The sequence below is a fragment of the Triticum urartu genome, chromosome 5A (assembly GCF_056163025.1).
Source record: "Triticum urartu cultivar PI428250 chromosome 5A, HENAU_Tu73, whole genome shotgun sequence".
Taxonomy (NCBI): domain Eukaryota; kingdom Viridiplantae; phylum Streptophyta; class Magnoliopsida; order Poales; family Poaceae; genus Triticum; species Triticum urartu.
In genome coordinates this window covers 83,631,592-83,703,680 of record NC_141877.1, presented here as the reverse complement: position 1 = coordinate 83,703,680, position 72,089 = coordinate 83,631,592, and the positions used below count along the sequence as shown (strand labels likewise).

General features: G+C 45.7%; 3 protein-coding genes and 1 pseudogene across 3 annotated transcripts; 1 reads left to right on the top strand and 3 right to left on the bottom strand.

The window, feature by feature from the left end:
* Window positions 1-31,521: 31,521 nt before the first annotated feature.
* On the top strand, window positions 31,522-32,460 carry LOC147970405 (uncharacterized). Its single transcript, XM_087523418.1, has one exon. It carries the CDS (start codon window positions 31,522-31,524, stop codon window positions 32,458-32,460), a length of 939 nt encoding a protein of 312 aa, XP_087379544.1.
* Window positions 32,461-35,017: 2,557 nt separating this feature from the next.
* LOC147970404 (putative FBD-associated F-box protein At1g32375) lies at window positions 35,018-36,796 on the bottom strand. Its single transcript, XM_087522649.1, has 3 exons — window positions 35,712-36,796; window positions 35,524-35,624; window positions 35,018-35,420 (listed from the first exon to the last, which is right to left on the bottom strand). Exons 1-3 carry the CDS (start codon window positions 36,700-36,702, stop codon window positions 35,100-35,102), a joined length of 1,413 nt encoding a protein of 470 aa, XP_087378775.1. The 5' UTR covers window positions 36,703-36,796; the 3' UTR covers window positions 35,018-35,099.
* Window positions 36,797-38,265: 1,469 nt separating this feature from the next.
* On the bottom strand, window positions 38,266-65,883 carry LOC147970403 (uncharacterized). The gene is made up of 4 exons (XM_087523417.1): window positions 65,764-65,883; window positions 64,767-64,859; window positions 42,370-42,775; window positions 38,266-38,408 (listed from the first exon to the last, which is right to left on the bottom strand). The coding sequence occupies exons 1-4, from the start codon at window positions 65,881-65,883 to the stop codon at window positions 38,266-38,268; spliced, it is 762 nt and encodes a 253-aa protein (XP_087379543.1).
* Window positions 65,704-67,204, bottom strand: LOC147970402 (uncharacterized; annotated as a pseudogene).
* Between the last annotated feature and the right edge of the window lie 4,885 nt (window positions 67,205-72,089).

Genomic DNA, 72,089 nt, shown 5'->3' with positions numbered 1-72,089 from the left:
GTTTAGCCACGAGAGTCCACCATATCTACCTATGGATTGAGTAAGATCCTTCATGTAAGTTGTCATCATTGCAAGCAATAAAAATTGCTCTCTAAATATGTATGCTTTATTAGTGCGGAGAAAATAAGCTTTATACGATCTTGTGATGTGGAAGAAATAAAAGCGACGGACTGCATAATAAAGGTCCATATCACAAGTGGCAATATAAAGTGACGTTCTTTTGCATTAAGATTTCGTGCATCCAACCATAAAAGCACATGCCAACCTCTGCTTCCCTCTACGAAGGGCCTATCTTTTATTCTTGTCTTATACTTCATGCAAGAGTCAAGGTGATCTTCACCTTTTCTTTTTACATTTTATCCTTTCGCAAGCACAATGTGTTGGAAAGATCCTGATATATATGGCTAATTGGATGTGAGTTTTCATGAACTATTATTGTTGACATTACCCTTGAGGTAAAAGGTTGGGAGGCAAAACTATAAGCCCCTATCTTTCTTTGTGTCCGACTGAAACTTCATACCCATAAATATTGCGTGAGTGTTAGAAATTGTGAAAGACTAAATGATAGTTGAGTATGTGGACTTGCTGAAAAGCTCTTATATTGACTCTCTCTGATGTTGTGATAAATTGCAGTTGCTTCAATGTTTGAGATTATAGTTTGTTAGTTTTCAATGAAGTTTATGATTCATACTTGAAACTATGAATGAATTGTTACTTTAGCATAAGAGATCATATGACAATATATGTATATGTTGTTGTTCTAAGAATGATCATGATTCCCTCACGTCCGTATTTTATTTTTATCGACACCTCTATCTCTAAACATGTGTACATATTTTTCGATATCGGCCTTTGCTTGAGGACAAGCGAGGTCTAAACTTGGGGGAGTTGATACGTCCATTTTGCATCGTGCTTTTATATTGATATTTATTGCATTATGGCCTGTTATTACGTATTATGTCACAATACTTATCAAATTCACAACTTGGGGAAAAGACCATCGCTCGTCCCCGACCTCCACTCATAAGGAAGACAATCAATAAATAAATCATGCTCCGACTTCATCACATAACGGTTCACCATACGTGCATGCTACATGAATCACAAACTTTAGAACAAGTATTTATAAAATTCACAACTACTCAACTAGCATGACTCTAATATCACCATCTTCATATCTCAAAACAATCATCAAGTATCAAACTTCTCATAGTATTCAATGCACTTTTTATGATAGTTTTTATTATACCCATCTTGGATGCCTATGTTATTAGGACTAATTTTATAACCAAAGAAAATTACCATGCTGTTATAAAAGACTCTAAAAATAATATAAGTGAAGCATGAGAGATCAATAATTTCTATAAAATAAAACCACCACCATGATCTAAAAGATATAAGTGAAGCACTAGAGAAAAATTATCTAGCTCAAAAGATATAAGTGAAGCACGAAGAGTATTCTAATAAATTCCAATCCATGTGTGTGTCTTCCAAAAGGTGTGTATAGCAAGGACGATTGTGGTAAACTAAAAAGCAAAGACTCAAATCATACAAGACGCTCCAAGCAAAACACATATCATGTGGTGAATAAGAATATAGCCTCAAGTAAAGTTACCGATGAAAGAAGACGAAAGAGGGGATGCCTTCCGGGGCATCCCCAAGCTTAGGCTTTTGGTTGTCCTTGAAATTTACCTTGTGGTGCCTTGGGCATCCCCAAGCTTAGGCTCTTGACACTCCTTATTCCATAACCCATCAAATCTTTACCCAAAACTTGAAAACTTCACAACACAAAACTTAAACGAAAAATCTCATGAGCTCCGTTAGTATAAGAAAACAAACCACCACTTAAGGTACTGTAATGAACTCATTCTTAATTTATATTGGTATTAAACCTACTGTATTCCAACTTCTCTATGGTTCATACCCTCCGATACTAGCCAGAGATGCATCAAAATAAGCAAACAACACACAAAAAACAGAATCTGTCAAAAATAGAACAGTCTGTAGTAATCTATAGGTTTCGAATACTTGTGTAACCCAAAAAATTCTAAAATAAATTTCCGCATGTGAGGAATTTATCTATTCATCATCTCCAAAAAGAATCAACCTAATCGCAGTTCCAATAAAAAATAGCAGCAAATCTTGTGAGTGCTAAAGTTTTTTTTTACAGCAAGATCGCAAAGACTTTTCCCAAGTCTTCCCAAAGGTTGTACTTGGCACAAACACTAATTAAAAGCGTAAAACCACATATAAACAAAGGCTAGATGAATTATTTATTACTAAACAGAACCAAAAAGCAAGAAACAAAAATAAAATTGGGCTTCCTCCCAACAAGCGCTATCGTTTAACGCCCCTAGCTAGGCATAAAAGCAAGAATAGATCTAGGTATTATCATATTTCGTATGCAATCCATAAGTGGCTCTCATAATAGATTCATAAGGTAATTTAATTTTCTTTCTAGGAAAGTGTTCCATGCCTTCCTTAATGGAAATTGGAATCTAATATTCCCTTCTTTCATATCAATAATTGCACCAATCGTTCTAAGGAAAGGTCTACCAAGAATAATAGGACATGTAGGATTGCAATCTATATCAAGAACAATGAAATCTACAGGCACATAATTCCTATATTCAACAATAAGAACATCATTAATCCTTCCCATAGGTTTCTTAATAGTGGAATCCGCAAGATGCAAATTTAATGAACAATCATCAAATTCACGAAAACCTAACACATCACACAAAGTTTTTGGAATTGTGGAAACACTAGCACCCAAATAACATAAAGAATAGCATTCATGATATTTAATTTTAATTTTAATAGTTGGCTCCCATTCGTCATGAATTTTTCTAGGGATAGAAACTTCCAATTCAAACTTTTCTTCATAAGATTGCATTAAAGCATTAACGATATGTTTAGTAAAAGCTTTATTTTGATTATAAGCATGCGGAGAATTTAGCACGGATTGCAACAAGGAAATACAATCTATAAAATAGAAATGATCATAATTAAATTCCTTGAAATCCAAAATAGTGGGTTCATTGCTATGTAAAGTTTTTGACCTCATCAATCCCACTTTTACCAATTTTTGCATCAAGATCTAAAAAATCCGAATCATTGGGACGCCTTTTAACTAAAGTTGACTCATCTCCAGTCCCATCAATATCAAGATTCATATTGCAAAACAAATATTTAATAGGAGACACATCAATCACTTTTAGATCCTCATCCTTATTGTCATCAAAACTAGAAGAACACGCTTTTATAAAGCAATCTTTTTTAGCACGCATCCTAGCGGTTCTTTCTTTGCACTCATCAATGGAAATTATCATGGCTTTGAGAGAGTCGTTGATATCATGCTTAGGTGGAATAGATCTAAGTTTCAAAGAATCAACATCAAGAGAAATTCTATCCACGTTCCTAGCCAACTCGTCAATCTTAGAAAAAATTTCTTCAATCAAAGCATTGAAATTCTTTTGTGAAATAATAAATTATTTAATACTAGATTCAAAATCATAGGTCATCTTATTATAATTTCCATAAGAATTGTTGTCAGAATTACCATAATTATTAGAGGAATTACTAGGAAAAGGCCTAGGATTAAAGTTTCCTCTATACGCGTTGTTACCAAAATTGTTCCTACCAACAAAATTCACATCCATAGATTCATTATTATTCTCAATTAAAGTAGACAAAGGCATATCATTAGGATCAGAAGAAACACTCTTATTATCAAACAATTTCATAAGTTCATCCATCTTTCCACTCAAAACATTAATTTCTTCTATAGCATGAACCTTTTTACTAGTAGATCTTTCGGTGTGCCATTGAGAATAATTAACCATAATATTATCTAGGAGTTTGGTAGCTTCTCCTAAAGTGATTTCCATAAAAGTGCCTCCCACGGCCGAATCTAAAAGATTTCTAGAAGCAAAATTCAATCCAGCATAAAAAAAATTGTATGATCATCCATAAATTCAAACCATGAGTAGGGCAATTACGAATCATTAATTTCATCCTCTCCCAAGATTGTCCAACATGCTCATGATCTAGTTGCTTAAAGTTCATAATATCGTTTCTAAGAGAGATTATCTTGGCGGGAGGAAAATACTTAGAGATAAAAGCATCTTTACACTTATTCCATGAATCAATACTATTTTTAGGCAAACAAGAAAACCAAGTTTTAGCACGATCTCTAAGTGAAAACGGAAATAGCTTCAATTTAACAATATAATTATCCACATCTTTCTTCTTTTGCATATCACACAAATCAACAAAGCTATTCAAATGGGTAGCGGCATCTTCACTAGGAAGGCCGTGTAACACCCACGATGCGGCTATATCTCCCACATGTCGGAGCATGACTTAGAGGCATAACCGCATAGTAGGCATGTCGCAAGAGGGGTAATATTTACGCATCCCATGTACTGAATAAGAAAGGGATAAAGAGTTGGCTTACAATTGCCACTTCACACAATACATAAATATAGCATTACATCATCCAGAATACAATCAAGGTCTGACTACGGAACCAAAATAAAGACAACCCCAAATGCATAGATCCCCGATCGCCCCGACTGGGCTCCACTACTGATCAACTAGAAACGAAACAACACTACGATCAAGATCTTCATCGAGCTCCTCCTTGAGCTCAGTTGCGTCACCTGCACGGTTATCATCGGCACCTGAAATTGTTTGAAGTAATCTATGAGTCACGGGGAGTCAGCAATCTCACACCCTCGCGATCAAGACTATTTAAGCTGATGGGTAGGAAAGGTAGTGAGGTGGAGCTGCAGCAAGCACTAGCATATATGGTGGCTAACTTACGCAAATGAGAGCGAGAAGAGAAGCAAAGCACAGTCGTGAACTAGAAGTGATCAAGAAGTGATCCTGAAACTACTTATGTTCAAGCATAACACGAAAACCGTGTTCACTTCCCGGACTCTACTGGAAAGAGACCATCACGGCTACATGCGCGGTTGATGCATTTTAATTAAGTTAAGTGTCAAGTTCTCTACAACCAGATATTAACAAATTCCCATCTGCCCATAACTGCGGGCACGGCTTTCGAAAGTTCAAAACCCTGCAGGGGTGTCCCAACTTAGCCCATCACAAGCTCTCACGGTCAATGAAGGATATTCCTTCTCCCAGGAAGACCCGATCAGACTCGGAATCCCGGTTACAAGACATTTCGACAATGGTAAATCAAGACCAGCAAAGCCACCCGAATGTGCCGACAAATCCTGATAGGAGCTGCACATATCTCGTTCTCAAGGCACACTGAATAAGCAATCCGTACAACTAAAACCAACCCTCGAGTTTCCCCGAGGTGGCGCTGCAAGGGGCTCTAGTTTGGACCAACACTCAGAGGAGCACTAGCCCGGGGGTTTAAAATAAAGATGACCCTTGAGTCTGCAGAACCCAAGGGAAAAAGGCTTAGGTGGCAAATGGTAAAACCAAGGTTGGGCCTTGCTGGAGGAGTTGTATTCAAAGCGAACTGTCAAGGGGGTCCCATTCCCCCAACTGCGTAAGGAACGCAAAATCAAGGAACATAACACCGGTATGACGGAAACTAGGGCGGCAAGAGTGGAACAAAACACCAGGCATAAGGCCGGGCCTTCCACCCTTTACCAAGTATATAGGTGCATTAAAGTAAACAAGATATAATAATTATATCCCAACAATAATCATGTTCCAACAAGGAACAATCTCCATCTTCACCTGCAGCTAACAACGCTATAAGAGGGGCTGAGCAAAGCGGCAACATAGCCAAACAACGGTTTGCTAGGAAAGGTGGGTTAGAGGCTTGACATGGCAATATGGGAGGCATGATATAGAAAGTGGTAGGTATCGCGGCATAGCAAAAGAACGAGCAACTAGCAAGCAAAGATAGAAGTGATTTCGAGGGTATGGTCATCTTGCCTTCAAAGTTCCCCGAGTTGACGTAAGCTTGATCCTCATAAGCGTACTCAATAGGTTCCTCGATCACGAACTCGTCTCCCGGATCTACCCAAGTCAAGAACACAAGCAAAGGAAACCACAATCAACCACGGTGCAATGCGCAAGCAACATGATGCAAAACATGGCATGACATGCGGGATGTGATATGCAATGCATATGCGTGCTCCGGAAGGAAAAGGTTGAATCAGGCCTCAACTTGGCAATCCAAGAGTGCCGCTGGAAAGATGAGATGATTTCGGTCGAAATCGATATAAAGATCACCGGAATCAAATGCACGGTTCGCAAATGGCAAGCAAAACAATAATGGCACAATTCTGCGATTAACAGCACGATGCCATCTAGAATGCAACAAGAAACTAAGCTACTGCACTCCAACATAGCAACAAAGCACATGGAAGTGATCTACTCAAGATGCTTGACAAAAGATGAACACTGAGCTACGGCTAAATCACACAATAGCAGGTTCAAACAAGCATGGCAAAAGGGCAAATTATATCAGCATCACAGACTTAGTGAAAATAACATGTCAGGAATTAACATCAGGAAGCAATGTTTAGAGCAAGATAACAACATGTTACAGGAACATATCATGGCAAAACAAGGCATGCCATGAATCTACTCAAAGCATATAACAAAAGTCCATTACTGACCATAAGCCAAAAAGGACACGGAAAATATGATGGCACCCATGTAAACATAGCAAGTTCGTTAACAGATTCAGACTTAGCAAAAACTGGACATGGCAAAAACAGAATTATGAAGGCATGTTTGCGAGCTTGATTCACTCATCATAAGGCATTGCATGACAAGCTAAGCATACTACCAGCAAGAAGACATGATCAAGAAGCTAACCATGGCAATAACAATCTCATAGCATGCATGGATCAACTAAAACAACCTTGGCAAAATTGATTAACATGTAAACAATCTGCCAGGAAAATTTTATAGCAAAAGTAGAGCAAGATTAAGTCATGCTAGGGCACTCCATAAATGCAAACAAGGGCATGGATGGATAGAGCACAACCATATGTCCAAATCATCCTTACTGAACATGCTCAAAAGAAGCATGGATATCTGTGTAGCAACATGAATACATGGCATAAAAATAACAGCAGAGCAAAGACTTAGTGAAATTCTAAGTCTCTGAAATCAGCAATATCACGAGAGCTACTTTGCATGCTTGTGCTAGTCACCACATTGATCACAAAAGTACATGGCATACTCCCCTGTAAAGATGGCATGGCATAGCCCAAAACACATGTAGAGCTCATGCCCATATGCAGCACACAATAATCATGGCAAAAATGACAAATGCTTATAATCTGATAAAAATCAGCACCTAACATTTTATAGCACTCTTGCATCAACAATTTGGGCATCAAGATGGACTCAAACAAGCATGGCACAATGAAACAAAATGAAGAGCACATCATGACGAACATTTTGATATATGGCACGCTCAAAACGGAGCTACGGATGCGGACTTATGGCATAATGAATGTGCATGAAAAATAGCAAAAAAAGACTTAGGGAAAAAGAGAGGTCAACCCTAGGTTTGGATCTGGATCTGGGGACTCGAGCATGAACTTCGAGGTTCGTCGGCGTTCGTCCCGCGGTGGCCGGAGTTGATGGAGGGACTTGCCGGATCTGGGACTCGCCGGAGTGGAGAGTACGAAGGGGCGGCACCGCGGTGCGGGCGAGGTTCGCCGGAGCAGTGGTCGGTGGTGCGGCAAGATGCGGGGCAGCGGACGGCGGACGGTAGCTGACGGCGGTGACCGGAGCGAGGTAGGCGCGGGCGGCGCGGCTGCCTGAGCTCGTCGGTGGCGGGGCGCGCAGCAGGGCGCGAGAGGCGGCGCGAGGAGGAGAGCAAGCGCACGGGCTCGGGGGGGCCGTCCCGGGCCTGGCGGGCCGGTAGCGTGACCTTTATCCGGTGATGGCGGACGTGTCCGGTAGCGGCGCCGTCTATTCTCAGGGTTTCATCCGCGAATTTCAGAGGGGGAGGTGTTTATATAGGTAGAGGGAGCTAGGAGAGTCCAAATGGAGTGCGGTTTTCGGCCACACGATCGTGATCGAACGGCCGAGAGGATGGAGGGGGTTTGGATGGGTTTTTGGGCCACTTTGGAGGGGTGTTGGGCTGCAACACACACGAGGACTTTACGGTTCCTCGGTTAACCGTTGGAGTATCGAATGGACTCCAAATGGCACGAAACTTGACAGGCGGTCTACCAGTGGTGTACCAAGGCCACTTTGCAAATCTCGGTCCATTCTGAGAATGTTTAACACCCACTCACAAAAAGAGACAAAAGGAGGGAGCCAGAGGACATAGGAGTGTTGGATCGCAAAACGGACAACGGGGAAAATGCTCGGATGCATGAGACGAACACGTATGCAAATGTGATGCACATGATGACATGATATGAAATGCATGACATGAACAAAATGCAAAACAAAGACAAAACCCAACCACGATGGAATCTCATAACTTAGAGCTGAAAATGGCAAGAGTTGGAGTACAAATATGGTAGGTTACATCCGGGGCGTTACAGGCCGGAAAACAGATCTTTCATGACAAGATTCAGCAAAGCAGTATTAATTCCACAAGATCCAGCATCGGTAAGGGGAGCAATCGGAGTGATAATAAAATCATTATTGTTGGTATTGGAAAAGTCACACAATTTAGTATTATCTTGAGCCATTGCAACAAACAATCCAACACACAAGCAAACAAGAGGCGATAGAAAAAGAGGGTGAATAAAACGGCAAGGGTGAAGTGCGGGAGAGGAAACGAGAGGAAAATGGCAAATAATGTAATGCGAGGGATAAGAGTTTATGATAGGTACTTGGTATGTCTTGACTTGTGCGTAGATCTCCCCGGCAATGGTGCCAGAAATCCTTCTTGCTACCTCTTGAGCATTGCGTTGGTTTTCCCTTGAAGAGGAAAGGGTGATGCAGCAAAGTAGCGTAAGTATTTCCCACAGTTTTTGAGAACCAAGGTATCAATCCAGTAGGAGACTATACGCAAGTCCCTCGTACCTACACAAACAAATAAGAACCTCGCAACCAAGGCGATAAAGAGGTTGTCAATCCCTTCACGGTCACTTACGAGAGTGAGATCTGATAGAGGTAATAATAATAAGATAAATATTTTTGGTATTTTTATGATATAGATTGGAATATAAAGATTGCAAAATAAACGGCGCCAGAAATAGATAGTTGACAGGAGATTAATATAATGGAGAATAGACCCGGGGGCCATAGGTTTCACTAGTGGCTTCTCTCAAGATAGCATAAGTATTAAGGTGGGTGAACAAATTACTGTCGAGCAATTGATAGAAAAGTGCATAATTATGAGAATATCTAGGCATGATCATGTATATAGGCATCACGTCCGCGACAAGTAGACCGAAACGATTCTGCATCTACTACTATTACTCCAGACATCGACCACTATCCAGCATGCATCTAGAGTATTAAGTTCATAAGAACAGAGTAATGCATTAGGCAAGAGGACATGATGTAGATGGATAAGCTCAAGCAATATGATATAAACCCCATCTGTTTATCCTCGATGGCAACAATACAATACGTGCCTAGTTGCCCCTGCTGTCACTGGGAAAGGACACCGCAAGATTGAACCCAAAGCTAAGCACTTCTCCCATTGCAAGAAAGTGAAGGAAATATGCCCTAGAGTCAATAATAAAGTTATTATTTATTTCCTTATATCATGATAAATGTTTATTATTCATGCTAGAATTGTATTAACAGGAAACATAATACATGTGTGAATACATAGACAAACAGAGTGTCACTAGTATGCCTCTACTTGACTAGCTCGTTGATCAAAGATGGTTATGTTTCCTAACCATAGACATGAGTTTTCATTTGATTAACGGGGTCACATCATTAGGAGAATGATGTGATTGACTTGACCCATTCCGTTAGCTTAGCACTTGATCGTATAGTTTGTTGCTATTGCTTTCTTCATAACTTATACATGTTCCTATGACTATGAGATTATGCAACTCCCATTTACCGGAGGAACACTTTGTGTGCTACCAAACGTCACAACGTAATTGGGTGATTATAAAGGTGCTCTACAGGTGTCTCCGAAGGTATTTGTTGGGTTGGCGTATTTTGAGATTAGGATTTCTCACTCTGATTGTCGGAGAGGTATCTCTGGGCCCTCTCGATAATGCACATCACTCAAGCCTTGCAAGCATTGCAACTAATAAGTTAGTTGCGGGATGATGTATTATGGAACGAGTAAAGAGACTTGCCGGTAACAAGATTGAACTAGGTATTGAGATACCGATGACAAAGGGAACAACGTATGTTGTTATGCGGTCTGACCGATAAAGATCTTCATAGAATATGTACGAGCCAATATGAGCATCCAGGTTCTGCTATTGGTTATTGACCGGAGACGTGTCTCAGTCATGTCTACATAGTTCTCGAACCCGTAGGGTCCGCACGCTTAAAGTTCGGTGACGATCGTAATTAGGGTTTTTGTGTTTTGATGTACCTAAGGTTGTTCGGAGTCCTGGATGTGATCACGGACAAGACGAGGAGTCTCGAAATGGTCGAGACATAAAGATTGATATATTGGAAGCCTATATTTGGATATCGGAAACGTTCCGGGTGAAATCGTGATTTTATCAGAGTACCGGGGGGTTACCGAAACCCCCCTGGGGGTTATTGGGCCAACATGGGCCATAAGGGAGAAGAGGAGGACCGGCCAGGGCAGGCCGCGCGCCCCCTCCGCCCCTAGTCCGAATAGGACAAGGAAGGGGGGCGGCGCCCCCCTTTCCTCTTTCTCCCTTCCTCCCTCCTTTTCCAACAAGGCAAGAGGGGGGAGTCCTACTCCCGGTTGGAGCAGGACTCCTCCAGGCGCACCCCTAGGGCCGGCCGCACCTCCCCCTGTCCCTCCTTTATATACTGAGGCAAGGGGGCACCCCATGACACACAAGTTGATCCTCGTGATCGTTCCTTAGCCGTGTGCGGTGCCCCCTTCCACCATATTCCACCTCGGTCATATCGTAGCGGTGCTTAGGCGAAGCCCGGCGTCGGTAGAACATCATCACGGTCATCACGCCGTTGTGCTGACGAAACTCTCCCTCAACGTTTTGCTGGATCAGAGCTTGAGGGACGTCACCGAGTTGAACGTGTGCAGAACTCGGAGGTGTTGTACATTCGGTACTTGGATCGGTCGGATCGGGAAGACGTACGACTACTTCCTCTACGTTGTGTCAACGCTTCCGTTGCCGGTCTACGAGGGTACGTAGACAACACTCTCCCCTCTCGTTGCTATGCATCACCATGATCTTGCGTGTGCGTAGGATTTTTTTTTGAAATTACTACGTTACCCAACAGAAAGATCAATCTAGTAGGCCAAACCAAACTGATAATTCAAAGAGACTTGCATAGATAACCAATCATACATAAAAGATTTCAGAGAAGAATCAAATATTGTTCATAGATAAACTTGATCATAAACCCACAATTCCTCAGATCTCGACAAACACACCGCAAAAAGAGTTACATCAAATAGATCTCCAAGAAGATCGAGGAGAACATTGCTTTGAGATCCAAAGATAGAGAAGAAGCCATCTAGCTAATAACTATGGACCCGAAGGTCTGTGGTAAACTACTCACACATCATCAGAGAGACTATGGTGTTGATGTAGAAGCCCTCTGTGATCGATTCCCCCTCCGGCGGAGCTCCAGAAAAGGCCCCAAGATGGGATCTCTTGGGTACAGAAGGCTGCGTTGGTGGAAATAGGGTTTCGTGGTGCTCCTGGATGTTTTCGGGGTATATGGACATATATAGGAGGAAGAAGTAGGTCAGTGGAGCCACGAGGGGCCCACGAGGGTGGGGGCACGCCCAGGGGGGCATACGCGCCTCCCTGCCTCGTGGCCTCCTCGTTGATTTCTTGACGTCCACTCCAAGTCCTCTGGATCACGTTTGTTCCAAAAATAACTCTCCCGAAGGTTTCATTCCGTTTGGATTCCGTTTGATATTCCTTTTCTGCGAAACACTGAAATAGGAAAAAAAACAACAATTTGCGTCGGGCCTTAGGTTAGTAGGTTAGTCCCAAAAATAATATAAAAGTGCATAAATAAGCCCATTAACATCCAAAACAGATAATATAATAGCATGGAACAATCAAAAATTATAGATACGTTCGAGACGTATCAAACATAAATATCATAGAGGTTACGTTGGTTTTGATTCAACTACATGCATGAACATGTGCCAAGTCAAGCCACTCGAACATTCAGAGGAGGATACCATATCATCATACTACATCACAATCATTTTAACGCAATGTTGATATCCAAGATAAATCATTATCCACTCCTAGCTACTTATGCATGGCATGAGAAACTATAATCTATAATTTTTATTGCAAACATGTTTAATCATAATGGGCTGAATCATGGATACTAGGTTAAACATATTTACACAAACAGAACAAGTCGAGTTCATACCCGTTTCTCTCTGCCACGGCCAGTTCATCGAATATCGTCATTATTGCCTTTCACTTGCACGACCGAACAATGTGAAAATAACAATAGTGCAAGAGTGTCGTGGACTAAGCTGGAATCTGCAAAAATTTTATTCAACACGAGAAGACAAGGTAAACTGGGCTCTTTATTAGATCCACATTTATTCATATGAGAGCCACTCAACATTTTCATCATGGTTTTCTCCTCAGTATGACTCAAGTAAAAAGAAAATAAATTCCGAGAAACACATTGAAATATTTTTGGAGCTTTTGGTTTTCTTGAACAAGCAAATAAAAGGGAAAAGCAAAAATGAAAAAAATATTATTTACACGGGAAAACTCCCAACAAGCAAAAGAAGAACAAGGAAATCTATTTGGGTTTTCTTTTCAATGCTACAGCTAAGCATGCATAGAAAGTAAACTAACTAACTAATTATTTTTGTTTTTTCTAAGGTTTTTCAAAAACACAACAAGAAAGCGAGAAAATAAAATTAAGCATGGATAATACAATGAAAAAGTGTGGACACCGACAAATGAAATAAGTGAACATGAATGTAATGTCGGTGGGAAACACGTACTCCCCCAAGCTTAGGCTTTGGGCCTAACTTGGTAATCAATAAGAAGCCTGGATAGTGGTTGGGGTACTGAGGAGCAGGCATCCACTGATCCCACTGTTAAGGCTCTTCCTCCTCCTCTGCAGCCTGGTCGTTCCAGTAGGTGATGATGTCCGCAGGCATAATCCTATATCCGCCCCTGGCAACAGGATCAAACAGAGTAGGAGCAGGCAATGGAATAATATCACGAGTTTGAATGCTGAAAACCAAGTTATAAGGAATAGGGATGTCAGGGTAATCTTGTGCAATAAAATGGTGGTGTTCCATGGCTGCGCAGTCTAGGTAAACCATGGTCAAAGGGTAATCATGAAGTCGTATCTCAACATTGAAGTAAGCCACCAAACGAGTAGCGAAAATCCCACCATGTATTTTACCCTTGGACTTATTAATGTGGAGGCGACGTGCCACAATAGCTCCCAAGCTATAAGTGTTGTCGCCCTCCAGTGCACGACGTAAAACAGCAAGGTCTGGTGAACTGAGTGCACCCACCTTCTCTCTAGCAAGCAAGGATTTTGCAATGAAAAGAGCAAAGTAATGAACAACAGGAAAATGCAAGCCAGCGACAGTGATAGCTGACACCCCTCTCTCATTTCCCACTGTTAAGATATGATAATAGGCCTCAAACTCTGCCGGCCTAGGCTCAACTAAGCTCCCGTCAGAAGGGATCATGCATATGTTACAAAATTTAGTAAGTAGTATCCGACGGGTTTCGGCATATAAACTAAAATGCACCTCAGGGGGATTATTCCTAGGAAGGAAAGTAAAACTTTGAACAAAGATATTTGTGAGGAGATGATATTATTCACATTCAGCTGTGATGAAGTCGGTGAGGCCGGCATTAGCAGCATATTGTGTGAACTCCTGAAGGATTCCAGCCTCTTCCATGAACTGGGTGTGCGGCCATTCGCACGGCCGTACTTCCGCCAACCTCCGAGGACGGAGATCACTATCAGAAGACTCCCCAATAACCCCCTTAGAGTTCTTCTTAGAAGCAACCTTCCTAAATATATTCATCTTTTTCCTATGATCAAAATTCTGAAATTTTTAGTCCACAAAAATTTTCTCAATAAAACTTTACAAGATTAATATCAACTACTCATAGGGATACATAGAGGCCATAGCAAGCATTCAAACTACTTAGAACTCTAAGAATTCAACATGCAAGCTCATCTACAACAGCACCGAGAGTAGCTAATTATTCAAAATATAAACCACTAAAACAAAAACTAATTGGACAAACGGAGGAGTCACATACCAAGCAACAATCCCCCGAAACAGTTTCGGAAATGGAGCTTCGAGCAAAGAGATCGAAATCCGCGGGTTTGAGAGCAAGAACATGAGAGAGAGAGGGAGAGAGAGAAAGAGAGGGAGAGAGAGATAAGTGAAGAGATAAGTGAGGGGGCTCAGGTGGGGACCACAACCCGCCAGGGCGCGCTTGGGGGTCCTGGCTCGCCCAGGTGGGTTGTGCCCACGTGGTGCACCTCCCTCTGATATTATGTGCACCAGAAAATTTTAAATATTCGGAAAAGTCGTATTAATTTTTCAGAGTATTCTGAGAACTTTTTATTTTTCGGTCATTTTTTATTGCACGGAAGATTCGGAAAACAAACAAAACATGGCATTTTATTTTGTTTAACTAATAAAAATAGAACACAAAAAGTAGGGGCAGAAGGTAGTTCTTACTAAATTCATCAACTTCATACCTATCAAAAATGATCCATTAATAAGGTTGATCAAGTCTTATTAACAACCACTTTCGATTAGCATGAAACCAAAGAACTTTCGTAAATCACTAAGTTACCTCAATGGGGATAGGAATGTACCCAACAATAAGCATTTCATATTTCTTTTTGAAAGTAGGTAGAGGTATTTCAAAACTTCCATTAGTGATTGTCGGAGATTTTGCAATAACATTAATACCATTCACTTGGAGTTGTTTCTTCGGAAAGTGCACCGTATGTTCATTACCGTTGATGTGAAAAGTGACCTTGCTTTTATTGAAATCAATAACATCCCCTGCAGTATTCAAGAAGGGTCTACCAAGGATAATTGACATGTTGTCATCCTCGGGCATCTCAAGTATAACAAAGTCAGTCAAAATAGTAACATTGGCAACAACAACGGGCACATCCTCACAAATACCGATAGGTATGGCAGTTGATTTATCAGCCATTTGTGAAGTTATTTCAATAGGTGTGAGTTTATTCAAATCAAGTCTTTTATATAAAGAGAAAGGCATAACACTAACACCAGCTCCTAAATCACATAAAGCAGTTTTCACAATTATTTTTTGATAGAGTAAGGTATAGTTGGTATTCCTGGATCTCCAAGTTTTTTTAGGTACTCCATATTTAAAAGTATAATTAGCAAGCATAGTGGAGATTTCAGCTTCTGGTATTTTTCTTTTATTGATGATGATGTCTTTCATGTACTTTGCATAAGGAGGCATTTTCAAGATATCAGTCAAGCGAGTACGCAAAAAGACTGGCCTCAGCATTTCAGCAAAGCGTTCAAATTCTTCATCATCTTTCTTTTTAGTTGACTTAGGTGGAAAGGGCATAGGTTTTTGAACCCCTGGTTCTCTTTCTTTACCGTGTTTTCTAGCCACAAAGTCACTTTTATCATACCTCTTATTCTTAGGTTGTGGGTTATCAAGATCAACTGATGGTTCTATCTCAACATCGTTGTCTAGTTCTTTATTATTTGTTTGAGTATTTTCATGAACCTCATAATTATCTTTTTCATTACCAGAAGGTGAGTGTTCATTACCAGACTGACTTTCAGCATCAGAGATAGAAGTTTCATTATCATTATCAGGAGGTTTTTCTATTTCAGGCTCACTAGAAGCATGCAAAGTCCTATCATTTTTCTTCTTCATTTTATTTCTAGAAGGACTAGGTGCATCAGTGTTAACTCTTTGTGAATCTTGTTCAATTCTTTTTGGGTGTCCCTCAGGATAAAGTGGTTCCTGAGTCATTTTACTCCTCTAGTTGTTACTCTAACAGCAAAGTCATGTGTATTATTATTCATTTCATCAAGCAATTCTCTTTGAGATTTAGCAACTTGTTCTAACTGAGTTTGAACCATAAAAGCATGCTTTCCAACACCTCTATCATCATTTGAGATTCTAAATGACAAGTCACTCAAGCAAGAAATCATATCAGAATTGTATTTCAATTGTTTCATAACATTTGCATTGAAGTGATCTTGTTTTCTAATGTAATTTTCAAACTCATACAGACATTGGCTAGGGTGCATATTGTGAGGATTGTCATTATCATTGAACTTAATTGGAGAATTTACCTCTACCAACTTAGGTAGTGGTGGTGTATTAAGCCCACATATTTCTTCAATAGGAGGTAAATTTTTGACATTCTCAACTTTAATACCTTTTTCCTTCATGGATTTCTATGCCTCTTGCATATCTTTAGGACTGAGATATAATATACCCCTCTTCTTCAGAGTGGGTTTAACTAGTTGTTCAGGAAGAGTCCAATCATCATAATTTTTCAATATATTATTCAATAATTCTTCAGCTTTCCCAACAGTTCGTTCTATCAAAACACAACCAGCACAACTATCTAGGAAATCCGTACAAGCATCAGTTAGTCCATTATAGAAGATATCAAGTATTTCATTTTTCTTAAGAGGATGATCAGGCAAAGCATTAAGTAACTGGCAAAGCTTCCCCCAAGCTTGTGGGAGACTCTCTTCTTTAATTTGAACAAAGTTAAATATTTCCTGTAAAGCAGCTTGTTTCTTATGAGCAGGGAAATATTTTTCAGAGAAGTAATAAATCATATCCTAGGGACTACGCACACAACCAGGAGCAGGAGTATTGTACAAAGCTTTAGCATCACCCTTTAATGAGAAAGAAAATAATTTGAGAATAAAGTAATAGAGAGTCTTCTCATCATGAGTAAAAAGGGTGGCTATTTCATTCAACTTAGTAAGATATGCCACAATATTTTCAGTTTCATAACCATGGAAAGGATCAGATTCAGCCAAAGTAATTAACTCTGGGCCGACCGAGAATTCATAATCCTTATCATCAATAAAGATTGGTGAGGTAGCAAACTTAGGATCATATTTCATTCAGAGATTTCTCCTTATACCTGCATAATAATTTCTCTAGATCATCTCTATCCCTACAAGCAAGAATATCTCTAGTTGTCTCCTCATTCATAACATAACCTTTCGGTACTTTAGGCAATTCATATCTAGGAAGGCTAGTTCTAGCAGGTTTTTCAGGAGTTTCAGTTTCAAGCTCATCATCAGATTCAACAACATCATTTTGTATTACTCTAGCAATTTGTTCATCAAGAAAGTCACCAAGTGGCACATCATCATCATCAAGCAAGGTACTAGCATCATCATAAGCATTATCCATAGCAGAAGTAGCATAATCAATAACTTGCGACATATCAGACTTGATAGCGTGTGGTGGTGTTGCAAGTTTACTTATAACGGAAGGTGAATCTAAAGCAGAACTGGATGACAGTTCCTTACCTCGCCTCGTCTTAGAGGGATAAATCTTAGCCTTAGCATCCTTCAGATTCTTCATAGTGATAAATTGGTAATAATCCCAAGTGAATCAACAAATATAGCTATGCTCCCCGGCAACGGTGCCAGAAAAAGGTCTTGATAACCCATAAGTATAGGGGATCGCAACAGTTTTTGAGGGTAGAGTATTCAATCCAATTTTATAGATTCGACACAAGGGAAGCCAAAGAATATTTGAAGGTATTAGCAGCTGAGTTTTCAATTCAATCACACCTGGAGATTAATTATCTGCAGCAACGTGATTAGTAGCAAAGTAATATGATAGTTTTGATAATAGTGACAACAGTAATAGTAACGGTAATAGTGATAGCATAGTTTTGTAGCAAGTGCAATAGTGACGATAGCGGTAGTAACTTAGCAAGAACAATATAAGATAAATTCGTAGGCATTGGATCGGTGACTTGTTGGATGATATTTATCATGAGACAGTTATAACCTAGGGCGATACGGCACTAGCTCCAGTTCATCAATATAATGTAGGCATGTATTCCATAAATAGTCATACGTGCTTATGGAAAAAACTTGCATGACATCTTTTGTCCTACCCTCCCATCGCAGCAGGGTCCTATTGGAAACTAAGGGATATTAAGGCCTCCTTTTAATAGAGAACCAGAACAAAGCATTAACACACGGTGAATACATGAACTCCTCAAACTATAGTCATCACCGGGAGTGGTCTCGACTATTGTCACTCCAGGGTTGCCGGATCATAACACGTAGTGGGTGACTATAACTTGCAAGATCGGATCTAGAACATGGATATAATGGTGATAACATAAACGGTTCAGATCTGAAATCATGGCACCCGGGTCCAAAGTGACAAGCATTAAGCATGGCAAAGTCATAGCAATATCAATCTCAGAACATACTGGATACTAGGGATCAAGCCCTAACAAAACTAACTAGATTACATGATAAATCTCACCCAACTCCTCATCGACCAGCGAGCCTACGAAGGAATTACCCACTCCCGGTGGGGAGCATCATGGAATTGGCGATGGAGAAGGGATGCTGATGACGAAGAACGAAGATCCCCCTCAACGGAGCCCCAAACGGACTCTAGATCTGGCCTCTCGATGAAGAACGGGAGGTGACGGTGGCTCCGTCTCGTGGATCGTGATAATTCTTTCTCCTTGATTTTTTTTTCTGGAAAAATAGGATTTTATAGCATCGGTTTTAGGGTCTGCGGGGCCACCAGGTAGGGACAACCCACCTGGGCGCGCTAGGAGGGGGCGCGCGCCCTGGTGGGTTGTGCCCACCCAGGTGCCCCCCACCGATGGATCTTGGCTCCAGAAATTCTTATTTATTGTATAAAAAGTCATCACAAAGTTTCGTTCCATTCCGAGAACTTCTATTTCTGCACAAAAACAACACCATGGTAGTTTTGCTGAAAAAAACGTCAGTCCGGGGTTAGGTTCATTCAAATCATGCAAATTAGAGTCCAAAACAAGAGGAAAAGCGTTAGGAAAAGTAGATACATTGGAGACGTATCAGTGTCGAGGTAGTAGATGAGTTCCGTCAGCACGACGGCGTGGTGACGATGATGGTGAAGTGATTCGCACATGGCTTCACCTAAGCACCGCGAGAATATGACTGGGGGTGTGAACTATGGAGGGGGGGTGCCACACACGGCTAACAATTGATGTTGTGTGTTCTAGGCGCCCCCTCCCCACGTATATATAGGTGGGAGGGGAGGAGAGGCACCATGGGGCGCCCCAAGTAGGAGGAATCCTACTTGGGGTCCTCCCCAATCCGGCCTTCTCCCTTTCCTTATTTCCGGAGGGGGGGAAGAGGAAGGAGAGGGGGGCCGAACCCCCTCGTTCCCTTCTCCAATTTGGCCTACTTCCTTGGGGGGGCACCACTTGTGGGCTGGTGTGCTCCCCTCCAATGGCCCATATCTTTCCTCCGGGGGTTCCGGTAGCCCCTCGGTACTCCGATAAATACCCGATACTATCCGGAACACTTCCGGTGTCCGAATACTATCATCCTATATATCAATCCTTACCTTTCCACCATTTTGAGACTCCTCGTCATGTCTGTGATCTCATCCGGGACTCTGAACAACATTCGGTCACCAAATCACATAACTCATATAATACTAAATCGTCATCGAACGGTAAGCGTGCGGACCATACGGGTTCAAGAACTATGTAGACGTGACCGAGACACCTCTCCGGTCAAGAACCAATAGCGGAACCTGGAAGCTCATATTGGTTACTACATATTCTACGAAGATCTTTATCGGTCGAACTGTTATGATAACATACGTTATTCCCTTTGTCATCGGTATGTTCCTTGCCCGAGATTCGATCGTCGATATCCACATACCTAGTTCAATCTCGTTTCCAGCAAGTCTCTTTACTCGTTCCGTAATACATCATCTTGTAACTAACTCATTAGTCACTTTGCTTGCAAGGCTTCTTATGATGTGCATTATCGAGAGGGCCCAGAGATACCTCTCTGATACTCAGAGTAACAAATCCTAATCTCGATATGTGCCAATCCAGTAAACACCTTCGGAGATACCTGTATATCATCTTTATAATCACCCAGTTACGTTGTGAAGTTTGATAGCACACAAGGTATTCTTCCGGTATTCGGGAGTTGCATAATCTCATAGTCGATGGAATATGTATTTCACATGAAGAAAGCAATAGCAATAAAACTGAACGATCAATATGCTAAGCTAATGGATGGGTCATGTCCATCACATCATTCTCCTAATGATGTGATGCCGTTATCAAATGACAACTCATGTCCATGGTTAGGAAACCTTAACCATCTTTGATCAACGAGCTAGTCAAGTAGAGGCTCACTAGGGACAAAGTTTTTGTCTATGTATTCACATATGTATTAAGGTTTCCGATCAATACAATTCGAGCATGAATAATAAACATTTATCATGAATAAGGAAATATAAAATAACAACTTTATTATTGCCTCTAGGGCATATTTCCTTCAAAATTGTGTGTAGACTCCGTTTCGATACTTCTGATCTATTCATGAATCCTATCGAGGGATCTGACAGTATTTTGCTCCGTCAATGACAACTTAAGAAGAGATACAGGTGGTAGTGTCGAACTCGAACATGAAGTCCTTCCTCCTTTGATTCATGAACACAAGAGTTTGGCATGTCACTGCACATCTTTCCCCCAAGATGCACTCCTACACATAAACATGATATATATTTTTCATTTGTATCGATTGAAACACATACCTTTTTTGTTTGCATGCGGGCTTTAGTTTAATTCTCGGAGGGAAAGGCATTGATGAAGCACTAGACCACACATGATGACACTAGAGCAGGCTTTAGATGCATCCTTGTGTAATTATTGAGCTTAAAATGGTTATTAGAAAATGCAACAAATAAAAAACATTGGTTGTAACTTCTATGCACCGATGCTAGTCGTGTTATTAAAGTGTCCAATGATTATCTAGTTATGATGCAAATCTCTTATTTTAAGTAGCTGAACTCTATTTGCTCCTAGCATTTGTTATTCTATGGTTGTCGCGCTATTGATAAAAGACTAGAAATCAGGAGAGTTGAACCAAAGTTGTTGACATCAATTGGTGTGGATCTGAACAAGAAACCGGTAGTTGTATTCATTGTTGAATGATTACAGAACTAGAAATGATTCTATAGTCCATGTATAATTATCCATATTGAGAAGTGAGACTTTTAATGTCACTTTGTAGTTTCAGCTGGGAACTGACAAAAATAAGTAATGCACAGACCAACTGGGAAACACAATTTGTAGTAAGGCTAGAGGTAGATTTTGGGCATAGACATGGTCAGAAACTATGTTCCACGCGGGCATTAGTAAAATAGAATAACCGTAGATTGATCCTACTAACGTCACTTCCATGGCAACACATGAGTATTTAGCTATTGCTCTAAAATGTTCTCTTCACAAGTTCCACTATGTATTACTGATCTGTTGCACATTTGATGTTTCGTATAAGAGTATCTGTAGGATACTACCAAAAACTTCAATCCCTATATGCAGCGTAAGGTGATCCCCTATAATAGGGAGAACAACTTTTGAATCTCTTCTCAAGTAGACTGATGATACCTCCACTCCATTTTATTCTAGATGGACAGTGACAAGTGGAAGCCACTCATCAATGGATCAAAGTTTTTTTCCTCCCTTCTCATTCGCGATGACCACCACTTCCACATCATATTCGACACGGTGGCTTACTTCGGTTGCATAAGTGGGAGATGGAGAGCAGCGCCACTGGAGGTGAGGCATAGTCTACGGGCAGCAACAAAGAAGACGAGGCGGGCGGCACAGTGGCAGCACACCACATCATGGCAGGCTACAATAAGAATGTGGGTGGCGTGGGGGAGGCTAAGCAGGTTTACCCTACCACATTCAGGGACCGGCAGGAGGGAATATCCGTGATGGCATGGGAGGCCGACGCAGGCGGCGCAATTGAAACCATAGATGGAGGCGGCACGTGAAGTCGGTAACCTAACCATGAGGTGCATGAAAAAATGTTAGGATCAGTCACTTTCTTGACAATCAGATGGACATCTAGCGGCTCCCATCGCTTCTTCCTCCTCAAGCCCAACCATGTTCATCTTCTTCCTCACGCGTCTGCCCACCAACCCTAGCCTAATCGTCGGCCTCCATCCCCTTGGTCGGCGGGCGCTGCCGCATGTTGCCCCACCCTCCCCTTGATCTCACCCAACTGACGTGCTTGCCGCCGCCTAACGCCATCCCTCTAAGTCCCCTTGATCTGTAGCAACTCCAACGACCCCCACACCCCCTAACCTGCACCCATCAACATGCTCCTCATTTTCGCATGGGACGCCGCAGCTCGTTGCCGCTCATAGCATCTTCCCCATCTACGGTGAGGTCTTGGCTCGGCCTCACCGTGGCCGACGCTCATCTCTATCTCTCCTCACGTCATCCCATCCTTCAACATCGTGAATTTTTAATAGGGATTGAACACCAAAACTAGAATTTTGGGCAGCTCCTTATTTAAATTGAGGGTAGGATGGAAGTAGTCTCCTCGAGATGCTCTCCCAAAATGACTTATGGATGAGTTGTTCGGAGCTCTGGCTCCATCACAACCGTTTTCCTGTTCATGTGCGGAAATCATATTTTGAGGATTTAAAAAATTCTGAAAAAATACACATGAACATAGAGATGTACACTACACCTCTAAAATTTCATGACCGGATACACTTCGGTATGAGCTGGACAAAAAAACAAAAACATGTACTTTTAGGTTTCTAGCACCATCATTTTTTTGTGTAGCTCACACCAATGCCGAAATTTTACAGAGATGTAGTATACATCTCTATGTTCATGTGTATTTTTTTTCAAAAAAAAAGTGAAACCTCAAAGTGTAATTTTCACGTGTGAATAGTAAAACGGGTGACATGGAGCCGGAGCTCCAACACAATTTCACCCTTATGGAGATGCATTGCATGCAGGGTTAGTGGCGGACTCCTCGGCCACAAATATTAGTTCATGGCTTCATGGTCGAGACTGTCAAAATCATCTCTACATGTTCCGAACAAAAGTCCAATCTTCAGCCTGTTGTACACCCGGACCTAAAATTTGAAGAGAGAATCCTCACCGTGATCTGAAGTTGTTGGAACTTCACAGTGGACTGCCTAAGATCAACATATAAGCATTGTCTTTTTAGTCTTTTAGACAATGGACCCTAGCATTTCATTCATGTAATTGTTGTCAGTAGCATTTACATTCTTTTTTTTTTTGCGAGTGGGTAGCATTTACATTCAGAAGCATGCTTTGGTTCTGTTTGGTATATAGTCTCTTCATCCTCTCATTGATCATTCCCTCGTTTTCTGTTTAAGAAAAGAATATAGTCAGTATATATTGCAGCAAAATGAAGTAATAAAAGGATATGATTTCTTCAGATGAAAATATATTAACTTGCAGTATCCCTGAACTTAAAGAGTCTGCAAATACCGAAAAAGTCTTCACGCCCCGCTTTACAGATAAAACACAAACCACAATACAATGACGCCACACATATGGTGGTCCATCACAAGAGATACAGGGGTAAACAAGAGAAGAGAAAGAGGTCTGGAGATCGCCGCCGTTAGCTCAGCCCTTGCCTTTCTGACTAGCACCAACAACATCTGCTCTCTCTCTCTCTCTCTCTCTCTCTCTCTCTAAATCTCTCTCTCTCCAGCAGCTCATTGTAATTCCATTCTTGTGCATTTTGGACACGTAATTAGTCAACTACAATCGGTATATCAAAAAATTAGCATCATGAACATGTTTCTTAACATACCCTACTGACCAGAATGAATGAGATCAATCATCACAAGATTGATCTACCGAGAGTAGTCTCTTGTCAGTACAACGAACCGAACTAAGATCATCACATCTCGAGTTCAGGTCAGCAAATGATGCTCAGGGCCTCACCGGAGTCACCCAAATATTTACAAGGCACTTGCATTGCTTACAACTGATAACAAGGCAGACCCTGCTCGCCTTCCTCCTTACATGGTCCAATCAGCTTCAAAGCCAGACTCCTCACATAAAAAATGCCGCTCTGAGGGTGGGCATTCAGTTTATATGGTTAATTCGGTTTGGTTCATTCGGGTTTCTAGAAGTTTGGTTTCTGTAAACTACTCCCTCCGTTTGAAATTACTTGTTTCGGATATGGATATATCTAGAACTAAAATACATCTAGATACATCCATTTCTGCGACAAGTAATTCCGAACGGAGGGAGTAACAACCAAAATAATCACACTAAAATTTGCCACGAACCTTATTAACCAAAATTTATCGATTTGGTTTGTTCGGTCAACTAGAAAACTGAAATACGTGTGCACCATCATCGGTCAAAGCAGCGTGTCATGGATCGATTTGTTATATAATAGCCGTCAATCATCTCAAATAAAAAAACTGCCAAATAGTATTTTTCATATAATCGAAATCCTATAATCGGTGCACTAGACCGATGCGTTTCTGCTTGCATGAATCTATGTACAATTGCCAAAGCAACAAACTAGCTAGCCAGTGACTTAGACTAATCAGGTAGCCTGTTGTGCTTGCGCCAGAGAGACACGAGGGTGGCAGACTCTCACGATTCGGTTACTTCGGTGTAGTATACAGTTTCATTCAATCGAAAACCAATTTAAAACTTAACACGGAATAGTGTCTATTTTTCAAAACGAACCTAATAAGAAAAAAAACCAACTTAGCCTATATATTTCAGTTCAACTCGGTTTCGGGTATTGGTTTGAAAGCACCCACCCCTCTAGCCTCCTTCTGAGGTGCGAATTATACCTAATTTAGGAGGATTAGGACTGGAGGTAAGTGGTGACCTCGAGTGTGCAGCAAATGCAGAACGGTCTCACGTTGTTTGCTACATGCTTGCTGTCACATAGAACGCCACAATTACAATCCCGGTTTAGAAAATCCACCTTGCCACAAAACTACCCCTGTAACCGGGGCCTGTAATTGAGGCAAATAATCCAGGTTTGGATAACCGAGGCAGGTTTATCGAAATAAGGTTAGTATCATGATAAGACAATCAGTTTGGCTAACTCACATCTAGATGAAAATTAACTATGTCACATCTAACCTCTCCACCACATGATCTGAAGGCTCTAAGATTCGAACTGCCATCTGTTGTATTTGCACAGCTGTGGTTTTGTTTGTGTGTGGGCTGTGTGTATGCTGCTCTATGCTACTGTCGGCCTGTTCCTGTTGCACGGTGCCGTTGTCAGTGGCGGAGGCAGGAATGCATATAATTGGACGTTGGGGAGGGCCGGCTGCAGGTAACAGTAAAAAGATGTCACTGTTCATATGCATATTACAAGGAAATTAGGATGTTGGGGTGGGCCCGGGCCCTGGATGCCCCCCCCCCCCCCCCCCCCCCCGCGCGCCTCCGCCACTAGCCGTTGTTGCCCTTGTTGGCCTGCTGTCTGCTGCTCTTTGGCATCTCTACGTGGGCTACCGACGTTTTTTTTGCCCTCTCTTGTTTGTTTTAGGCTTGGCTTTTCCCTTTTGTCTTAGGCTGTGATGTTCTTTTTTTTCCTCTCTCTCTCTCTATATGCAATTTTCAAGATTCATATCTTTTTAGCACGGCTCACGTGTAGTTGTTGTCCCAGCACGAGTTATATGTGCATCCTTGTCCATGTGTTTTTCGGTCATTTCCGTGTTTGTGTTTCTTTTTTTATTTTTGATTTTTTTGAGCGGGATTGCTAAAGCACATCTAGATAAAATTTAGTGATCTCACATTAGATGTCCAGCCATCTGATCTACGTGTCTTTATTTTTCGCGCTCGAGTGATCGCCCGTGTCGTGATCGATCCACGCCATGTTGTAGAGTATGTTGGGCCGGAAGGCCTACAGTGGAGCCGGGCTGTTTTTGCCTTTATTTTTCTTCTTTTGTTGGGCCGGCATTGCCTTCGTTTGTGTTGGGCTTTTTTTAGAATAGACGGGTCTAGCAGAGAATATATCACATCGATACAGCAGCCTCCCTCGAGTCGTCACTTCCCTCCCATGTTCTTCCATTTCTATTATTTTGATACAAATCCGAAGGAGATGGCCTGACCTGGCGGGTGTGTGGTACACATATGCCAGGGCATGTTATTTTTTTGTTTTCCCCTATTTCTTAATGCACTTTTTTCCATGTTAATTTTTCTTTTGTATACTACATATGCAAGTGTTTGCCTAGTTGTTTTTTCACAAAAAGAAAATTTCCCAATTTTAGTTTGTAGTTTTTGTAGTCGCCTCATTAACAAGTAGTCATCACGAAAATCAATTTTTTTGAAGTTGCCCCAGTTGCAAGTGAACCACCGACTCGCAACTAGGGGGCGTATGTTTGTCCAGGGGGGGGGGGTGCAGTTGCAAGCCAACCATCGACTCGCAACTAGGGGGCATATGTTCGTAGGGCCCTCAGCTGCAAATCAACCATCGACTTGCAACTAGGGAGGGTGTATGTTTGTAGTGGCCTAGTTGCAAGTCCACCAACGACTCGAAACTAGGACGCGTCATACTTTTGTAGTGGCCCAGTTGCATGTCAACCATGACTCGCAACTAGTGGGGGTGTATGTTTGTAGGCACCGGGTTGCAAGTCAACCATCAACTCGCAACTAGGAGGTGTCGTACTTTTTTGTACTGGCCCCAGTTGCATGTGAGCCATCGACTCGCTACTACGGGGGTGGGGGTGGGGGGCAGGGGCATATGTTTGTAGGGGCCCAGTTGCAAGTCAACCATCAACCCGCAACTAGGACGCGTCGTACTTCTTTGTAGTGGCCCTAGTTGCATGTCAGCCATTGATTCACAACTAGGGTGGCGTATGTGTTGTAGGGGCCCAGTTGCAAGCTAACCATCAACTCACAAGTAGGACGCGCCGTATTCTTTTGTATTTGCCCCAGTTGCATGTCAACCATCAACTCGCAACTACGGGGGCGTATGTTAGTAGGGGCCAAGTTGCAAGTCAATCATCAACTCGCAACTGGGACGTGTCGTACTTTTTTGTAGTTTTCCCAATTGCATGTCAACCATCGACTCGCAACTAAGGGGGACATATATTTGTAGGGCCCCAGTTGCAAGTCTGAACCATCGACTTGCCAGGGGGACCTATGTTTGTAGGAGCCCAGTTGCAAGTGAACCATCAACTTACAACTAGTACGTGTCATTCTTTTTTGTAGTGTCCCCATTTACATGTTAACCATCGAATCACAACTAGGGGGTGTATGTGTGTAATGGCCTAGTTGCAAGTCAGTCATCGACTCACAAATAGGGGGAGCATATGTTTGTAGGATCCCAGTTGCTAGTCAACCATCACTCGCAACTAGGCGGGGAACGCATGTTTGTAGGGCCCGGTAGCAAGTCAACCATCGACTCACAACTAGGACGTGTCATACTTTTTTGTGGTGGCCCCAGTTGCATGTCAACCGTCGACTCGCAACTAGAGGGGACGAATCTTTGTAGGACACAGTTGCAAGTCAACCATCAACTTGCAACTAGGACGCGCTATACTTTTTTGTAATGACCCCAGTTGCATGTCAACCATCGACCCGCAACTAGGAGGGAGCATATGTTTGTCGGGGCCTAGTTGCAAGTCAACCATCGACTCGCAACTAGGACGCGTCATACTTTTTAATAGTGACCCCAATTTCATGTCAACCATCGACTCGCAACTAGGGGGCGTATGTTTGTAGGGGCCCAGTTGCAAGTCAACAATCGACTCACAAATAGGGGGCATATGTTTGTTGGGGCCCAGTTGCAAGCCAACCATCCACTCACAACTAGGAGGAATGTATGTTTGTAGGGGGCCAATTGCAAGTCAACAATTTAAAAAGGTCCGAGTTTCAAAAACCGATCTCTGTGTGTTTATGTCGCTGCTGATGATTTCTTAATGTTGCGCATTCCACTTAGTACATGTAATCTAATCACATCAAGTGGTTAGTGGAGAGCGCAAATAAGTTGTTAGGTTCCTTGTTCGATCCATGATGCCTTCACTTCTTTATTACTTTTACTGTTCGAAGTGTATAAAATGGTGTTGGCCAGTCGGGGGCACTGTACAAAAGAAAACACAGCAAGGCACCCAGGGCGAAGGAAAAAACATTATCAGGCAAAAAAACAAATAAGAGGGCCACAAACAAAACTTAGATGTGACATAGTTATGTCACATCTAGATGTGTCCTAGACACACCCTAAGACAATAACTAACTGCAAATATCATTTAAATAAATTGCTTGTTTGAACACGTTCCAAGATAATACAAACTTCGACTACCATTTTGGCATTCTCCTCCTGGCTCCCTCCCGTAGCTAGGTTCCGCTCCCTCGGCGTCGTCGGCCCCTGTGCCGTCGGTGTGGCCGTGCCTCCGCCACCCGGCCGAGGTGTCCACCGGCCGCAGCATGCTTACCCCAGCCAGGTCCCCGCCCAGCTGCTCCTCCTCGGGGAGGGTTGCCCCCTCGGACGCGGGGTCCCCCCTCGGGTCGCCGGCCCCGTCCTTCATCGAGATGGTCCGCTCCGGGCATTCATTGCCTGCCTCGCCTGCTTCCCCACGCCTCGCCTCCCCTCCCTTGCAAGACCCGCATGCCCCGCCTGCGCCGTCGCGCCATCGCCTTCAATCCATCGTGGTGGTGGGGGAGGGCGGCTACTCCTCCTCGGGGCTGCGCCCGCCTGCCCCCTCGCAAGCCGTAGTTTCGCAAGAATGGCATGTGGTCAGTCGCAAGGGCAAGAAAGGGGGCGGCGACCGCCCGTGGGTGGCTCCGTCGCCATTATTAACCCAACCACCTCTGGCCTCGGCATTCATGGCGGCTCGGCCTATAAGGCGGACCTCCTTGGCAGATGCTTTCGGTGCCTCAACTCTTCCCACCGTGTAGCATCTTGCCATAGCGACGTCCGGTGTCTTCACTGCCTCGTTCTCGGCCACACCACCCACCACTGCCCATCTCGTCACCTTGCTCGAGTCCCCCTTTCCACCCTTGACGGGTCGCCCTGCCGCCCCTCCCCGCCTCCCCGGCCTCCCGTCCGTGCCCGCATCGTGTTCCCCCGGGGCCACCCTTGCCACGATCGCGCTCTGGCTCGCTCTCGGCTTGTCTTTCCACCGTCCCAGGCTCCACCCCCTCCGGCTGGGCCCTCGCCGCCAGCAAGCACTTCCTCGACCACCATGGAAATGGCCGCCCGCTTATCCTATGGCCCGGGCGCCCGGCCTGGGGGAACCGTCGCTACCGCAAGACCGTGTGCCTCATCGACGAGACACAGGAGGCTCTCGATGAGGAGGTGTGTCTGCACGACTCCGCCCTCATGCTCACCGTCGCGGGCTCGCGCGCCCTGGGCCCGGCGGACGTGGTGGCGGTCGTTTGGACGGAGTTCCTTGATGTGCCCCCCAATGGCCTTCAGGTCTCGCTGATGCAACCGGGGTCGTTCTTCGCGCGCTTCGCTCATCGCCAGTGGTTCGACATGGTGCGCGGGTGCAAAATGGTGCATGCTCAGGGTACCCCCCTCGTCGTGCGCCGGTGGAACCGCCTCACCTTTCCGACCTCCGTCAAGTGCCGCTACAGCGTTCGCCTCTTCATCCAGGGCATCCCACCGCACAAGTTATCCCTCAACACCGCTCAAGACCTGCTGCCGGAGTGCCTCTTCTACCAGGTGGAGGTCGAGTCCCTCGACAAGCTCGACCTGTCCTACTTCGTTATCTGGGCGTGGGTTGGCGACCCCGACGAGGTGCCGACGGAGACGGTCCTCACTGTGCGCCCACGCGTCCGCTGCTCTGACCCACTGGCGCACATCTCGCTTCCACCGGGCTTCGGCCTGGAGGGAGAGGAGGACAAATCCTGCGCCTGCACCGAGCATCTTTCTCGCAAGCTTCACTACCCGGTGACCGTCCATGTCGACTCCGTCACCTACTACCCTCCCCGTCTTGAGTACGCGGTGCGCCGCGATGGGGGAGACGAGGACGATGACGCGCTGCCGCCGGAGGAGATGCCTCACCCCTGGGAGCATGGGACACCCAACGACGTCACGAGGGCGTGAACTGGGTTTGGCCTTTCCGTGGCAGAACGGAGGGGCCATCGCCGCACCGGAGGGGCCGTCGCCGCCCCTTCTCCGGCCACTACCGGCGGGTGCCCGGAGTGATGCAGTCAGAGGAGATCTACTCGAAGGCCAACCGCATGCTTGCTGCCTCGGTCTTTGTTCCGGCGGACGTAGACGAGCCAGCAGTGGCGCCTCCTCCTGTGGTGGCGGCCGCCGGCATGGCTGTACGGGTGGCGGCCAGGGAGGTCTCGGTGGTGGCAGGATGCGGCTCCATCAACTTGCATGGCGGGGTCTCGTCGTAGGCTGCAGTGGACCCCCTAGGCGACCATGCGGACGTGGGTGGGCCACTGCCGCTGGTGGGCATGGGCTCCCTGTCACTTTCTCGGGAGGAGACAGCCGACAGTGCTGTGCAGACCCCCACTTCCCCGCCAATGCTAACTGTGCCTGTCTGCCCCCCTGCGGCCTCGGATCTGCCTATCGCAACCCCCACATGCCGGCCTACTGCGGTGACGACGCTGTCGGATGGTCGGGTGGGCGGACCGAGGCCAACCGCGGACGATGCTGCGCCCGCTGACCTGCATGGCGTGCTGACTCCGCTGCCCACACGCTTGCCGGGTCCCACTAGCAGTGATGGCATGGGGGGCCCCACCGCTGTTGTGAACAGGGAGGAGAATCCAAAGGAGGCCAATGATGAGGTGATCTTCCAACCAATCACACACGAGCAAGCAACAGCACACTTCCTGGAGCTTGTAGCGACTCCTGTTGGGCTGGCCATTCTGCATGCACCAACGGCCAAGCGCGGCCGCCCCCGCTGCCCGACAAAGCCACCCGGAACGGCCACCCGGCGAAGCTACCGCCTCTCCAGCAAGAAGAAGTTGTTCCCGAAGACCCATGGAAACATCATGGCGCAAGCAAGGAGGCTGGTCATGTCCAAGAGGGGGCTCGCCATCCCAGAGTGTGGTGAGCCAGAAGAGCAACGCCTGCTAGAGTACAGGAGGGCTTTTGATGAACCACTCTCACCTGTCCAGATCGAGGCCCTTTCCTCGCTCGCAAGGGCGGGCAAGAGAGGCTCCGCCGTGCCGGTGCCGGCCTCCGCCTAGGCCGGAAAGTCTGCAGTTCGTCGAGCAGGTTTGCCAATGGAAAACAACTGGATTGTATGGAACATGAGGGATTTGAACAACCCGGCTAGGAGAGCTGTAGTTAAGGAGTTGTTGTACCATAACAATGTATCCTTAGTATGTTTGCAAGAGACAAAACTGTCCTTCATCGATAGAGCGGTGGTGAACCAATGTTGTGGCATGGAGTTCTCTGAGTTTGCTTATGTGCCGGTTGTTGGGTCCAGAGGAGGTGTGTTAATGCCATGGAAAGGTGACCACTAATCCATGGCCACCATTGCAGTTCAAGGGGACATGGTGGCGGCTGTTGGGAACGATGCCAAGGGGGCTCCAGTGGGTGTGATTGGGGTGTATGGCCCGCAGATCTGGGAGGAGAAGCTAGCCTTCCTTCATGAACTCAAAGACACTATTCAGGGTAGTATACCCAATGGCACGGCCCTTGCGCTGATCGGTGATTTCAACCTCATAACCAGAGCAGCAGACAAGAACAACCCAAGGATCAATAGACGCTGCATCACTGCCTTCAGAAACTTCATCAACGAGCTTCAACTAAAGGATTTATATCTTCATGGCCATAGATATACATGGAGTAATGAGCAAGCAAACGCAACAATGGTGAAGTTGGATAGAGTTCTCATCAATGGAGAGTGGGAGGAGAAAATGTCCAACTGCATGCTACAAGCCTTGTCCTCGGACATCTCGGACCACTGTCCTCTCCTCCTCAACTGTGAGATTGCATTCCGTCAGCACAGAACATTCAGGTTCCAGAATCACTGGGTGAAACTAGACGGCTTCGACGAGGTGGTTCAAGGTGCATGGCATGGGGCACCGACATCAGGGGATCCGGTCTGCCACTTTGCGGGAAGGCTTGCTGCCACGGCCAAAGCACTGAAACGGTGGCAAGGCCAATTCTGCAATGACATCAAGATGAAAGCGGCCATTACAAGCGAGATCATTGGGCAGTTTGACAGGGTCATGGATCTTAGACCCTTAACAGCAGCAGAGAGACAAGTTCGTGCCACCTTGAAGATGCAGCGGCTAGGATATGCAGCGCTTGACAGGGTCATCTGGAGGGAAAAATTGAGAGTGAAGGGCATAAAAGAGGGAGATGCAGGCGCAAAATTCTTCAAAGCAAAAGCTTCCGCCAGACGGAGAAAGAACTTCATCATCAAGCAACAGGTCGACAGGCTGATCATCACAGACTAGGATGCAAAAGTAAAGGCGTTCCACTCCTTCTTAGAGCCAATTTTCGGATCAAAGGAGCCCCGCTCCAGGAGGCTAAACCTGTCCAAGATGGGCACAAGACTGAACCTTGCCGAGATGGACGAGGCTATCACGGAGGAAGAAATCCTGGCTAATATCAAGGAGCTGGATGGGTATAGTGCCCCGGGGCCCGATGGGTTTACGGGCTTATTCTATAAGCGGTGTTATCCCATAATCAAAGATGATCTGACAAGGGTTGTCGAGGTTGTGCAAGCAAACGCGGCGGCACACCTCCACCGGCTCAACCATGCTACTATGATTCTTCTTCCAAAGAATGCAGACACCCTAACCACAAAAGACTACAGGCCGATCAGCCTTGTCTATAGCTTCGCCAAGTTGATCACCAAGATTTTGGCCACGAGGCTTCAGCGCCGGATGAATAAACTCGTCGGTCCCTGCCAGAACGCGTTTATCAAAGGGCGTGCCATCCATGACAATTTCTATTACGTCAGCGGGCTAGCCAAAGCCCTCCGGCGCGCAAACACGCCGGCGCTAATGCTCAAACTTGACATTCAACGCGCCTTTGATACGGTGTCATGGGAGTTCCTGCTTGAACTGCTTGTTGCAAGAGGGTTTGGGAGAGGATTCACCAACTGTCTGTCAGCATTTCTCAGCTCCTCTTCGACAAGGATCCTTGTCAATGGTGATCTATCTGACCCGATCAACTGGTGAAGGGGCTAAGGCAGGGAGACCTGCTATCACCGCTCCTGTTTGTGCTGGTCATGGATTGCCTTGCTATGCTTATCGACAAGGCGGTGAGGGCCGGGATTCTGGGACCGATCAGCAACCAAAAGTTGCCCTTCAGGACTTCTCTGTATGCGGACGACGCAATCTTGTTCCTCAACCCATGCCGCAAGGAGGTACTTGCACTGATACAAATTCTCAAGCTTTTCGGAGAAGCTACGGGGCTGCATACTAATTTTGCAAAATCTTCGGTCTCCACTATCTGCTGCAACGGGATCGACCTCCAAGAACTTCTTCGAGACTTGGGCTGCCCCATCAAGGAATTTCCTTGCACCTATCTAGGCCTGCCACTGACGGACAAGAAACTGAAGAAGAATGACCTACAGCCGATCTGCGACAAGCTCATTGCAAGGATGAAGGGCTGGAAGCTTGCCTTTCTTTCCCTTGATGGACGGTTGGATTTGGTCAGAACCGTGCTCTCGGCGATGCGGATCTTCCAAATGCTCGCCTTGATATTAGCATCTTGGCTGGCTAAGCTGATCAACAAGGTTCGTCGTGGATTCCTCTAGGAGGGCAGTGACGTGGCGGCCGGAGGAAAATGCCTGGTCAACTGGGGTATGGTATGTTAGCCAAAGGATTTCAGAGGGCTTGGCATCCTCAACCTGCCAGCCCAAAGTCGCGCCCTACGGGTGAGGTGGCTATGGCTCTCATGGAACGACGGCAACAAGGCATGGCAGGGGATGGATTTGCCTATCGACCCTGCGATCAGATCACTTTTCAACGCCTCTGTTGACTTCCAGTTGGGCAAGGGTGACCGCATTCTCTTTTGGAAGGAGCCGTGGTTTAAGGGCATCAACCTCCAGGACGCCTTCCCGACGCTGTTTCAGCATTGCACCAGGAAAAACCTCACCGTCGCACAAGCCTTGGAGAACAACAGATGGATCCGACACCTCAAAGCCAACCTCTCTGCACAGGCAACAAGGGAATTCCTGAAACTGTGGGAGGGAGTCCAAAATATACACTTAACACAAGAGCCTGATCGAGTGCAATGGAAGTGGACAGCAAACGGCGTGTACACGGCGAGATCGGCTTACAAAATTCAGTTTGAGGCTGCACTCGGCCATCGTGGGCTGCGTTCCTTTGGAAATCCGATGCACCGGGCAAATGCAAGTTATTTGCATGGTTGGCTCTGCTTGGCCGCTGCAACACGGCCAATGTTCTTTCGAGGAAAGGCTGGCCTCACAATCCGTCTTGCTCTCTATGCAATGGGCCGATGGAGGATGTCGTGCACCTGCTAGCTTCCTGCCCCGTCTCCATCCAAATTTGGCATGACATCATTGCTCGCTGCAACCTTCATCCGAACCTCGCTCCCTCCACCACCACCACTAACCTGGTGCTTTGGATCGAGCAGTCCAATGGCATCATTACTGCATCAACAAAGAAGCCACGGAGCGCACTCGTTCAGCTGGTTTGGTGGTCGATATGGAACGAACGCAACACAAGGATATTCAGAAACCAACCATCGCCGCAGACGACTGTGGTGGAACGGATGATCGAAGAGGCAGCGGTCTGGCAAAGGGCGGGACGGGGCAAGGCCATCTCCCTCCTCAACAGACCAAGAGAACTAGACTAGGAAAGCTCACTACAGGCAATAGAGAAGGCATGTCCACCTAGTGGAGGACTGCACATGTAAAGCTGTTGTAAAATAACTCTCTAAAAAAAACCCAAGTATCAATGAAAAGCTGCTCCATCAGCATTTTCGTTAAAAAAAATACAAACTTAAAATACCACAAACACAATAGCTAATCGTTGTTGGACAAAAACATAAAATAAGGTTTACTGGTTGCATAGAATAACTTCTCACTGGACCAAACATGAAGTATTTTCAAAACTACCACTCAAAAGGATAATTTGTATCCAAATTCGTGGCGTCGTTCCGCAGTGAAATGAAACTGAGCACCATGTGAAGCCCTCTTCTCCAGCTGAAGCTTGTGGTGCTGTTTTGCCAAGAAGTCCTCGTCGATATCGTCGGTCTGGACCATAAGTGTCATCGACTCTAGCTGTCTAGCGTTGAGGACAAAGAATGTGACAAAATCAACATCTGGTTTTCTGCCGGAATAATACTTCAACACCATAATTTTCAGACGGATGTCAAGACTTCTGAGAAGATCGCGGTATTTACGACGCCACACATTATTGTTCTTCCTTGACGTGTTGCACTGGAAAGAACATCAGCAAACAGAAAACAACTTCAGCAAAACAAGTAGATCAAATGAGCCGCCAAACACAAGGTATTATGGTCAGTGAACAATTAATCATCACCTGAATGTACAACTTCTCCAAGCACGGAAAGCTTCTCATCAATCCAATAACCATATCCAAACTAAGAGTGGGCATGCTGAGAGCCAAACACTTGATTGTGCGTGATCCCTTCATCAAAGATGAAAGCCAACATTAGACAATATACATGTGCAAATTATATGCTAAAAACGTGTGTGCACATTGCACATAGGGATGGAAGTTACTAGAAGTCTCAATGGTAAGAATGATTAAGGCTGGAGTTACCTGAATATCCATAGAACCAAAGAGGAGCCTGGTGGAGTTGGTACAGCCTAAGGTCTCAAACTTAGGCGCGAAGATCACTGATACACGCAAATCCCGGTCCTGATCTAGATGGAATAGACTTTCGAGACAAGGGGCACTCTCGATGACGATTTCGTCTAACATGGGTGCACCCAGTGTAAAATTGCTGACTGTAACGCTTCTGAGGACAAGTGAATTGATCCGGAGGCAACGAGGTCCACTACACCGAGAAATTAGCAAGAACTCCAGAGAAGGGCAGCCGGCAATCATGCTGTGGAGTGAGCACTCCGTGATGCTGCTATGAACAAGTTCGAGCCGCTGAAGCCGGGGAAAATGAAATCTGTGGACGGTGGCGTCCGGGAGGCTGCACTGTTCAATGCGGAAAACAACGAGGGTGTCCGAGAAGCGGAAGACTAATTCCGGCAGCGGCTGCCTTCTCCAGCTGTTGAGCTTAAGCTCCTCGAGCCTAGCCAAAGCGGGGGATAGGAGACAGGCCTCCACGCCATCTATGTCGTTTATGGTGTACAACAGCTCCGGAGTGCAGAAGCGGCGGCCGGGGCCTTGGTGGGCGTTAATGATGCGATGCATGAGAGCAGGGAGTTCGTGCCATGTACGGGCGAGGTGACGGCAGTCGAGGTTCAGGGGCGCAGAGCACCAGAGGTGGCGCCACCGGGACGCGAGGATCCGGGTGCGAGCCCCTTGCTTGGTGGGGAGGAGGGATATTATCTCACCGAGGATCGCATCGGGAAGGCTGCTGAGGCGGTCGAGATCTTGCCGATCTTCACCCGATCCGCCTCCGTCGTCTTCGCCCATTCCGGGATCGGTCGCCGCTGCCGCCGGCGCCGGAGCCGGATGGCCCTCGAGCGCAGCTGCTTTCCTCTTCCTCGTAGTAGTCGTGCTAGCGCCGCCAGCCTCCATCTCCTTTGGGTTTGGCCGCTGCGGAATTAGGGTTGGTGGGTGGAAGAACACGAGATCGTCAGAGCCGCCGAAGCAGGCTTCTCTGGGGAGAGAGTGTTTCTGTGTCTGTGTGCTGGTTTGCGATGACGGAGGGAACCACCGTATAAATAGGAATCTGTCGGATTTGTCTAGCTGGTTGGACGGCGTAGATACTGTCCGATGTATCGATCCAACGTTGGCTCTCGGTCCTATAAAATCTCATTCCCTCAGCGGCTCAGCAGGCCTACCCTAATTCTCCACCACGCCGCCGGCCTCCGGCCCTCCCTCAACCTCCATGTGTTCCGTTACAAAACCCTCCATTCGTCTTCATTCTCCGTTACCACACCGCCAGACTAGTACTTGGACTGCAGCGGCTGACGGGACAGTAAGAGGACATACGTTTAGTGAGCGACATGCTGGCAACATTCTGGCCCCGCTGCTCTTTGCCTGCGTGGACAACCGCAACTTTTGTAGACGAGAGTTTTGACACAGGCGATGGTATGAGAAAGATCATGAGAGAAGGGGCGGAAGGGCATGGCTCCCTCCATTAGTGCTTCTTTTGAATTTCATATTTCATGTCAACCGCTGCTTCCTCCACCTTCCTCTCTATTTCTTCTCGCTCCCCAACAATCCAGTTCAAGAAATTAAGATGAAGACCATCAACCAAAGCGAAGCCGCTGCATACCAAGAATCCCTTCGGGGGTATATACTTGTTTTCCAAGAAGCAACAATCGTTGCTTGTCATTTTCATTAACATTGGAAAAGAGAGAGTTTTATTTTTTTCCAATTAAGAGAGAGTTGTAATTACAAAAGGGAGTTACAAAACTGGGGGAAGCCCCCTACACGAGTAAATTACACCGGCTATGCTTGAACTTGGCGCAAACGATCATTTTACTATTACAACTTGCGGTACACATTGAAGTGATACAAAACCTTTACATACAAATACGGCGCATATGCGGTCCGCAGACGTTAACTGTGTTGCGTGGCTCCGTATTTCCTTCTACTCTACATACATCACATCACATGGGTCCCACCCATCAGGGTTTACGGCATCCGCGGTTGCACCGTATATTGCAACACCTAGAGTCTTTTTGTTGGGTTGCCTCAAAAAACTTTTTGCAGAAAATAGGATAGGACTGTTGTTGAAAACCATTTTTTACTCCCAAATGCTAAAAAAGCTAGTAGAATGGACGTGTGTTGCAACATACTGCATTGGTGACTTCTTTTTTATTGTTAAAGTGCTCTCTTTTTCTTTCTTTTGTCCTGTCCCAACTAAAAATGTTTATGGAAGTGATTTATTTTTATTTTTATTTTATTTTTTTTGAAAGGGGGGACTCCCCGGCCTCTGCATCAGAGTGATGCATACGGCCATCTTATTAACCAAATAAAGCAGTGCCAACATGGTTCCAAGGTCTCCAAAAGTAATAAAAAAGCAAAGAAGGCTCACACAGAGCCAAACAAAGCTAGAAACACCAACTAGCCACGAAAAGACGCCACAACCGGCTGGCTAAAAATAAATAGGTAAACTAATTGCCTATCCTATTACATGACCGCCATCCAAACCGGTTGAAGATATCCCGAGCTATCATCTCCTAGCGGAAAGATCCAGTAACCAAAGGCTCCCTGGCCTCCATCGGAGTGAGTAGCGACCACGAACGGATCAGTGCCGTGGTTCGGAATATAACCTGCAAAAAATGGATACGTGATATTCTGTTAAAAACCAAATCATTTCTGCAAGTCCAGATAGTCCACAGCAAAGCGCAAACTCCAACCCGAATGTGTCTCGCTAAGTCAGGCTCAATCCCATTAAGCCATGTCCCAAATAATGCGTTGACAGAATTCGGTGGATTGATATTAAAAGCAATATGGACCATCCGCCAAAGGACTTTGGCCAACGGGCAATCAAAAAAGAGGTGTCTGATTGTCTCATCCCGATCACAGAAACTACACCTAGTAGGTCATGTCCAATTACGCTTTATCAAGTTGTCCTTGGTTAAAATAACTTGTTTATGAACAAACCACATAAACACTTTTATTTTCAAAGGAACTTTGACATCCCAAACATGCTTGGAGGTAGGAATGGAGTTCGAATTAATAACATCAATATACATTGATTTAACTGTGAATACTCCAGACTTAGTCAGTTTCCAGCGTAATTCATCGGGTTGTTGAGAAAGCTGAACCTCCATTAGTCTCCTAACTAGACAGAGCCATTCTTCCCAACGATTGCCCACTAGCGACCGTCGAAACTGAATATTAAGGGGGGTAGATTGAAATACCGATGCGACGAACACCTCACGTCGTCGAACAATACGGTACAAAGACGGATATTGAATGGCCAAGGGTGTCTCGCCGAGCCAAGTATCCTCCTAGAAACGTGTACTAGCGCCATTTCCAATAACAAACTTCATCCTATTAAACAAAGATTGTTTGACTTTCATCAGTCCTTTCCAGAAAGGTGAATCAGTCGGCCTGACTGTGACCTGGGACAAAGTTTTTGTCTGGAGGTACTTGCTGCGAAGGATTTGGGCCCACATAGCATCATTCTCCGATGAGAGCTTCCACAGCCACTTGCTAAGAAGGCATCTGTTCTTAACTTCTAGATTCTCAAACCAAGACCCCTTGGTCTTTCGGTCTACAGATGATATCCCATTGAGCAAGCCGATATTTTCTTTTAAGCTCATCACCCTGCCAAAAGAAACGCGATCGATAAAAGTCCAGTCTTTTCCTAACACCAACTGAGACCTCAAAGAACGATAGGAGAAACATAGGCATACTCGTGAGCACCGAATTTATCAGGATTAATCGGCCTCCGTATGACATGAGATTACCCTTCCAGCAACTCAGTTTCTTCTCAAATCGGTCCTCGATGCATTTCCATTCTCTGTTTGTCAGCCTACGATGGTGGATTGGAATACCTAGGTAAGAGAAGGGTAACTCTCCCAACTCGCACCCAAACAATTGCCTATAAACCTCCTGTTCTTCTTTGGCTCTACCAAAACAGAACAGCTCGCTCTTATGAAAGTTAATCTTTAACCCGGTCAATTGTTCAAATAGGCATAACACAAGCTTCATATTTCTCGCCTTGGCCAAGTCATGCTCCATAAAGATAATTGTATCATCGGCGTACTGAAGGATGGATACACCTCCATCAACAAGATGAGGTATCAATCCACCTACTTGACCATTTTCCTTAGCCCTTCCTATCAAAATTGCTAACATATCCACCACAATGTTAAACAGGATAGGGGACATCGGATCTCCTTGTCTTAGGCCTTTATGTGTCTGGAAGTAATGACCTATATCATCATTTACTTTAATTCTCACACTACCTTTTTGCGTAAATGATTCACCTGTCGGCGCCAGGCTTCATCAAAACCTTTCATACGCAATGACTGTTGGAGGAATGGCCATTTGACCTTATCGTACGCTTTCTCGAAATCCACCTTAAAAATTACTCCATCTAATTTTTTGGAATGGATTTCATGGAGCGTTTCATGCAGGGCGACCACTCCTTCAAGGATATTTCTGTCCGGCATGAAAGCAGTTTGGGACTGTTGCACCACAGAATGTGCAATCTGTGTGAGCCTATTAGTCCCGACCTTGGTGAAGATTTTGAAACTAACATTGAGGAGGCAGATCGGCCTGAACTGCTCAATTCTCACAACATCCGTTTTCTTAGGAAGCAGTGTGATAGTTCCAAAATTCAAGTGAAATAAGTGAAGCTATCCAGAGAACAGATCATGGAACATAGGTAGCAAATCCCCCTTAATAATGTGCCAGCACTTTTTATAGAACTCGACCGGGAATCCATCCAGTCCGGGAGCCTTATTGTTTTTCATCTGTGCAATAGCATCAAACACCTCCTTCTCTGAGAACGGGGCAACCAGAATATCATTGTCGGCAGCCAATAGTTGAGGCACATCCTCAGTCCTGGACTCGTCGAGGGACACACAATTATCCTCCGAAGGTCCAAATAACTGCCTATAATACTCGGTAATATATGTTTTTAGGTTATCCTGTCCTAAAATAGTGCCCTCGTCTTGTTCAAGTTGGAAGATTCGCTTCTTTCTGTGCTTACCATTAGCAATCAAATGAAAGAATTGAGTATTCGCGTCCCCTTGGACCACTTTGCGGACTTTAGCTCGCAAAGCCCACTACAATTCTTCTTCGCGGAGCAGTTCTTTCAACCTCTTCTCCGCCTCAGTTTTAACCTGAAGCTCAGCTGGCAGCAAAATCATGGATTCGGCCTTTATGTCTAGGGCCTGTATAAGAGAAAGGAGTCTATCCTTTTCAATCTTATACACACCACTGAGGTGTTTGGCCCAACCCCGTAAGAAACTTCTCAAATGCCTAATATTATTCTGCCAACGCTCGACCGCAGTTGTACCTCCTGCACCCCTAGCCCATTCCCTGGCAATCAGGTCCAAGAACCCCTCGCGTTCGAACCATGACATCTCGAAATAGAAGGTGTTCTTGTTACCCACGTGGTTCGGCTCCCCTGAGTCCACGAACAAGGGTGTGTGATCGGATATTCCCCGCGAGAGAGCTTGCACCGTAACCAGAGGGAACTTTTGTTCCCACTCCACGCTCGCGAGAACTCGATCAAGTTTTTCGTAAGTTGGGTTTGGCAGAGCATTAGCCCAGGTAAACTTTCTACCAGAAAGCTCTATCTCCCTCAGATCCAAGCTTTCAATAATGGTATTGAACATAAACGACCACCTGCCGTCAAAGTTATCATTATTCTTCTCCTCTCTCCTCCTAATGATATTGAAATCACCCCCAACTAAAATTGGAAGTTGTTCTGACCCACAGATTCTAACAAGGTCCACCAGAAACTCCGGTTTAAGCTCGGGATGTGCGGCACCATAAACTGCCACCAAAGCCCAGTTGAAACCATCTACTTTAGACTTGACTCGAAACTTAACCGCGAAGTCGCCCATCACTACACTTCGGACTTCAAGCGAATCGCATCTCACACCTAGCAAGATACCACCCGATCTTCCTCGCGGAGGGAGGCAATGCCAATTGAAATCAATACCACCCGCAAGAGAGGATAGAAACTAGGGCGCAAAGTTTTCTCTACCAGTCTCCGATAGAGCAATGAAATCTAAACGCTGCTCTAAAGATGCCTCAGCAAGAAACCTTCTTTTAGCCAAGTCCTTTAGACCTCTGCTATTCCAAAAGGTTCCTTTCATATTTCGTCATGGAATTTTTTAGTAGTCCGAATCCTAGCACTCCTACGAACTGCAGAATCGGGATAGATCTTCCGTTTCCACTTGCGCTTTGGTTTACTAGGCTCTGACGCCCGGTCCTCATAACCGGGTTCAAAGATACTACCATCGGCATTCTCTAGGGGCATATCATCGTCCTCAGACTCGTGATTGGGGGGTGCTAGATCCGCACACAGATTATCGAGCACTCTAACCCCTAGCGCATCAATCTCATCATCATTCATCGATTTAACCGCTGCAAGATTACGAATAGTCTCTAAGGTACGCTCCGCCTCCAAATCTAACAGATCATTCACCGAATTGGAAATCTCACTATCAGTAGCACCTAGTGAAACTCCTAATTGGTTTGCATTATTTATAATCTCCTCATTAGAAAAATGCAATAAAGAATTAGATATGTTGACGGACATACCAGAAGAGATCGCAGCATCCCGAAGCTTGGCCGCCCTCATAGCGCACCGCTGCTGCATATCATCAACCTCCGGGAGCTCATGGATACGAGCACTCATCCGTCTCCCCATCGAGACGGGGTCCGGGATCCCGCCAAAAGCAACGACCTCCTCCCTAGTAAAGCCTCGCGCTGAGTCCCTCAAAGGGTCAACCAAGGTTACCGGAGGAGGCGGCTGCGGGCTCCCAAGCCCCTCAGACAAATGCCCCATGCCGGGGTCCACAGCCACGGGTACGACAGGAGAGGGGATGGCGGGGGCCGCCTGCCCGCCCCCACCTCCCACCCCACCTGCCGGCGCAGAGTGGAGCGTCGTCGTCTTAGGAGACGCGGTCCTCCTGACCGCCGAAGATGAAGGAGGAGCCAGGGCCACCTACCCCAGACCCCCCCTAGCGCTGCTGCTGGCGCGGGTGTCGCTGCCACAACCGGAGTAGCAGGAGCCGAGGCCGCCTGCCTCGGGCTCCCTCCCCCAGCGCAGGCCGACCCCAACGTGACCGACGTCACCGGCGTTGGGATATGGAGAGGAGAAGTCAAGGCCTCCTGCCCCGAACCCCCTCCCCCCAGCACCAACTCAGACGCAGCCATCTACACCGAAGCGTCGACCACAGGAGGAGCAAGCGAAAGAGAAGCAACCTCCGGCTCCCCCACCCCAACTCCATCCACAGTCCTCACCGATGAGGCCCTCACCAAGCGTCCAGGCACAGATCCGCCAGCCACCTCAAACTCCAACAGAGGAAGCGTGCGCTAAAACATATCATCAGAGTCTACCCGGTCACTCCAAAGTCTGGGAGGTGCTGATGCTGGCTCAAAGGACCCAAACCGCAATGAAGTCATAGGCACCGATGGCGATGCTGCTGGATCAACCCCGGTCCCCTCCCTGGGCAACTGAGCATCTGTGCGAGAGCCGTTAGACCCCTCTCACACTGGTAGAAAAAGGGCCTATAGTCCCGGTTCGTAAGGGCCTTTAGTCCCGGTTCCGGAACCGGGACTAAAGTGTCGGTACTAATACCTCCCCCCTTTAGTCCCGGTTCAATCCAGAATCGGGACTAAAGGCCCTCCATGTGGGCAGTGCGCAGAGCCCAGTCAGGAGACCCTTTGGTCCCGGTTGGTGGCACCAACCGGGACCAATAGGCATCCACGCGTCAGCACTTCTGTGGCTGGGGTTTTTGTTTTTTTTTTGAAAGGGGGGGTTGGGGGTTTTGGGGGGTTAATTTAGGTGTTTCATATATTGTGTTAGCTAGTTATAATTAATAGAGAGAAGTGTCCTCTGTTATGTCCGTGCTTGGTCGACGCTACGTACTATACATACGTATAGAGAGGACTAGACACGCTAGCTAGCTAGTAAGCAAACGAAGGAAACAGAAGATCGTCATGAACATATATGCATACAGAGAGAAATGATATCGACCACCTCTCCTTCTCCGAGAGATTGGTCAAACAACAAGTTCTCGTATATCTATCTGACACTACCGGCTACATATATACAATAATTATCTCTTACAAATATAATCATACGGACTCAGGGTCCACATAGAATTCTCCGTCTTCAGGGATCACGTGGTCAAGAAAGAATGCCGCCAATTCTTCTTGAATTGCTCGCATGCGAGCTGGTGCTAGGAGTTCATCCCGCTTCCGAAACATCTAATTTGAAGAAGGGGGTCAATACATATATATATATAAATGAATGAAACTCAACACAAATGATGGTAATAAAATAAAATTGTGAATGTTGTTATTTACGTACTTCATATTGTTCGTTAGAGTACCCGCCCCGCTCACAGGTCGTGTGGCGGATGGACTCGCAGATGTAGTATCCACAGAAATCATTCCCTTGTTCCTGCCACAACCACTTTACAAGAAATAGAGGTCAATCAAACTGATAAGCAAGAATGCTAAATGGTATTGATGAAACTAGCGCTTGAATCACTAGGAGATGCGCGGAACATGCTACTATAGTACTTACTTTCGGGTGTCTAAATTCCAGGTCCTTCGGCAGTCCCGGAACTGTTTTGGTGAATTTTCTCCAAACCCTGCCGGACAAAGAAAACAATTACTTGATATCAGGAAATGAACAAAGTTGCTGATATGGTGGATAATGATCGATTTAACTTACTTCTTGAGGATTTCAGTCATGTCCGCATACTCCTTGGGATCTTTTCGTTTAGAGTCCAAGACGGTTACTACTCCCTGCTCAAGCTTAATCTCTAGGAGAATATAGTGGAAACTGCACACACATGCATAACTCATGAATTACATTACTATAACCTTGACTAATATATAAGGGAAACCGAATACGCACAAGACAGTAACACTCACCTGAAGTTGTAAGGAAAGAGTATTATATCTTTGTTTTGATTTATTACGAACGATCGTAGCAAGTTGGCCTCGGTAGCTGCGGCATGAAGTTTAACCTGAGTTGCATCTATGAGATATGTGTTAATGAACCCAATATCACTGACTTGTCTTTTCTTCAATTCGGCGATCTTCAATCTGCATAATATAGTGAGGATGATTATAAATACATGCAATGAAAGAGCTAAGCTATATAGAGAAACTTAATGACAGAAGTAGTACTACTTACAGACAGTAGCAGGCGACCGTTGTTTTATCGAGGGCCAATTGATTGAAAAACTGATAGAACTCCTCAAATGGAACAGGCAACAGATCAATTCCAACGAGGTCATGCTCCTTTTTAACTTTCACATACAAAGTACTCCTCCCCCCAGAGTCTCTGCAGATTTTCAAGTACCAATCATGCAATCTTCGCATCATCGTTGATAGAGATCTTTCATCTTTGACGAGAGGCTTCCCGTACTCGTATCTTTGTATCTGCACCTCCATGGGTTCATAATGTACTTCGTCGGGCAGGTAATCTGCAAGATTGCTATAACCGGGCACCATCCTCGGATCATTAGCGACGTTGTGGCTAGGCACCTTGAGCGGGGGGCACGATTGCTTCGCTTGTTCGCCGAGCTGGGCAATTTGTTTCCCAGCTCGTCGTTCTTTCAGCCTTTGATCACTGACAGTACTTCCCGACCGCTCCGCTTCGGCAAATTCCTTTCCAATAATGCGGTCATAGTTTCCTTTCGGCGGATCAGACTTCGGTGGTTTTGTCAGGGCAGCCAGAGTGTGCTTCACTTTCACCCGATCTACCTTCTCCTCCGGAGGTGGATGTTTATTTGCTTTCACCCCTTCAAAGAAGTTCCTCACTTCTTCTCGTGCGATCTCGGCGTTCTCCTCCAGGGTCCTCTCATATGGTAACTTCTCTGGAGTCTTCAGAGAAGGACCGAATCTGTATGTCCTCCCGCCTTTGGTTGTACTGCTAGACGCCGACCGAGCAGACGGAGCGGTTGTCTTCTTTACTTGCTTAAGAAGCGGAGGAGAAGGACTACGACGCGCCGGAGCAGCTGGAGCGGCGGCAGGTCTCTTCCGCCCTTGCTGACGAGGCGGAGAAGGAGGAGGCTGGCTGCTCGGGCGCGTCGGCGCAGGCGGAGAAGGAGGCGGAGTGCCGCCACGCGCCGGAGAAGGAGCCGGCCGAGGGCCCTGATCGTCACTCGCCGGAGGAGGAGGCGGTGGAGGCGGAGTGCCCTGACTCGCCGGAGGAGGAGGAGGAGGCGGTGGCGTCCAGTTCGGAAGGTTGATGAGCTCCTTCCGCCATTGGCATGGAGTCTTCAGAGCAGACCCCAGCCGAGTCTCCCCTTCACCGGTAGGGTGGTCAAGTTGGAGGTCCTCAAATCCCTCCGTTATGTCATCCACCATCACCCTAGCATATCCTTCTAGAATCGGCCGGCAGTGAAAAGTTGCACCGGGTTCAGTAGGATAAACAGAGCCAACAGCCGCCTTGACCTTCAAATTCATCCATTGCGTCATAAGGTGGAAATTTTGAGACTCCGTTATAGCATCCACGGGATAGCTGGCAGGAGCCGTCAAGGCGTGCTCCAGCTGAAGCAGCTCGGTGGAAGCCACGCTGCTTCTGCGCTGAGATGGCGGGGTAGCTTCGGGGGAGGCTTCGGCAGTACGTTAGGAAAAGCCAATACTATCAAGGAGGGATGAGGTGTTGCTTAATGAGCCTCTTGCTTCATGTGCTTAGTGATATGCTCCAAAACCCTCAACTACTTTCCCATATCCACATATGACCTAAACCCTAAGCCAAACTTGGTCCTACCGATTCTTCCTATCCGGCACCACTTGTCATTAGCCACTGCCAAACCCTAGCAATTCGGTCCTACCGATAGGGATCTCGGTCTCACCGAGATGGGGTTGCAAACTCTCTGTTTCCCTTTCGTAACTTTTCGGTCCCACCGAAGGAGCGAATCGGTCCCACCGAGATTGCAATGTAAACTCAGTGTTTCCCCTTTGTAACTTTTCGGTCTCACCGAGTTCCACTCGGTCTCACCGAAAGAGCAAATCGGTCCCACCGAGTTTGTGTAATCGGTCTCACCGAGATTACGTTATGCCCAAACCCTAACCACATCGGTCCTACCGAGTTGCATATCAGTCCCACCGAAAATCTCTAACGGTCACTAGGTTTACATTTTCGGTCTGACCGAGTTTATTGATTCGGTCCCACCGAGATTGGAAAACTGTGTAACGGTTGGATTTTGTGTGGAGGCTATATATACCCCTCCACCTTCTTCTCATTCGAGGAGAGAGCTATCAGAACACACACACCATTCCAACTCATATGTTCTGAGAGAGAACCACCTACTCATGTGTTGAGACCAAGACATTCCATTCCTACCATATGAATCTTGATCTCTAGCCTTCCCAAGTTGCTTTCCACTCAAACCCTCTTTCCACCAAATCCAAATCCTATGAGAGAGAGTTGAGTGTTGGGGAGACTATCATTTGAAGCACAAGAGCAAGGAGTTCATTACCTACACACCATTTGTTACTTCTTGGAGAGTGGTGTCTCCTAGATTGGCTAGGTGTCACTTGGGAGCCTCCGACAAGATTGTGGAGTTGAACCAAGGAGTTTGTATTGGCAAGGAGATAGCCTACTTCGTGAAGATCTACCGCTAGTGAGGCAAGTCCTGTGTGGGCGTTGGCCATGGTGGGATAGGCAAGGTTGCTTCTTCGTGGACCCTTTGTGGGTGGTTGCTTCTTCGTGGACCCTTCGTGGGTGGAGCCCTGTGTGGACTCACGCAACCGTTACCCTTGGGTGGAGCCCTGTGTGGACTCGCGCAACCGTTACCCTTCGTGGGTTGAAGTCTCCATCAACGTGGATGTAGGATAGCACCACCTATCCGAACCACGGGAAAAACATCCGTGTCTCCAATAGCGTTTGATTTCTTCAAACCCTTCCCTTTACATTCTTGCAAGTTGCATGCTTTACTTTCTGCTGCCTATATACTCTTTGCATGCTTGCTTGAATTATGTGATGATTGCTTGACTTGTCCTAAATTAGCTAAAATCTGCCAAGAACTAAAATTGGGAAAAGGTTAAGTTTTTATTTGGTTAAGTAGTCTAATCACCCCTCTCTAGACATACTTTCGATCCTACAAATGGTATCAGAGCTTTGGTCTCCATTTGCTTGATCTCCATAGCTTTTGGTGGTCATAGCCTTGGTTTCACAACCTAGGAGAGTATGGCGTCTAGCGAGGGAAATTATCACCGTAGAGGTCCTTACTTTGATGGTACTAATTTTGCTAGTTGGAAGCATAAAATGAAAATGCATATTCTTGGACATAACCCTGCCGTTTGGGCTATTGTGTGTGTTGGTTTGCAAGGTGACTTCTTTGATGGGAGAGAACCGAACCGTGAAGCTACCGCGGATGAGTTGAAGATGTTGCAATACAATGCTCAAGCTTGTGATATTCTCTTCAACGGATTGTGCCCCGAGGAATTCAACAAAATCAGCCGTCTTGAGAATGCAAAGGAAATTTGGGACACTTTGATTGATATGCACGAAGGTACCGACTCCGTCAAGGAATCCAAGTTGGATGTGCTTCAAAGCCAACTTGACAAGTTCAAGATGAAGGATGGTGAAGGTGTCGCCGAAATGTACTCTAGGCTTGCTCTCATCACAAATGAGATTGTCGGCTTAGGAAGTGAAGAGATGACCGATAAATTCATCATCAAGAAGATTCTAAGAGCCTTGGATGGAAAATATGATACCGTGTGCACATTGATCCAAATGATGCCCAATTACAAAGATCTCAAGCCAACGGAAGTGATTGGAAGAATTGTTGCTCATGAGATGTCACTTAAGGATAAAGAGGAACTTCACAACAAATCAAGTGGTGCCTATAAAGCCTCATGTGAAGCCCCTACATCATCAAGTGAGAAACAAGACTTCAATGAAGAATTGAGCTTAATGGTGAAGAACTTCAACAAGTTCTACAAGAGTAGAAGCAAAGATAGAAGCTTCAAGTCAAGGTCCTACAATGACAAAAGATCTTCTAGTCGAGAGCGAAACTGCTACAATTGTGGAAGACCCGGACACTATTCCAATGAGTGTACGGCTCCCTACAAAAGAAGAGAAGATTCTCCAAAAAGAAGAAGCAAAGAATCACCACCAAGAGAGAGAAGGAGCAGAGATGATCGTTATGAACGAAGATACTCACGGAGAAGCAAGGATTCGGAAAGGAAGGAAAAATCATCAAGGAGCTACACAAGACGAAGACATCAAGCTCATGTTGGTGAATGGGTATCCGGCTCCGACTCCGACAGCCACTCCGAGAGAAGTTATTACTCCGGCTCCGAAGATACTCAAGATGAAGGTGTTGCCGGTCTAGCACTTGTGTCAACCAACTCCTACGACATATTTGACTCACCAAATGAGGGAATTGGAAGATGCTTCATGGCCAAAGGTCCTAAGGTAACACACCCCGAGTATGTTGATTTCAATAGTGATGAAGATGACTTGTTAGGTGATGATTTGCTTGTTGACAACTCTAGTGATGAATACTATGATGAAAGACAAATTAATCATGCTAATCAAGATAAAACGAATGACAATGATGAGGAGAAGATTGAGTCTCTAACTAAAGAACTAAAAACTCTTAAGTTAGCTCATGACACTATCTTCGAAGATCATCGGGAACTTTTAAGAGCTCATGAGAAATTACGCTTTGAAAAGCTCAATCTTGAGCAAGAGCATGAGTTCTTAAAAGCAATCAATGATGATCTCCGCAAGAAAAGTTCTTCTTACATTGCCAAGCGTTTACTCTTATCCACTTACATGCCTCAAGTCAAGTCTAACAAGAAAGATTCTTCCTCTAGTAGTAACAATGATCATGCTAAATCCAATATTGTTGCTTCTAGTAGTTCTCTTGATTCCACTAATGATTCTCTTAGCCAAGTTACACTTGAGCAAGAAAATAGCTTATTGAAGGGAATTATAGAGAAAGGAGTGTACAAAAGCCTTGCCGGGAGTAAGCAATTCGAAGAAATTGTGCGCAAGCAAGGAATGCACCGGAAGAATCAAGGTGTTGGTTTTGAACGAAAGTTCAATGCCAATGGAGTTGAGTGGGAAGAAGATCAATACCCCAAGACAAAGTTTGTCCCTCAACAAGAGAAGTATACTTCTTTCAAGGGGACACAAGCTCAAGATGATCTTCCACCACAAGACTACAAGCCAAAAGGGAAGGACAAGCTTCAAGAGGAAATCGATGCATTTGAAGAAGCTCCAAAGACCTTAGTCAAGTGGATTCCCAAGACTACTTCAAGTTCCACTTCATCAAGTACGACTACAACTCCAAGGATTCCCATCAAGATGATGTGGATCCAAAAGAAGAAGAACTAGAGAGTTCTTAAGGGTGACTCCGCCAACGTACTTCACTCTTATCATTTTGGCAAGAACAAGTGCAATCAACTTCCACATCTTGCACTAGTTCAAGGAGTCACAAACCCTCTTGTTGGTAAGACAAGGGACAAGGTAACCTAAAAGTTTTCATGGACATCATCTTTTGTGTGCATCACTCTATGTCTGTGGATATCCTTGCTTGTTCCTTGTGGGACTAACCCATGTAGGTATTGAAAGTGCAATTCACTCAAATGGATAGCTCCAAGAGATCTACATCAACATTGAGCATCCACATCTTCAATATCTACATGAAGTCATCATCGACAAAGCCCAAGGTTAGTTCATCCCTCTTAGGGGGGATATCACATCTAGGGGGAGCTTTACTCTAAGACTTGAGCTAAAGCAACTCTAAAGATGTGAACAAAACAATGCTTTATGTAAAAGTGGTAACCCCACTTGAGCATAAACGATGAGTATGACCTATGATCAAGTGTTCTCACTTGACTCCTAAGTCAATATACTCATATATAGATGACCTAGTCATCGCAAATTGCTTGATAGATGCTAGAATTGGTTGTGCATGCCTTGCCACATATTTCATTTGCCATCTTATTGTGTGAGCATGCTGGTTGCATAATTTACTCATTCGAGGACATCCACTTGTTGTTTTGATTGTTTGGTTTTATCTTCTTTTGCCAAGTGGATGGACAAGAATGCCTAAGAACCTCCTCTAGCTATATATGCTCTTCTCTTCTCAAACTCTATTCATGCTGCATCACAAAATTTGATCAAGTCAGATTCGAACCACTCTGTGTGAGGAGCGCTCGGAGTCCCCTATTCGTCATAGACTTAAACTTCCAAAACCTCTTTATGATTCTCGGTCTGACCGATACTCTACTTTCGGTCCTACCGAGATCATTAAGTTGATCTAGGTTTTCGATCTCGGTGCAACCAATTTGAACCTTTCGGTCACACCGAGTTTCAGTAACTGCACACAGTTATGAATCTCGGTGCCACCGAGTTGTTCCACTCGGTCACACCGACAGGGTCGGGCTATATATAGTCACGGGCAAAATTTGGAAATTTCTCCGAACCCCTTCGCCCGCGCGATAGCCTGCTCTGCCCTCGTGGTCTCCGGATCTTCTTCTCGCCGCCAGCAGCCTCCAGTTGCTGGTCTCCGTCGCTGTCAACGGGAATTCTGCCCCGCCGTTGCCGTTGTAGCAAGTCCCCGCCGAACTAGGGTATGGACTTGATCTTTGTGCTATTCCTCAATCTGATTCCTAGCACATTGTGATCATATTGATTCTAGCCATGTTTGATCAACTTCTATCCAGTCAAAACGCTCATAGATTAGGTTTGATTCAAAAATTCTAGGTTTAGGTTTCCGCCGAAACTATCTCGGACCCACCGAGTTGAAAAACTCGGTCCCACCGATTTGGCTTATGCCATTGCACAAGTGAGACTCGGTCTGACCGAGAATTACTTATCGGTGTGACCGATTTTTGAACTCAGTGAAACCCTAGCAGTCTCGGTGCCACCGAACTGTGACTCGGTCCTACCGAGTTCACTAGTTTAGGTTCCAAAACTGCTTCGGTATCACCGAGTTTGAAAATCGGTAGATCCGAGATGATTTCAGTGGGAAACTAAAACTAAGTTTTTGGATCATTCTTTTGCAAAAATACTCTGCATTTTGTGATGCTCATCTTTTCTATCTCATCTATAATCTATTCACAGGGTCAGCAGTCAGTTTGCAGCATGTCTGATCAAAGTGATAGCCAAAATATGTCAGAGCAGCAAGTGGTGATGAGTGAGGGCACTGGTCCCTCCAGTTCATCTGATGAAGGCAGCAGGAGCACACCTAGCAATTTGCAAAGGCTGCCACGAGACAAAGGAAGAAGAGGACTTCAGATTCCGAAGATGAGAACTATGTGGCAGAGGAAGAGGCCACTTCCAAGAGAATTGAGCCAGCTCAAGGCACTAAGCCAGGTCTGAAAATCAAAAGGCCAGCAGGCAGGCAGCCCATGTCAAAGGCAAGAGCCTCAACTGAGAAGCCCACTCCCCAAGAGCCAGTTGCAGCTGAGGGCAAGAAAAGGAAGGAGAGGGTGAAGAAGAATGTGGCTAGAGTGCTTGGAAAAGCTTCCATCATGGAAGAAGAAGAGGAAGAAGAGGTAGCTGCACCAGCACCCAAGGCACCCAAGCTGATGGGTGATGCCATAAGGTCAGGGGCTACTTCATCTAAGCCCAAAGCTGCCTCCAAGCCAAAACCTAAAAGAAATACAAGGAACATTCCTGCAGCTGAGAAGAACAAGGCCCCAGTGCCTGAGACTGTTGCTGAGGATGAGGAGGAGAATGTCCTGAGAAAGCTAAAGCCCAAGATCCCAGACCACAACGATGCGCATCCTGTGGCTGAGGATATGAAGCTCGGGAGAGATTCAGGGCTGAGGAAATGGAGAGAAGCAGGCCCGTATGCTTCAAGGAGAAGGACTGCCGTGGACTACAGGTTTCACACCAAGGAGCAGCAGGATTTCTATGAGACTGTTTTGCTAGATAAGAAGCCAATTGTCTGTGACATGAGATGGGTTGACTGGACCTACATGAGGGAGAAGTAGGAACACTACCCAGGAGTATATGACAGCTTTCATGCTTGTGGAGTAGCTGACTTTGTTGGGCAGAAGCTCACAAAGTGGAATGAGGAACTTATCATGCAGTTCTACTCCACGGCACACTTTTATCCAGATGGGAGGATCACATGGATGTCTGAGGGTACAAGGTACCAATCCACAGTGGCTGAGTGGGCACAGATCATTAATGCCCCAGAGGAGCAAGATGATGACTTGGATATCTATGCCAAGAAGAAGATGGACCATAACTCCATGTCCAATATGTACAAGGAAATTCCCAATGAAGCTCTTGACACTTTCAAGTTTGGCTCTGTGCATTACCTTCTGTCAGGGCTCCCGACGATCAATTGGATACTAAGGCACACCTTATTGCCTAAGTCTGGAGATCACAAGATGATCAGAGGCCATGCTATCAACTTGCTACATGTGTTTGATGTGCCTCAGAAGTTTAAGGTGATGAGCCTCATAGTGGAAACTATCAAGAGGACTACAGCAGATCAGAAGAGGAGCTGCGGATATGCCCCTCAAATTCAAGAGCTCATCAACTCCAAGATGGGCACGGGCATATATCTGTTGGACAAGGAACACCTGCCCATCCGTCCAGATTTTGAGGACAATCAAGTTGTCATGACTGAGAACGAGCCATCATCTTCCCAAGCATTTGCAAAGAAGGAGAAGGCGACGAAGGAGAAAGCTGCCAAGATGCCTACTCAAGAGGAGGCATCTGAGTACTTCTTGAAGACCAAACAAGAGCAGCTTGGTTACTTGATTGCATCCACGCTGAGGATTGAGCAAAGTCTGGCCACCCTCACTAAGAATCAGCAGAGCCTAGAGAGAATCATGGAACAGAAGTTCTATGACTTGGATGTCAAGGTAACGGAAGTTCAGTCTGCAGTGGAGCAGCTCCAGGAGGACATGCAGGAGAGGAGAGGCAGGACTACCACTCATGCCTTTTCTAGAGTGCCACGAGGCCCGAGGTCATCTGCCGTGCCAGTTGCTGACTCAAGAGCCACCACTTCAGCACCAGCTACAGCCTCAGCTCCAGCGTCTACTTCAGCTCCAACTCCAGCGACTACTTCAGCATCTACCGAAGCCTTCGTCCTTGGAGTGATCCGGACTCCACCACCACCTGAAGATCAAGCCTGAGCGTCGATCTAGTGCTATGCATTTTCTAGGAACTTTTTGGTAACTTGTTGCCAAAGGGGGAGAAGATGTATAGATCATAGGCTTCGAGAGAGAGAGTGTTGTTTTTCTCTCTTGCTTTACTTGGTGGTTTTTCAAACTTGTTTGCTTTTGAGTGCCTGAGATACTACGTCATTATTTGTGAGACATTGATGATCATGTGTTTGATCATAAGCTACACTTAATTCTTGCTTATTGCTATTATCATCTTATCTATCTTGTGTGATCATTCACTTTTCTTGGTGATGAGTGCATGTATTTCATTCTTATCATTTTAAGCGCTCCACCAAGATGTATGTGACATGGAAGAGTAACCCATGACTCTAACTCTTTGTGCATTTGCAGTCCAAAGCAAAATTTTAAATATGCACAAATTTAGGGGGAGCTCTTACTTACCACATACTTCTCAAAGCGACGATATATTTCATGCTTATTATCATTTGTCGAAGCTTTGATCTATATGTTGTCATCAATTACCAAAAAGGGGGAGATTGAAAGTGCAACTATCCCTAGGTGGTTTTGGTAATTCATAACAACATATAGCTCATTGAGCTAATACTATTCCAAGATGATTATTTCAGGAAAGCTCAATGATTGGCATGGCATGGATGTGAAAGTGGAACCCTCAAAATGCTAAGGACAAAGGATTGGCTCAAGCTCAAAAGCTCAAGACTCTTCATTTTATATCTTAGTGATCCAAGATCACATTGAGTCTTTAGGAAAAGCCAATACTATCAAGGAGGGATGAGGTGTTGCTTAATGAGCCTCTTGCTTCATGTGCTTAGTGATATGCTCCAAAACCCTCAACTACTTTTCCATATCCACATATGACCTAAACCCTAAGCCAAACTCGGTCCTACCGATTCTTCCTATCCGGCGCCACCGAGTTTCACTTGTCATTAGCCACTGCCAAACCCTAGCAATTCGGTCCTACCGATAGGGATCTCGGTCTCACCGAGATGGGGTTGCAAACTCTCTGTTTCCCTTTCGTAACTTTTCGGTCCCACCGAAAGAGCGAATCGGTCCCACCGAGATTGCAATGTAAACTCAGTGTTTCCCCTTTGTAACTTTTCGGTCTCACCGAGTTCCACTCGGTCTCACCGAAAGAGCAAATCGGTCCCACCGAGTTTGCCTGACCAACTCTCTGGTTAGCTAATTACCAAATTCGGTCCCACCGAGTTTGTGTAATCGGTCTCACCGAGATTACGTTATGCCCAAACCCTAACCACATCGGTCCTACCGAGTTGCATATCAGTCCCACCGAAAATCTCTAACATCACTAGGTTTACATTTTCGGTCCGACCGAGTTTATTGATTCGGTCCCACCGAGATTGGAAAACTGTGTAACGGTTGGATTTTCTGTGGAGGCTATATATACCCCTCCACCTTCTTCTCATTCGAGGAGAGAGCTATCAGAACACACACACCATTCCAACTCATATGTTCTGAGAGAGAACCACCTACTCATGTGTTGAGACCAAGACATTCCATTCCTACCATATGAATCTTGATCTCTAGCCTTCCCAAGTTGCTTTCCACTCAAACCCTCTTTCCACCAAATCCAAATCCTATGAGAGAGAGTTGAGTGTTGGGCAGACTATCATTTGAAGCACAAGAGCAAAGAGTTCATTACCTACACACCATTTGTTACTTCTTGGAGAGTGGTGTCTCCTAGATTGGCTAGGTGTCACTTGGGAGCCTCCGACAAGATTGTGGAGTTGAACCAAGGAGATTGTAAGGGCAAGGAGATCGCCTACTTTGTGAAGATCTACCGCTAGTGAGGCAAGTCCTGTGTGGGCGTTGGCCATGGTGGGATAGGCAAGGTTGCTTCTTCGTAGACCCTTTGTGGGTGGTTGCTTCTTCGTGGACCCTTCGTGGGTGGAGCCCTGTGTGGACTCACGCAACCGTTACCCTTGGGTGGAGCCCTGTGTGGACTCGCGCAACCGTTACCCTTCGTGGGTTGAAGTCTCCATCAACGTGGATGTAGGATAGCACCACCTATCCGAACCACGGGAAAAACATCCGTGTCTCCAATAGCGTTTGATTTCTCCAAACCCTTCCCTTTACATTCTTGCAAGTTGCATGCTTTACTTTCCGCTGCCTATATACTCTTTGCATGCTTGCTTGAATTATGTGATGATTGCTTGACTTGTCCTAAATTAGCTAAAATCTGGCAAGAACTAAAATTGGGAAAAGGTTAAGTTTTTATTTGGTCAAGTAGTCTAATCACCCCCCCTCTAGACATACTTTCGATCCTACACCGCTTGGCACAGAAGTGCCAGTCGTCCACCACAGATCTATGTGATGCATCCTAGCTAGAAAACATGTGGCTGGCAGGTTATAGTTATATATTTGTCAAGCATTTTATCAAGCATATGATGTACTGATAAGAGCATCATAGTTGAAGCATGAGTAAAATTTAAGACCTGCCTTTAAGTCTGATTTGTTGGAACAGCCCTCACTAGCTCTCTCTCTCACAGATGGATGGAGGTAGAAGGCGCAAAGTTCCTTCGTAGAGCGAGCTCCACGGTCCCTCCTATCTAGACCGTTGGCTTGCTACGTGATTTGCGTAGGAAAGGAGTGTCACGAGCGCGTAGCGGTTGCATGCAGCGTCATTTGCAGGCGCTGTCCTATGCAGGTAAACAGTAATCAAACCTAGGTATAGCCCTGTATTCTAGTCATTGTCGGTCCTAGCACATCTGAACTGACTCCCCTCTGTTCTGTCTTATCAGCTGCCCCTCGTCTCACATCCACATCTCAGCAGTAAGAAGGAGCAGGACTACACAACAGAAATTTTCTTCAGGCGCTCGGACGCCCAGCTGCATGTACGGCCTTCTCTTTTCTCTGACTAGTAAACATGTACGTGCAACGCACGTCTCAATTAACATCAAATAATTGTTAATAAATAGTTGTCCAATATTTACATAGTTTTCATCCGTACATGTCTTCATTACTGATTTATATGTTTTTCGGATGGAAGCAAAACTAAATGACGGACAAATAAAGAATGTGCAAATTAGTTCAAGATCAATAAATTTATGTAACTTATGTTGCTAATATGGACACCCTAATAGTCACTTATTTGCTATTTCTTACCCATATCATCCTGATTCAACCCTCTGTCCCATCATAGAAATTGACACATCACACATGGCTGCAACAGTCTCAACGTGATGAAGAGCCAAATCAGTTGCCTCCTCCGTCTCACACATGACCTTGCTTCCTGTCATGTCACAAAAGAAGAAAACAGTCCCTTTCTCTGTAAGATTGAACAGAGTCAAGCCATAAAAGAAAATGGACAAGCTGATTTTTTTTCATCACGAAATTTTGTGTTTTGAAATAGTTACTAAATATGTAATGTTTAGTCCAACAGCCAAATGGTTATACCCCATAGTTGTTTACATCATTGCTTCACTCATGGTTCAATGCCATGATGGCATAAAAGATATCTTAGAAAAAATCCGGATACATAGTAATGCCTAATTAACAGATGGTCAAAGCAATTATCAAAAAACATGAAGAGCAGGTTAACCATTGTTGCATCCCAAATCTGTGAGAATATGTGACGCCCCAAGACCGGAGCTGCAGATGCCTTCCAGGGTTTCCGGGTTTCGTCGTGTTATTTGTTTGGTTCATTGCATTCATCATTGCATCATGTGCATTGCATCATGTCATCATGTCATTTCTTTTTCTTAACTCACTAAATAAATTGCATGGATCTTCGGTCCATTTAAACCGAGGGAATTCACGTGGTGATTCTTTTTATAACATATCCTCCCAATATTAGGGGGCTATAATAAATATTCCATGCTTTTCTTACTATATTTCCTCGTCTCTAAACTTTGCCCTAAATCCTTTCGTCATTTTCCGGAGCTCCACCTAAAATTTCAACATTTTTGGTCACTCCAAAAACCTCGTCCTAGTTCAAACCCATTTGAATTAAATTCCAAATGAGTTTGAATTCTTTTCGTTCGATCTTGGCTATTCCATTTTTCTTGGAACCAGCGCATTCTTGTGAGTCCGGGAATTTAACTTCCATGCCCAAATTCCATCCATACCCTCTCTTTCTATTTTTTCCCTTCTATCTATTTTTATTTTTTTTCTTTTGGTTAAGGGAGAAGAGTAGGAGAGGCAGTCCAGCAGGCCCTTGTCGTTCTCCTTTCCATTGGGCCGGCCTCCCAAGGCCCAGCCGCCCTTTTCCAACCCTAGCGCTATCCATCTGCCCGATCCTCCTGCGCCCTCTCCCTCTCGATCCCTCCCTCAGCGCCGCCAAGAGAGGAGGAACCGCACTCGACCCTCCTCTGCCCGATGCCATCTCCCCGATCCCCTCACTCATCTCTCTCGACAGCGCCCGACCTAGCTCCCCATCTTCCCCGCGACCCCGAGCCCCATGGCGCCCGCGGCCCCCTGCTCCGGTGAGCCCTTGCTCCGCCGCCATCAGAGGTTGACCCGACGCCCGATCTCCTCAGCGTCCTTCCTCCTCGATCCATAGAGCCGCCGAAGGTCCACCCCGCAGCCGTGCCATCTCCATCTCGCCGACGCCCCAAGCTTTCCTCTCCATCGTGCCTCCTCCCCTCTGCAGGCCCCATGCATGGCGCCCCTTCTCTTCCTCCGCTTGGTGTTTGCGAAGCCGCACGCCCCTCGCCCTCCGTCGTCCGCTTCCGGCGCCTCCGACCCTCCTCTGCATCGTCTCCCCATCACCATGGCCTGGTTCGCCTCGCCGTTGCTGCTCTGCTTCGCTCCGCCTCCCTGCATACAAGCACCCAGCGCCGCCACTCGTCGACCTCCTCTGCTCCAGTCGTGGACAGCCCCTGCCTCGTTCGACCACCACCATCGCGCCCTGCTGCCGTTGCTCTTCTCGCGTGCCGCCTGACCTGTGCTGCTGCAGCTTCGCGCTTGCTGCCGTGCCTTGTTGCTGCTTCGTCCGACCGCGGACGACCTCCGTCGAGCTCGCCCGGACACCTTCGACCTTGGCGTGGCCCTGCCTCCACTAGCATCCGCCTCCTGCTGGCCGTTTTCATGGGTTCGGGGAGCCCCAAGTCATGTTCGTGGCCTCGTTGACCGTTGGTGCTACGTTGTTGACTTTCTCCATCGTCTACCGGGGCTCGTCAAACCCTGTACCCGGAGCCCAAGTCGGAAGACTCCGTGGACGTGCTTCTCACTTGTGCCATTTTGGATCATCAAGAACGTTTCGGGATTCGCCAAGTACCATTACGTCCGGAGGCCACAGATCCGTGAAGTTCCACTACCGTCGCCGTGTATCCGACAAGTTCGCGAGTACGACTACTTCCCACGACGACCTTATACCACTACCGTCGCAAGAACCAAGACCGGCAAGTCCGAAGACCCAAGTACCATGACGCCAAGTACCCCTTCATATCGCCAAGGTGGATCTCGACCGTTGACGAGGTTTCGATAAGACCATCGATGTGTACGGCCACAATGTGAACGTGTACCTGATGACCCCGGAGTCCTATGTTGCGCCAAGTATCCGCTCGTCGACCCGAACATCTACAGGAAAAGTGCCCCACTAACGCCGCCTGAACGTGTATGAAACATGTACCACTATCGCTCCGATGATCACTGATGAACGATAGGACGACTACTTCGACTACCGTCGCGTGAACCACTACTTCCCTCGACATCCCGAGAACGTCTACTTCCCCTACACCGCATCGTACTCGAACCCCTTCGATAACACACACTTCGAAGGTATAACCTCGAGACGACGTCCGTGAACGAATGCTTGCGATGTTTGAGATGCTCGTGTTTGCACCGTGTCCAAATTGTCACTCGTTCCCTTGTCGCCAACTCATGGGACACCCGGAATCCGGGAATGCCCCACCATCTTTTGCCCACATCCGCACTTCTCCTTTGCATCAGTATCTCAATCGAATTACCGGAGCCGGAATGTTGCCGTGGCACCATTTCCATTGTCGTTGCCGTGGCACCCCTTTCGTTTCCGCCACGATGACAAATGCCTCATATCTTATCATGCCAACTTTTTCATAAAAATTGCATAAACTTGAACATGTCATCCGCATCATGTTAACAACTTTAAGATGTTTAAAATTGTTGTTTGCTTTAAATTGCTAATGCACATGAGGATATACCGGAATTGTTGTTGTTGTTTCCGGCCTCATTTAAAATGCCTAGCTGTGTATTTTCACTCATGTTTCACCTCTTGCCATGTTAACCAACCTTTAATATTGTTGAGTACCTAACCGGGAGAGAACTAAATAATTGATGTGGTGTTCCGTCAATATGCATCCCGATGCATATTGAGCTCCACTTAATTTGTAGTTTTGTTTGTGCACTTTGCCATGCCATGCATTTTTAAACCAGACATGCATCATACTTGGTTGTGCATCATGCCACTACTAGGGAAAAGCTTATACACAGACGCTTACTAGCAGCGCGGGTTTATATCCCTCGCTACTGCTACTTACTAGTAGCGCGGGTTTTTAACCCTCGCTACTACTAAGTTGATAGTAGTAGCGCTGGTTTTTAACCCTCGCTACTACTAAGCGGTCTCTACCGTGCCCCGCGGGACATGCCATAGTAGTAGCGCGGGTTTTTAACCCTCGCTACTACTAAGTTGATAGCAGTAGCGCTGGTTTTTACCCCTCGCTACTACTAAGCGGTCTTTACCGTGCCCCTGGGCCATGCCATAGTAGTAGCGAGGGTTATAAACCCGCGCTACTACTAAGACGTCTCAACCGTGCCCCTCCGGGACATGCCATAGTAGTAGCGAGGGGTAAAAACCCTCGCTACTACTAAAGGTCCCATTTTGAAACTCTACCACCCCCCCCCCCCCCGCGTGGATCGCCTTTTCGGTTTTGTAAAAAGCAAAAGAAAATGATAAAAACTAAAATTAAAATCCTTCGAGATATAGTTATGTTACTACATCTACTAGTTAGGAAAATTTAAAAACTTAAATTTGGACATGTTTTGCAAAAAGTGTAGGGAAAATGTAAAACGGCTATAACTTTTGCATACGATGTTAGAAAAAAACGTATAATATATCAAAATGTTTCAAAAATTAAAATCCTTCGAGATGTAGTTATGTTACTACATCTACTAGTTAGGAAAATTTAAAAACTTAAATTTGGACATGTTTTGCAAAAAGTGTAGGGAAAATGTAAAATGGCTATAACTTTTGCATACGATGTCAGAAAAAAACGTATAATATATCAAAATATTCAGCACGAAAATCCGCATACAATGGAGACATCCTTTGGCCTGTTTGCAAATTTTTAGAATCCTTAAATTCTAAAAGGAAAAAAAGTTATGCTCAAATTTCAATTTTTTTTAATTTTGGTCAAATCTGGTCAAACTGTGGTCAAACTACTTATTCAAGGAGTATTAGTGTTACTAAATAATTATTCAAGGATATTAGTGTTACTAAATAACTATTTCAATTTTTTGGAATTTTGGTCAAATCTGGTCAAACTGTGGTCAAACTTTGGTCAAAATGTGGTCAAACTCCTTATTCAAGAAATATTACTGTTACTAAATAATTATTGTTTTTTAGAACAATAGTTTTAAACTCAAACAGCGAAATGTGTGACTTCATGCTCAAGCTAAACTCCGGAGGGTTAATAGGATTGACATCTTACTATTGTCAGGAAAACAACAAGTGCAGACTTGGAATCGAGGGAGAATAGAACCTGGAAATTAAGCGTGCTCAGACTGGAGTAGTGAGATGATGGGTGACCGTCCGGGAAGTTAGATGATTTGGAATGATGAGGGGTGATTAGAGATTAAATTGAGCAGCGATGAGGGTGATTAGAGATTAGAGGTTAAAATAATTCAGAAATTTGAAAATTCGGGCAAAAAAATCGGGCAAAAAATTCGAAAAAAAATTCCGCGGGTTAGTAGTAGCGCGGGTTTTTACCCACGCTACTACTAACGGACGTAGTAGTAGCACGGGTGGCACCCGCGCTACTGCTATACGTTAGCTGTAGCGCCTTATTAGTAGCGCCGGCCCCCGCGCTACTAATAGGCCCAAAACCCGCGCTACTGCTAGGCTTTTCCCTAGTAGTGTGCCATGCTTATGTGCAAGGTTGTCAGAATCGTGATTCTGAATCGGATCGGAAGTCCGATGGCAAGATCGCAAATCGTAGAATCTTAACTACCAGGATCGTAAAAACGTAGATTCTATGAACCAAAATCATAGAATCAGAGGGCTTAGTTTGGATCGTAAAGTCGTAGAATCGTACAATAGAATCGCGATTCTGACAACCTTGCTTATGTGGTGGTTGTTTACTATGTTGTTTGCTTCTTTCCGATATTGCTTCTTCGGGCTAGTTCCGATAACATTGCGTTTGTGAGGATCCGTTCGACTACGTCCGTTTGTCTTCTTCATAGACTCGTTCTTCTTCCTTGCGGGATCTCAGACAAGATGACCATACCCTCGAAATCATTTCTATCTTTGCTTGCTAGTTGCTCGCTCTTTCGCTATGCCTATGCCGTGATACCTACCACTTGCTTATCATACCTCCCATATTGTTGAGCCAAGCCTCTAACCCACCTTGTCCTAGCAAACCGTTGTTTGGCTATGTTACCGCTTTGCTCAGCCCCTCTTATAGCGTTGCTAGTTGCAGGTGAAGATTGGATTTTGTTCCTTGTTGGAACATGGATATTTTATTGGGATATCACAATATCTCTTATTTAATTAATGCATCTATATACTTGGTAAAGGGTGGAAGGCTCGGCCTTATGCTTGGTGTTTTGTTCCACTCTTGCCGCCCTAGTTTCCGTCATATCGGTGTTATGTTCCCGGATTTTGCGTTCCTTACACGGTTGGGTTATAATGGGAACCCCTTGAGAGTTCGCCTTGAATAAAACTTCTCCAGCAAGGCCCAACCTTGGTTTTACCATTTGTACTAACAACCTACCACCTTTCCTTGGGTTCTCCAGACTCAAGGGTCATCTTTATTAACCCCCCCGGGCCAGTGCTTCTCTAAGTGTTGGTCCGAACCGAGTAGACTGCGGGGCCACCTCGGGGCAACTTGAGGGTTGGTTTTTCTCGTAGGATGTCTCATCTGAGTGTGCCTTGAAAACGAGATATGTGCAGCTCCTATCGAGATTTGTCGGCACATTCGGGCGGCTTTGCTGGACTTGTTTTACCATTGTCGAGGATGTCTTGTAACCGGGATGCCGAGTCTGATCGGATTGTCTTGGGAGAAGGAATATCCTTCGTTGTCCGTGAGAGCTTGTGATGGGCTAAGTTGGGACACCCCTGCAGGGATTTGAACTTTCGAAAGCCGTGCCCGCGGTTATGGGCAGATGGGAATTTGTTAATGTCCGGTTGTAGAAAGCCTGAAGTTGATCTTAATTAAAATATATCAACCGCGTGTGTAACCGTGATGGTCTCTTTTCGGTGGAGTCCGGGAAGTGAACACGGTGTTGGAGTTATGCTTGACGTAGGTTGTTCTAGGATCACTTCTTGATCATAGTTTCTCGACCGTGCTTTGCCTTCTCTTCTCGCTCTCATTTGCGTAAGGTTATCCACCATATATGCTAGTCGCTTGCTGCAGCTCCACCTCATACCTTTACCTTACCCATAAGCTTAAATAATCTTGATCGCGAGGGTGTGAGATTGCTGAGTCCCCGTGACTCACAGATTACTTTCAAAACCAGCTTGCAGGTGTCGATGATAGCTTGCAGGTGACGCAACCAAGCTCCAGGAGGAGCTCTATGAAGATCGTGTTCTTTATGTTGTTCCGTTTCCAGTTGATCAGTAGTGGAGTCCAGTTGGGACGATCGAGGATCTGTGTAGCATTTGGGGTAGTCTTCTTTTATTTTGGTTCCGTAGTCGGACCTTGATTGTATCTGGTTGATGTAATGCTTTATTCATGTAATTGTGTGAAGTGGCGATTGTAAGCCAACTATGTATCTCTTTCCCTTATGTATTACATGGGTTGTGTGAAGATTACCTCACTTGCGACATTGCTTTCAATGCGGTTATGCCTCTAAGTCGTGCTTCGACACGTGAGAGATATAGCCGCATCGAGGGCGTTACAGAATATCTATAAATAATTATCTGTAATGGGGTGTTTAGAGTAGACCGGCTTTGGTTGTAATGGGGTGTGGTGGAGAGTGGATGTTCGCATCCATTTCGAGGCTTTTTGTACATGTTATTTGCTCTCTTCTATAAAAGTATGGTATGTCTTTGGCTTACTCTCGAAAAAAAAAATATCTGTAAACTATAGAACAAAAAGGCGCAGCTATCAAAAGAAAACAAAGCTTTAACCTTGATGCAGTAAAAACTAAAAGGTAACTTATCCGGACAGTCTAATAACAGAACAACACATGAGTAAACAACTTGCTATTTTCTGTAAAGGGTTTAATTTCATTGGCAGCATGTCTGAACTATCATAAGAAAATTAGTCAGGCCTCCTAAATTTTGTTACTCAAGAAACTATCTGCAGGTCCCTGAAATTTTGCTATGCATTTTTGGAAGAGAAGAGCACCATTTCAAATTCACAATACTGCGTGATAGTTTGTTTCTCGAGCCTAAACAAAAGTAAAACTTCCTCTGGACACTTGCTTAATGTAAGAGCGGAACAAACTTTCATAATTTCAAACTGTAGATTTCGAAGTCATACACATGGCAGGTAATTCATACTTAAGGAGGAAATTAGTTTGCCTCCAAATCCAACAGCAATCAACAAAAATACACATGGAAAATGGCATTTAATAGTACACGGTAAACAGAACACTGAATGGATAATGATGCTAAAATGTGTTTACAAAGGTCAACAGAATACAGATCTTTCAAACGAACAAAGATGAAGTGATGAACTGACCGGTTTCAGTGAAGTGGCTAATGTCATGACCTCGGTTTTCTGCTGAAGCAACTCATTTTCTCTTTCAGATAGCTGAACTACTAAAATACCCACCTATGGAAAGTACCAAAATATTAAAGTGTTTACAAACAAAGAGATCATTTAGGCATGTATCTCTACTCCTAATGTCTCAGTTGGTAGGTCGCGTTCCGGGTTTTATTTTTGTCCCACCTCACCCGGTCTTTTTTGGTACTTCTTTGGTACTTGCTCCCACCTCTCGTCAGCCGAGACGGTTTATTTTCGTACTCCCTCCCACCTTCCAGGTAGTTCCCTCCAAGCAAAAAAAATCGAACCAACCAATCTCTACTCCTAATGAAGCAGTTGGTAGCCTCGTATGGTTTATTTTCGTCCCACCTACCATGGTTTTATTTGGTACCTGCTCCCACCTCCCAATTTTGTCGGTTTTTTTCGTCAGTTTTTTATTCGCCCCCCTCCCACTGGCCGGACAAACCCAACGTTTATTTGATAATACAATGAATTCACATATGGTGATTGATTTCTTCTTTGGTAACCCAACTAACGGATGGTAATCAATCTTCAAATATCAAAACCAAACATACAAGGCAACAATTAATTCATTTTTTTCTGACCGGTTATTTTTCGTCTCCCCTCCCACATACCTTTTCGCTTCACCGCCCACATAAACCCATCGGATTAGTTACCATATAAAAGAATTAATCACAATCAATCAAGCATTGATGGGATATTTCCTTACATTGATGTGATTTTCATTTCTTATCATGAATCATACACGTCAAAAAAAGGTACAGCGTGCGAGTATCGTGGGCACATGCCCTACAAATCCGAAAATGCCTATAAAAATTAAATCAGAATCAATCAAGCATTGCTGGTATATTTTACTTGTTTTGATTGGATTTTTGTACACGGTACCATTAACTCGATCCTCCCACCACTGCCCTCCTCACGAGCCTGGACGGCCGATCCTCTCGACGTCTACCCTCATGTGTCCTCGCGCCGCCATCATCTTCTTCTCTCCAATCTCCTTGACTAGGAGGACTCCTCTGTGCCCCAGGCCCTGGCCGACGCCGGCGACTCCTCGGTACTCCACCCGCGCCATCACATCCGACGCAGGCGAAACTCCAGCTGATGCCACGGGATCCACATCCTACGCTCGTCGGCCATCTTCCACTCCGGCTGCTGCGTGGTGCCGCCGCTGCGGGAGGCAACCTGGCAGGGGCAGACGTAGCCGTCCTCGTGCAGCCCGACCCATGCGTCTAGCTCGGCGGCGAAGTAGCCTCGGCCTCTGAAAGGCAGCATCCACTCCCCATGGCGCCTCCACTTGCAGCTCCTGGTGTCGACGGAGTACGTGCCGCAGACCGCCCTGCTCCACGAGGACACGAATATGGTGCGCCCGTCCGGGTGCAGCGCGTAGGAGAAGATCATCTCGTCCTTGGTGAAGGGCGTCGGCATGCTTTTCCAGGACCAGTAGGTGGGCAGCAGGTCGTCGTCTTCCGTCGTCGGTGGCTTCGCCATCGCCTCAAAGGACACAGGCCGCTCCATGAAGTGGAAGGCGAACGCGTACAGCGCGTCGCCGGCGCCGGAGGTCAGGAAGGTATTGGAGCCACAAAGCAGTGCGTCTCGAACGGGAGGGCCGACGGGCAGTCCGGCGGTGTCAGTGTCGTAGAAGAGGGTTCCGGCGTGTATGTTGCTCGTGGCGATGATGTTGCTGCCCAGGGCTGCGAACTACATGGCACGGCCACGCTCAGGTGACACTAGCCGGAGGACAGGGGGGCGCTGAGGTCGGGACTGTCGGCATCGATCTTGCGGATGGTGAAGCCCTTGTGCCAGTCGTCTAGAACCAGATAGAGGCTCTTCTCCTTGTTGCCGCTGCGGTCGTGGTAGTAGTTGGGCTCATCCTCCTCGCCCTGCCTTCTTTGCTTAGACATCCCGCCCCCGACTGACTGAATTCTGAAGTATATACCAGAAAAACACGTATGCAGACGAAAACACTCGAATAGATTGGACGTAGCTGGCTAACCACGGTTGATGTAGTATCAATCTACTAGAAGCAACACGGATACGCGCAAGCAATTGATACACACGGGCATGCCTCGTGCCCGCTGATCTTTCTATTGGTCTCTGGGTGTACTGTTTATAGGGGTGCAGGGTAATACGTATATATAGCTATAGCTAGGACTTGCAACATAACCGATTCGGGACGGAACTACTGATCCTACTTGGTGATGGATTCCTGCACAAGCCGGACATGAGACGTGCTTTTTTTCTTGAGGGAAACGCCGCCACCGCCGCCGCCAGCGCGGAACCCTAGGGCAGGGCGCTAGGATCCCCAAAGCAGGGCGGGCAGCGACGAGCGGCGCAAGGAGACCGTGTCGGTCGTTCCCGCCACCAGCGCTAAACCCCAGGTATTTACGTTCCGTGTCCTCCCCGCACTCTACGCTTATACATCAGCGAGGAGCTGGCGGTGGAAATGCTACTCCTCCCCGAACTCTATGATGCTTGATTTGATCTCGTGGAATGGAGCCATGACGGTGGGCAAGGCTATTGAGTTTGCTCCTAACGCCGGCTTGGGCGATGGGTGGGACGAATGCGAGCAGCGGCCAATGGCGGACATGGACTCAAGCCAGCACAGGTCCACGGCGGTAGAGGAGAGACACCACCCACCACCCATCGATGCAGTAAGGAGTGTGGTGTTCTACAGTATGGTAATTGGTAAAAGTTTTTGGTCCTATAATATCATAGAGAGAGAGAGCATATTACATAAAAATAACGCTGAGAATTTAGATGCATTGTTTGTCACGGAGCTGACTGGCCAATTTACATGAAATTAATTCCCTTAGTTGTGGTGGCAAATATAATACACCAAATCCATATTGTTATGCACTAGCGTGTGTGTGTGTGTGTGTGATAGATGGATTATGGTCTCATACCCAATAAGATGGATATGTGCGTGTGTTAGAGAGAGAGAGAGGGGGAGAGGGGGAGAGACAGTGAAGAAGAGGGACGGAAAGAGTGTGTGTGTGAGGATTTGATGGTAAAAAAGATCGCCAATGTCACTTGATATGTATGAGAATATTAAATGTAATATTAACATGATTAATATTAAACTCTTAAAGTTACGGAAATGTTACCCGTTGCAACGCACGGGCGTTCTTCTAGTATATATGTAGGTCGACTGGTGGAGACTTCTTTGAATAAAAACTCACCTGCTACTATTTTTTACACAATGAAACTGTACATGCTCCTTAAATATGTGCAAGCTAGTTGTGTATTTCATCGATTGTCAAGAGAGAAGGCATCAAGGAAGGAACCAACCTGGACATGATGATAGATAGGCTAAGAATTTAAATTGTGAATGAAGTGTACTATGATCTTCATCAAGATCCGGTATTTCTTGTATATATCAGCAGTTGAGCACATCAAGTGCTTCTGAGTTTGAACAACATGTTAAATTAAACCAGCATTCCTTTCATCCAAGAAATGGAATGGAAAGTAATGGGGAGATCGAGAGTAAGCATGACTCACCACGGTATATCAGAGATGCAGGTCCTGAATTAGTTGGACTTGAGGGCGAGGAATTTCTTCCACCTGAGTGCGAGGAGATGTACCCCCAAATTCCTACCACTACCATAGACTTGCACGTGCGTAACATCATGGCAGCAAATTACAGTTTTCTAAAATATTGGCAATGTAGCATCATGGCTGCAAATTACATTGCGTACATGGGGTCAGAACAAAAGCTACAGTGGAAAATGGGGCCCAAAATGGAAATACAGTCCAAAATGGAAAATGTCAATGAAAAGTTGAAAACTGTAGTAAGATGAGGATTTGCACTTGGCAATGTAGCTTACAACTGGGGTTTGAACAAAAGCTATAGTTATAAGCACATGAGTTGGTTGTAGAACTGATCTGAATACTTCACCATTGATTAGTATCTCGTTGAGAGTTCACCTCTTCTGCTGCCACGGACCAGCACCCTCGGCGCTCTCCCTGGCTAGACAAAGCATGCTCGTATTGATCAATTCTGCAATTGTATAGCTACAGTTTCCGCCCCTCTTGGTTCCTCGTTCGCCACAACCCGCCTAATTCCTCTGTGTGAGTCAGCAAGCAACAGTGCTCACCTTCATCCAAATACATAGATTAAAAAAACCAATATGGGGATGAAAGGCCGCATAGTATGCTGCTCGGAGAACATATGAACCTAACTTTGCTTCAGATGTAAATTTAGCAATTCCTAGTCATTATCTGCTTTGGCTGCAGTACCAAATTATCAGTTGAACTAACTTAAAATTTATAATTGGTGCAATACCTATATTAATTGAGAAGACAGTGAAGTCCAACTATTAGATTCAACATCACTGAATCCTTGAGATGGTAAACGTGACCTACTTGCTCATAGTTCCAACCTACTTGCTCATAGTTAAGATGATTACCATCTGCAAAAGGACATAAATAGTTCAACGGAGAAGAAATTTGTCAGAATATATGTGTGGCATGGCCGAAAGCTTATGTAGCAAGGTTCTTCATGCATGCAAATCTCCCAAAAATCAATCCATATACCTGTTTCCAACCACTGGTACGTGCATGTTGCTATGACCGAAAGCACTTCTGACATAGCAACATTGATCAATCACTACAGCACCTAAATCTGTTTGCTGCTGGAAACCTCTTAGGGATCTTAAAATCAACTCTAAAATTAGTCAAAGACCTTCTAAGATTAATATTTCATTTAATGGGATCAACTATAAAACTCAGCTAGATTGATTTGTACAGCAAATTGCAAAGAAGATTACTCAGATCAATCAATAAGTGTAAAAGGATGTGGCCAGTCTGATACATCAGACTTTTTATGTTCAGTCAGGATATGCCCAGATCGATTCATCACAATAAATTCCAGTGGAAAGGGCACTCCAAACCAACAAAAACATGAACCGTGATACGGCTGGCCGGTTGTAGCTCGCCACTGGCAAATATCTCCCGGTTAAGTGAAACGTGTATCGGCACTACACTGAAAATATCAAATGTGAAGCAACACTACACCGAAAAAAATATACTGGACCTCATGAGATGCAGGGGGGGGGGGGGGGGGGGGGCGGTCGCCCCGGGCCCCCAACATCTAGGGGCCCCCTCCCAGACATGCTGTACGCAGGTGGTCCATAGGCCCGTATCTTTCCCAGGACGAAATTGGCTCCATAAAGAAAAACCTAGGCTCACCGCAAAAAAATGAAAGAAAAGCCTGGCAAAACTAGACAAGGACGCAATCAGTAATTCATTATTTCCATCTCCCGAAGCGAAATTAGGCCCATATTGTACGCACGCAATCACGTCGTACAATCAATACGATTGTAACTCGTCAGACGTGAGATCGGATCCCTAATTCACTCCCTATTCCCTTTTTCTTGGCCCCGAATTTCAGATCCCGCTACTAGAGAATACTCCGGCGACCTGGTCCCGAACATCATATAGGAGTACTATCTGCCGGCGGCGTGCGAGTGTGAGTCGTAGCTGGCCGTGGCCACGCAGGACTCACACGCACATCGTCAGGCCATGGCGATTGACAGCGCCGAGCCCGTCCGTTATCCACTTTGCAGGCGCTGGGAGTACATCGCCGAGTGCCTCCGTCCACATCATGTTGTTGTGGAGCGCGTAATCATGAACGCCTATCAGCCGATGTGATTGTTCTGAGGCATATCATCTTACTATTTCCCTATTATTTACACTACCCTCATCATCTATTCACTGTCATTTAACCTTGTTCGGTGCTGCGTAGCTGGGTTTTTCGATGTTTTCCAAGATCAATGGATGTCTAACGTTAGGAGTTTTTTTTCCTCTTCATGCATATGTCTATCCCCAATAGAAGAATGAGTGATTTCTTGCCATGCAATGATGCAAATCATGGCCTTACCACTAGGACGTGGATGGCCAGCAGGATTTTAGAAGAAACTTAGGATAATATGTAAAACAGTTTTGCTAAAGCACATTTAGATGTACCATAAGTATTGCACAACTAAATCTTATATCATTGATCTTATGCGGAGATTTGTGTGGGAATTTTCTTTTGCTTTTTTCCTTTCCTTTCTATACTTGATTGTCTCACTTAGATGTGCAATAACTATAGCACATTTAGATGTGCTCTAGACAAACCCTATGTAAAAAATATTAGTTGTAAATATCAAAATTGGATGCACTTAAGTGTTAATTGGTTTTATATATATATATATATATATATATATATATTATTGTCCCTTTTTTGGGGGCCCTGGATTTTTGACTTGCCCCGGGCCCCCAAAATCTCAGGACCGAGCCTGTACATGGTGAAAGTTAGTCGGCTTGATGGCGAGGGCCTCACCGTATAGGTGGCCAGCGTCGAAGTGGGGGATCAGAGTCGGCCGCGACGGAAGCCGAGTTCAGCGGCGACGGCAGAGGAGCGGAGGGTCGGCGGCAGAGGCCAACTGGAGCGGGGGGCGACGGGCAATTGGAGCGGCGGCGGAGTGGAGGATCGGCGAGTGGCGGTGGTAGTCCGTGCTGGCGCGTCCACCGGGCAACATAGAAGGAGCGGGCGGCGGCAGAGGCCGACTAGAGCGGGCAGCGACGGGCGATTGGAGCGGTGGCGGCAACCCGTGCCGGCGCGTCTGCTGGGCAACACAGAAGGAGCGGGCGGCGGCAAAGGTCGGCGACAGGCGATTGGAGCGGCGGCGGAGTGGAGGATCGGCAGGCGGTGGCGGCAGCCCTTGATGGCGCATCCGTTGGGCAGCACAGAAGGAGCGGGGCAGCGGGCGGCGCACCGTGCACAGGAGGAGAGGGCAGAGGTTACACAGGAGAAGCGGGGCAGAGATCGTGGTTCGTTCGTGCGGAGTAGTTTTTTTAAAAGAAGGGGCATCTACTATCAGTCGACGGGTTAATGGCTTGCTAGCGTTAAACACACAGAGACCGTGGACCATTAGATCGTGTGATTAGGCGGCTGAGATTATTTGAATCTGCCCCTCTCTTTCTTTTATAAGGATAGTAGATAAGACGGGCTCTCAACGGTACAAGGGGAGGGGAGTTTATACGGATGCACACACACCCCGCACCCAACTCTAGATCACCCGGCCACGATCCACATGCACTGCGCCCAGGACGCGCTCCTACGCGCACACGTTGCTGCACTCCAACGGATCACCATGCTCTCTCATCACTTTCACCAACACATGCACACACGCACTCCTACGGACACTGCACGGCCACGAACCGGAGCCCGGCTCCACCAGCACTCACACACACGCACACAACCTGTACATAAGTCGGACTATGCCCGTACATAAG

Excerpts from the sequence above, each read along its gene's own strand:
- LOC147970403 (XM_087523417.1), bottom strand. The coding sequence starts at position 65,883 with ATGGCGCGGGTGGAGTACCGAGGAGTCGCCGGCGTCGGCCAGGGCCTG. Across the intron at positions 64,860-65,763 it reads CGGCGCGAGGACACATGAGG|GTGGGTATTTTAGTAGTTCA; the intron begins GTAGACGTCGAG and ends TACTTTCCATAG. Across the intron at positions 38,409-42,369 it reads GGATGCTGCGATCTCTTCTG|GTTATATTCCGAACCACGGC; the intron begins GTATGTCCGTCA and ends CATTTTTTGCAG.
- LOC147970404 (XM_087522649.1), bottom strand. The coding sequence starts at position 36,702 with ATGGAGGCTGGCGGCGCTAGCACGACTACTACGAGGAAGAGGAAAGCA. Across the intron at positions 35,625-35,711 it reads TTCTAGTAACTTCCATCCCT|GCACAATCAAGTGTTTGGCT; the intron begins ATGTGCAATGTG and ends TGAAGGGATCAC. Across the intron at positions 35,421-35,523 it reads TGGAGAAGTTGTACATTCAG|TGCAACACGTCAAGGAAGAA; the intron begins GTGATGATTAAT and ends TGTTCTTTCCAG.
- LOC147970405 (XM_087523418.1), top strand. The coding sequence starts at position 31,522 with ATGGCCACCATTGCAGTTCAAGGGGACATGGTGGCGGCTGTTGGGAAC.